The sequence below is a fragment of the Mustela putorius genome, unplaced genomic scaffold, assembly GCF_011764305.1.
Source record: "Mustela putorius furo isolate JIRA1106 unplaced genomic scaffold, ASM1176430v1.1 tig00003858_pilon_pilon_pilon, whole genome shotgun sequence".
Classification (NCBI taxonomy): Eukaryota; Metazoa; Chordata; class Mammalia; order Carnivora; family Mustelidae; genus Mustela; species Mustela putorius.
Genome location: NW_025422010.1, coordinates 26,507,315 through 26,568,262, shown reverse-complemented (window position 1 = coordinate 26,568,262; position 60,948 = coordinate 26,507,315). Strand labels below are relative to the sequence as shown.

The 60,948-nt window shown below is 35.8% G+C and overlaps 1 protein-coding gene across 1 annotated transcript; it reads right to left on the bottom strand.

Annotated features, from left to right (window-relative positions):
* Positions 1-3,506: 3,506 nt before the first annotated feature.
* DSG1 (desmoglein 1) lies at positions 3,507-38,910 on the bottom strand. Its single transcript, XM_004742876.3, has 15 exons — positions 37,949-38,910; positions 28,883-28,918; positions 28,483-28,614; positions 26,857-27,012; positions 25,128-25,272; positions 23,404-23,570; positions 21,552-21,686; positions 21,025-21,210; positions 18,714-18,973; positions 17,583-17,722; positions 15,560-15,934; positions 14,014-14,144; positions 13,613-13,679; positions 10,996-11,204; positions 3,507-8,305 (listed from the first exon to the last, which is right to left on the bottom strand). The coding sequence occupies exons 1-15, from the start codon at positions 37,991-37,993 to the stop codon at positions 7,259-7,261; spliced, it is 3,231 nt and encodes a 1,076-aa protein (XP_004742933.1). The 5' UTR covers positions 37,994-38,910; the 3' UTR covers positions 3,507-7,258.
* Positions 38,911-60,948: the final 22,038 nt, after the last annotated feature.

Genomic DNA, 60,948 nt, shown 5'->3' with positions numbered 1-60,948 from the left:
TTCTTTGGAGAAATGTCTGTTCATGTCTTCTGCCCATTGTTAAATTGTGTTGTTTATGGTTTTTTTGGTATTGAGTTGTATAAATTCTTCATATATTTTGGATATAACTCTTTATCAGATGTCACTTGCAAATATCTTCTTCCATTTAGTAGGTTGTCTTTTAGTTTTGTTGACTATTTCCTTTGCTGTGCAGAAGCTTTTTATTTTGATGTAGTCCCAATAGTTTATTTGTACTTTTGTTTCCCTTGCCTCAGGAGACAGAGCCAGAAAAATGTTGCTATGGCCAAGGTCAGAGAAATTACTTCCTGTCTTCTCTTCTATGATTTTTACATTGTAGGTCTCATATTTAGGTCTTCAATCCATTTTGAATTTATTTTTGTGTATGGTGTAAGAAAGTGGTCTAGTCTCATTCTTATGCATGTAACTGTCCAGTTTTTTCTAACACTTGTTTGGAAAAGACTGTCTTTTTCCTACTTTGTCGCCTCCTTTGTCAAAGTTTAATTGACCATAGAATTATGGGTTTATTTCTAGGCTCTCCATTCCATTGATCTATGTGTTTGTTTTTGTGCTAGTACTATACTATTTGATTACTCCAGTTTTGTAGTATGTCTTGAAATCTGGACTTGTGATACATATGGTTTTGTTTTTCTTTCTCAAGATTGCTTTAGTTATTTGGGCTCTTTTGTGATTCTATACAAATTTTAGGATTATTTGTTCTAGTTCTGTGAAAAATACTGTTTATATTTTAATAGGGATTACATTAAATCTATAGATTTCTTTGGATAGTATGCTCTTCCCCCTAGGTTTTTTATAAGCAAGGATGGCTAGCACATAGGCACAGAACAGATGGGGATATACAAGTTTTCTCATAATTAAGTTTTGTTTGTAAAATTAGGAAAAGTAAGGGTCAGCTAGAGTTTACCTTATTTGAACTCAGTCACTAAGTACATGCCCTCAAATTGGCTCATTTTCAAAATTTTTGAACCAATTTAATATGCTTCATTTGTGCTTACTATGCTTGATTTTTTTCAAGACACTTCTCTAATGAACTTTGGATTTAATCTAATGGAAATCCATCAAAATTCCTAAAACAGAGGATTATAATCTAATTTACATTTATAATTCATTATAATTATATGTAATTATATAATTAATTATAATCTAATTTACATTTTAGAAGGCCACATAGGCTCATCTGTAGAAAATTGTTTGAAGAAAGCCAGTATGGAAGTAGAGAGACTACTTGAGAGACAGTTCTAGTATGGTGGTGGCAGATGGGGATAGAAGCTGTTGGATGGCCTGAGCTATATTTTGGTCATAGAATCAGTCAAAGTCATAAGCACATACTAATGGGTCAAATGATGGAGGGGTATGTGAAGGAAGGGATGAAATCAAGGAGTACTTAGCTTCTGTCTTCAGCAATGGATTGCTGGAGTCATGTTTATTGGGGGTATTGGCGAGTACAAGTGTGTTTAATAATTTTGAACATTTTAAAAGGGGCTTCGATGATGTCTCATAGAGACAGTGTAGAGTGTTAAGAGCAGAGGACATGGAACCAAACTTTAGGGGGAACATCACCATTTAATAGTTGGGTAGATGGGAAAGAAACAAAATAAGAGAGAACATGGCCAATGAAATGTAAGCTGTATCTTGAAAGGATGGTATAAAAGCCAAGAAAGAAAAGTGTTGCAGTGAATGGAGAATAGTTACTTTTTTCAGATTCTTCCCAGAGGTTAAGAAAGATGAGGACAGAACAGTAGACCTTGTGTTTGGCCATCTGTAGGTCTTAGACAAATTTGACAAGGGCCATTCTGGTGGATGGATAGGATGGGGTTGAAGTTTTATAGGACATGAGCAAGTAAAGAAGGCACATATATATGAGTCTCAAGAAGGTTGGTGAGACGGGGTGCCTCTGCCTTCAACTCAGGTCGTGATCACAGGGTCCTGGGATTGAGCCCTGCATTGGGCTCTCTCCTCAGTGGGGAGACTGCTTCCCCACTTCTTTCTATGCCTGCCTCTCTGTCTACTTGTGATCTCTGTCTGTCAAATGAATGGGTAAAATCTTTAAAAAAAAAAAATGTTGCTGAGACAAAAATATGAGGAAGTAGCTCCAGGAAGGGATGCTGTTGAACAGGCTCTGAAAGAGAGTGAGAGATGGTTTCAAAAAAGGACTACTAGGGAAGGAGCAAAGTCATTGAGCAGAAATGGGGGATTGTCTTTTTATATAAATAGGACACTAGCTCCACTGTAATAAGATGGAGGGAGAGAGTGCAAGTACAGGTGAATGTCTCGTGAACAATAAGAGTAGGTCATCAACTAAGAATGAGGAGGGAAGAAGAGGTGTGGGAGTTTTGATGACAGAAAAGGTATAGAATAGTGAGCTAGTATAATGAGATGAGAGGTCTATCAGAGTAGGTTGGATTGTGGGGAACCATGTTATATTAATCTGAGATTTGAGACTGAGTATTCAAAATGAAAAAAAAAAGTCAATTCTGTTGAATCACTTCTTTAACTGTTTGTGTGAGGACAGAGATGGAATGTGAAAGATTTGGGATGTGAAAGGGAGGAGCGGGGCAAGGAGTTCAAAGGCTTTCACCAAAAGGCAGCATATTTGAACTCAAGAAGCTTGATTAGACATGGAGGAAAGTGGGGTGGCAGATAGTGGAAAGTGAGAGGAGTCAAAACAAGGAAGCACCGATGAAGTGGAGGAACGGTGCCATCAGAATGCAGGAGCTAGTGAGTTGGAAGGAGAAGGGGGAGGAGGAAGTGGTCAGAGGCTGGGAAGACTGACACAGGGATCCAGAAACTGCCGTGCTGGGTTGGGACGGGGAGAATGGAGGTCTGAGAATTCAGAATTCCAGGTGTCAGCTGCCTCCTCTGTGGGGTCACTTGAGTTCCTGTGAATGCTCTCTAGAGTTGGAGAGGTCACAGTGGACTCTGGGCCAGACTATGAGTCTTCAGTAAAAATGAGAACCTTGTTGAGAGTTCAGGGAAAGATGCAAGCAGTAGAGAGGGGAAAGGCAGTTCAGACAAGTATGGAAAGGGTAAGGTTTTGGGTAAGGGGAAGGTGATCATGTTCTGAAAGTGGCACTGGAGAGCGAAAAGGAGATGTACGGCCAGGAAAGATGAAAGGGCATAATTTGAAAAGAAAATCTATTTTAAAAGAATTACAATGCTAGTATAAAGTTGCTTAAGTATCCAACAACAGATGTTTAAAATGCCAGCTACTTGTCATTTATGTATTTGTGCGAGGGTGCTCAAGCCTGTGCTCAGACACTGCTGGGAAGCCCTCTGGAGAGAAGGCACCCCAGGAAGCTGAAAAAGGAAAAAAAAAACTAGACAATGGAAAATGAAAAAAAGTTTTAACAATGTGAAAATAACAACGCGAAAATAAAAATATGAAAATAAAATAAATCATCTGGACTGAAAATAGTCATTAGATTTGCTGACCTCTAAGTATTCCTTACAGTCTAAACCTCCCCACCTTTACCATTCAGAAAAGATGATGGAAGCATACCAATCATTTTATTGCTGTCAACATAAGCCTTTGGAAATTACAAACCAACTTAAAATAGCCAATAAAGGACCAAGCAAGGAATTAGCACCCATATAAGCCAAGAACTTTTATATTGAAACCTGAAAGAAAGCACCTTGTTTTAAACATCACCAAAGATGAATATTAGAGTTTAAAAATACTTGTAAAATAGCAAAAGAAAAATAAGTTAGACTAGGTACCGCTTGATGATAAAGTGTTCAGTAATTCAGATATAACTAAATGGAAGGAATACAGACAGTTAAACAATAGGATATTTTTTGTTTTAAAATTCTTTGATGGTTAATAAGTTGATCCATTCATGCTTTTGTCCTAGCATAAATTGAACAATCGAGAACGAGGAGGCAGATTCTGTTTCATGGAGACTAGTAATCTGTGTGGACTGGTGTATTGCAGTGCAAAGGGAAGTAAGTCTTAAAAATACCAGAAATCCTACAAAAGTTTGGGGTTTATTAAATAGGCATGGGAAAATGTGGCAAATGCTTTTAGAAGTTTTGGGATTTGAATGTCTTTCCTAAATTGGCTATTTTAGCCAATGATTAAAAACCTTTTAGTTCCTACTCTAGCTAAAGGGTATCGTATGTGTTATACACTGGTTGACCTTCAGATGTTGGTATAAATTCAGAAATGAGTTGTGTATATAACTAAAAACATCCAGTTAGAGTGAATATGTAATGTTTGAAGGTATATAATTAAAATTCTGTCAGGAAATTACATTGAATGGAGATTACAAGGCTGAAAACTATATGCCAATAGAGAAGAGATGTCCAGATGAAGGCCTACGTATATCCTTAGATAGATAATTTTTCTGTAAATTTTTCATGCACATACAGTTACATCAGGCGATATACATCAAGGCTAATAAAATGTAGCAGATGTATCTGGAATTCAATGTCAAAATTAAGCTCAAGATGGTATTTTGGTTAATATTAAATTATAAAGAATTTATGATACACTAATTTTTGACCCTAAGGGCCATCTCTTCAGAAAGTCAGATGTTTTATAAATACCCTTTTCTTTTCAAACTATATACACATAATATTGAAATTACTATTTTTTCCTTCTCCCTTTTACTAAGAGCATGTTGATCTGAGATACAGCTTGCAATATAGATTTGAATTATAACTATTTTCTTATAAAATAATTTCTGTATCTTAGATCTGTAGAATGACCTAAGGTCTATGGGTTGCAGTAAAGGATCTACAGTGAAGAATTGATTTCTACCCAAAGGTTGTTTATTGAAAAAATGACATGTCTTTAAATGATTGTTAGAATTGTATCTTTAAAAGATAATTTTAAAATTTAAGAATAAAGGTTAGAATATCAGTGTGTAATCCTGACAAAAAATTTATTTGAAAGTATCTTCCTAGAAGGATTGGCAACTAGTACTGTCACTTTTTATATCTTCCATGGTTTTTTACTAATGGATCTTAATAATAATAGTTATTAAAGATGGTAAATCTGGCATTTTTTAGACAACCTAAAAAACTTTTTTGGAAGATATCAGGAGTCGTTAAAGAATACTTCTGATGATAAATCAAAGTGGCACATAAGCTACTTATCGTCAGATACCATCCCATTAATTAATTAACCAATAATTATTTTTATTCCTTCAAACTCCTGAGCCCAGCATACTCAAGTATATTTCAATAAATACCTTTTGACTTTATTTCTGGAAAGATTATCCATCATTAATGGAATCCCCCTCCCCAAATGGGAGAGAAAGAAATAAAAGAAAGAGTTCCTCTGAATGACTTTATTTATACCTCTACATTTTGGCATGCTACAGACTATCAAAATTTCACATGGTCTACAGACATAAAATAAGATGTATATTGTGGCTTTGAAAATATTGACGTCATCTGCTATAATATAGAGCAAAATAGCTCTAATAAATTAGTTCACTCCCTGGCCCCCTTTGATAAGTGTTGGAAGTTGAAAGACTATTCTTTGATCTTGTAACACCCTGGGAAACTTGAGTAATTGGCAGGGAATAATCCTTGAAAGATTTTGTCATATCCAGTTTCACTTTCGTGAGCTCATATTAACGCTGAATTTAGAAAAGAGAATAAAATTCCTCTACTTTGCTAGAGTAAACTTACCCGTGTCTAAGAATGCGTTGATTCTGATATTTTTAAAACCAGGTAATACTATATAGCAAACACATAGAAATGACATACCATAAATAATACATTATTAAATTTTGAAGGTAGAAAAATATATCATACTATATAATTTGGGAACTGTCTTATCAGTTGGAGCACTTTATAAGCCAAGAGCTTATAAGCAAATCAAATCAGGAATGTAACATTTATTCTAGTGAGAAAATTTAGTTAGGGAGTGAGAGTAAGGATATGTGGTGGTCTAGCACAATTTCAATTGGGTCAACACAATATCATCAACACTGTTGAAAGTTTTTAGTTGACCCCTTTAAAATAGTAGCAGAACATTGTCTAGAAAAGTACTAAACTCAATTAAAACTAATAATGTGGTATTACATTACAGAATAATTCTAACTTTTCACATTAAACATTTTACATGTTCTAGAAACTTTTTTTTAGATCCCCTTAAGAAAAAATTCCCCCAAAGCTTAGCCATACTGCAGGCTTTTTTTCACAGCTCAACTTAAGTAAATTATTTTAACTTAAGAGATGTATAATAAAGAGCTGGATATAAATGAGTAACATTTAGTGAATACACATCTGAAATACAATGTGATTTCCATCTGCTTCTTTGGAAGGTAATTTACCATTAGGGATGACAACCATGTCAGGTGTTACTTGCTTCAGTCAGAGAAGTACACCTGGCAAATTCATACTATTAGGTCACAGCCACAGTGATAATGGGAAAAATAAGTGTGATATCCTGCAACCTCATTGGTATGCAATATTCATAAATACTGCATCTATTACTAAACACAAGCTAGAATCAGAAAACTCCTTGACTCCATGGGAATTTTAGCTGAAACCCCTTCTCAAGATCTGGGATCAGACATTGTCAATGTCCCCCAAATGAATCTCACCCTATTACCATTCTCTTTTGGAAGTTTCCTCCCAGGAAACATTTCCTAATTTAAGGTTTATTTACTCTGGTACAATTATTAGGGTAGGAGTGCTTGGTGGCTTGTGAGCTTGTGAGCTGTGTAGTCAGATTTGTTTTCTTTAATTGTTAATCATGGTCTGAGTATATGGTTGGATTTTTATTTCTATTATCTGTGAAATTGACCAGGTGCTTGGCACACATTTCGAATTCTTCCTGAATATGTGAGCTCATATTACATGTTTAGTCCTTTTTGAATATTGTTTGAGCTACATGGCAATCAAAATAGGGCAAGGAGAATTGTGCCAAAAGCCATCTCAAGGCCATTTGTTTTGCATGACTGAGTTTAATTTATTCCATGTGCTGGAGATACAGGACCGGCCACACAGAAGAACCTATCACTGTACTGGCACAGGAAAGACCCTGTCTCAAGTTTTAGTTCATTGTCGTGATTCCATTAGTATTAATGTAAGAAAAAGATTTACAAATGCTAGGGAGAGCTCTTGCCCAACAGCACTGTTTACATATTTTCTCATTGTGGTTTCCCACCTCACTCCACAGTTACGTAGCACCTAGTTGTGCATCATAAATCACAATGTAAGGTTTTTTGTGGTGGGAGTTGAAGCTGAATCACCACAGCTGAGAACAAGTGTGCTGGGATCCTGGCTACTTCGTATATTGTACCGTACTGTACTTCGTGATTCGACTTCTGGCAGTACTAGGGGAGGCAGATCCAAGGGTCTGGCTAAAGTGATGGTCAGAGGAGCTCCTCATGTGGCCAATGGTGGCTGTGCCCCCCATGCTGCTACTCAGGCCCCCACCTCCTCCCAGGCTGCTCAACCCAATGCCACCACCACTTCCTCCAGCTACACTGCCAACCAGGCCACTGCCTCCAGTCATCCCAGCTGGGCCACTAATTCCACTTATGGCAGAGCCAGAAACAACCCTCTCTGTCACAATCACATTTTGGGTATTTGATAACTCAGGGTGTATACTTAGATTGCCCATCATGCCAGAAGCTGGTCGGATTACTCTTTCTGTCACTACCACATTTGATGACTCTCTAGGATCAGGCATGGTCAAAGAGGTGGGTAGACTTGAACTTGGTGCTATTACCCTTTCTGTCACTATAATGTTTGACCCATCTCTCAAGTCAGGCATCTCCAACATTCCATGCAAATCAGTGCCAGAGATTGGGCCGACCACCCTCTCGGTCACCACTACATTTGATGCATGTCGATTATCATGAATATGGACAGAGGGCTTCAGAGTGCCAGAGGTGGTGTAAGACTCGGTCACAGTAACATTACCATAGCCCAGAGGATCAGGAATGGGCATAGGATGCTGTACACCAGGTCCAGAGGGGTAGGTACTCTCAGAAATGACTGTGGTGGCGCCAAAATGTGGGGAGATGGGTGGATGTCCACCAGTGATGGGGTCTGTTCCCTGCTGAGGGCAGATCGGTTCAGTGCCTTCAGGTGGCCAAGAAGGATCAGGGTCTGGATATGGTTCAACTTCTTTTCCTAGGCTGATATCTGCCAACTTCTTAAATTTAGGCCCCAGTGTATCCAAAAAGCTGTCATCCAAGTCTTCTCCAATGAAGCTACAACAACCCACAGAGCCAGCAGGGGAACCTACACCTTCAATGTCATATATGAGCAAACAGTCATTGGATGGGCGTCCTTCATCTTCATCTGCATAAGCATATGCTTTCTGGATGAACAGAGGAAAGAGAAAAATGAGATTATGGATACATATTTAACAATAATAGAAGTCTTGATTATTCTTTTTTCTTCTGGGACATTACCAAAGAGGGACCTAGAAGACAAAATTCTGACCTCTTCTAGAGATGCATTAAAAATCATTATATAATTTCCCGAAAGAATTTGGTTAGAAATTATTTTAACTGTAAGCCTGTTAATACATTTTGATTTTTAAAATTTATTTAAATGGACTTTCCTCTCACAGTGCACTTTGGATACAAAAGCACATGCAAAAAATCACATGAATTATTTTATAACCATGTTAGGAGGTACTTAAAAGTACTGTGCAGGAAGTATACCAAATTGTGGGGGGGGTTCTTTTCTTTTTCTTCTTCTTTTTTGTTTGTTTGTTTGTATAAAAAAGGTAGCTCTTAGTTGATTTGGTTCATTTGGGATTGCACTTTCCTTCCTCCAATGAAGTGAATGTGGTGGCTCTATGAAGATTTATTTCAGTGTAACTTTTTCAGTAAAAAAGAACATTTGAATTTGGGTCTATGCCATTTTGGGGTTCAGAACGGAAAGTTTTTTTCTTTTTTTTAAAGATTTTGTTTATTTATTTGACAGAGATCACAAGGAGGCAGAGAGACAGGCAGAGAGAGAGGAGGAAGCAGGCTCCCTGCTGAGCAGAGAGCCTGATGCGGGGCTCGATCCCAGGACCCTGGGATCATGACCTGAGCCGAAGGCAGAGGCTTTAACCCACGGAGCCACCCAGGCGCCCCCAGAACAGAAAGTTTTTAAAAATAGGATCTCCTTCTCAAAAAAAAAAAAAAAGAAAGAAAAAAAGAAGAAGAAGAAGAAGAGGAAGGGTACCTGGGTGGCTCCAATGGTTAAGCGTCTGCTTTCAGCTCAGGTCATGATACTGGGATCCTGGGATCAATCCCACCTGGGGCTCCCTGCTCAATGGGGAGCCTGCTTCTCCCTCTGCCTCTCTCTCTCTCTCATGAATAAGCAAATAAAATCTTTTTTAAAAAATAAAATAAATAAAAATAGGATCTCTTTCGATTCAAAGTTAAAGCCCATAGACGTGCACTTTTTTCCTTTTTTTAGGATTTTTTAAAAAAATTTATTTCAGAGAGAGAACCACCACCAGGAGGGGTAGAGGGAGAGACAATCTTAAGTATATTGCCCACTGAGCACGGAGCCCAATGTGGGGGTCCACCTCACAACCCTGAGATGAAACCAAGAGTTGGACACTCAACCAACTGTGCCACCCAGGTGCCCCAAACACATGCACTTTTATTTCATTTTTGTTGTTCATAATATTGGATTATAAATTTTCAGGTTAAGTATCAGAAATATCTTTATTAGCAGGCCAATTGTTCCATTTCCTTCAAAAATCGTTTTGAGTCCTTACTGTTTGCCGGACACTCAATTAGGAACTTGGCAGTGCAGTAGTGAACAAAAGCAGACGGAGTCTCTCTCTCTCTCTCATATGGCTTACCTTTTAGTAGGAGGAGACAGGCAATACATAAACATATGTGTCAGGAGGTGGTAAGCTCAGAGTGAAGGGATAGAGTGGCCACTCACAGCCTCTCATAAAGTGATGTTTGATCAGAATCAGAAGTTAGAATAAAGCATCAGGGTGAGGAAAGTACATAGAGTGTACCGGGCAGAAGGAGTCATAGATGCAAAAGTTTTGAGGCAGAATTTTACATTCATTTGTAGGGACATGAATGGGAGGCATCCCTGTGGATTTAGCAACAGATTTCTTATTATTATCTACTACTATTTGAAAGGCTTTTCTCACTGTTTAATTTCAAGATATCAGCCATCCTCTAAAGCAATAGAAGAGTTAAAGAAGGTATTTTAGGCCAGGATGTAGAAGGATGCAGATCTATTAGAGACAGTTTCAGAGATGGGAAATCTCTGAAGGCTTAAGTACCATCTGGTGTGTAGCCACAGGCAATTTTGTCTCTACCTGAGGATGGCAAAATTAATTTTGCTGGTTCTTAGAATATTCTGGAAGTGTGCTATGGTTCTTGAACCCACACTTACGGAGTGTTTACTATGTGCCTGGAACTGAGCTAGGTACTGGCAACATGATATAGAGAACATATGGACAAGGCAATAAAAACCATGGTAGACATATAAACATATTTTAGCAATGATAGGTTCTATAAAGTTTATACACAGAGCACTACAGAAATACAGATAAGGACACATCAATTCTATTTTGGATGTGAGGGTTATCAGTAAAAGGTTCAGAGAAGCAGCGATAGTTGAATTGGGTCTTTAAAGATGAATAGGAGTTTGTGATAGAGATGATGGATAAAAGCATCCTGGGAGGGCACAGCAAAGGCATGGTGTGAATGAGGCAAAGACATATGGTATGTGGGGTTGGTGGTAAGGAGTAATTGGAAATGAGGGAAGGGATCATTTTATGAATAATCTTAATTGTCATATTATGGAGTTAGGACTTCATTGCCTTAGACAAATAGAGCTGGGAGTCATTGGCTATTTTTAAGTAGAGGAGTAAAGTGATCAGTTCAGAATTACAGAAATGTTATCCAGCAGCAGTATGACCGTCAGGCATAGACTAGAGGCTGGGAACCTGCCAAAGCCCTGTTGAAAAATAGTGGCAGCCTGGAGTGGAGCTTGAGGCACAGACTGGAGAGGAAGCCATGGCACTTGAGACCTTACCTGACAGAAGTAGCTTTCCATGAAGTTCATATTCAGACCTCCTTCTCTACATTCTCTCATAGAATTTCTTCTTAATGTTCCAGAATATTCTTGACATATCTCAGGTACTCCTGAAGTTTTAACTCCTTCGGTTAGTTCAAATCCTGTTGTTCTTTCTCCTCCTCCCAGATCTTGCATTTCTCTGCCACCATACTCATTCGTGTAAACCCCTAGAAGTGTTGATAAAATTAAGTTCACTTTCTATATAGCATATTGTAGATCCAAAATAAATAACTTTCTATAGTGTACGATTTCATCATTGAGGTAAAACAAAGGTGATACATAAAGGGCTATACATACAATATGGAGTTCAAAATAATATTAGTAATCAGTTTGTTCATTTGTTAGTTGTTTGATGTTAATTATTTATTGCTAATTATGTGTCATGCTGGAAGAGCGGGGCTGCATAGAGGTTATAAAAACCTATGCTTTAGTGAGTTTGATTTCAAATTGAGGGAGTTTTGGGGGGGATACCCAAATTCTAAATGTTAAATAGTATAAGAATATCCCCAATATATTGGAAACACAGCACTTCCAGAGGAAGACCTGAGAACCACTGGCTTTCAGAGAAGCCATGGCTGTGGTGATAGGAAAGGTTGGCACCAAGACTCTTGTGTTTTCACTTGGATATGATGGGTGACTAGAAGCTTGTTACCATATTCAAGGGAAGTTAGACAAAATGATGGTTCAGTCTGTGGAAGAGCCATGGATAGGGAAAGTATTGGCAGTGGGATAGGTGCCCTATGGCTTTAATATTTCAAAGATCTTGATTTTGGGGGACACTTATGTTTTTCATCCTTTTATGACTCTGGTGTGTCTCATTGTGCTTTCTTCCAAATTTGTGTAAAGTCTAGTAGATGTATTGAGGGCATAAATGCAGAAGTAAATTCTGATGGATCTGATGATTTGACAAGTCTTGAGAACAGATTGGATGTCAAGAATAGGGAGATAGAAGAGTCAACCAGGGCTGCTGCTCTTGTGGTGAGAGGATGTTGATGTCATTAACACAAATGGAAACATCAAGAAGAGAAATAGGTTTAGAGACCAGTGTGTCTAGTAGTTTGAGTAAGGTGCAGTCCTATAAACATTCCTATGCGTCTCCTATTCTAAAGAGTTCAAAATAGGAATGGTAACAAATTTGAAAAAGACTGGGAGAAAAAGAAGAAAATGACTAACTTTGATTACTCTAAGAAAAAGCAAAACAGTATAACTGTTTTCAAAGATACAAAAAGTTTAAAAGAAAAAAAAAATTTTATTAGTATGGTAGTTATCCCCTTGCTGTGAAATTCAAATTGTTCCCTTGTTTCTGCCTGCAAACTGTTCTAGACCCCTGTTTCTTGTTGGTTTGTTTGTTTGTTTTAAGCTTTTATGTATTTATTATTATTATTATTATTATTATTATTATTATTAGACACAGAGCAAAAGAGAGAGACAGCAAGAGCAGGAACACAAGCAGGAGAAGGAGAGGGAGAAGCAGACTTCCCATTGAGCAGGGGGCCTGATGCAGGGCTCGTTCCCAGGACCCTGTGATCATGACCTGAGCCAAAGGCAGACACTTAATGACTGAGCCATCCAGGCGTCTCTAGCCCCTGTTTTTTTGTTTTGTTTTGTTTTTTATTTTATTTTATTTTTCTAGCCCCTGTTTTAAGGCATATTGTCATTAGAGTCTTGGTTAACCATGTGCAAGGAGAAACTCTACCCCCTGCACATGGCCTCAGCTGACAACCTGGAAAGATTCTGATAGTGTTTCATTCACTTACTTCCAGTTTAAGGAACGGGACAAAATTTTTCAGATCAGCTTTCTGCTCATGCTGAGAATGGATGCAGTTTTGTTTTTTGTTTGTTTGTTCGTTTTGTCATGATAGCAGCTCAAGTCGGAGTGGGTTTGTATGCAGAAATTTTTTTTTTTAATGGATACAGTTCAGTAATAGAAATATTTTTATCTTCCTTGTGATTTTCTTAATAACAATTTCTTTTCTCCAACTTACTTTATTGTAAGAGTATGGTATATTTTACATATATATTGTATATATATATGTATATGTATATGTATATGTATATGTATATGTATATGTATGACATACAAATTGTGTGCTAACCAACTGTTTATGTTAACAGTAAGTCATCTAGTAGTTAAGTAGTAGTTAAGTTTTGGGAGAGCCAAAAATTAATACTTGTATTTTTGACTGATGGAAATCAGCATCCCTAACACCTGTGCTATTGAAGGGCCAATGGTATTTTTTTTTTCTGATAAATAATGTTTTCTCTATTAGACAGAAAATGTGGACCAGAATTGACTTGTGGTTCTTCTCTCCTACTTATAGAGTCCTGATACAGTCATCTCCTAAGTACTCTCTGATGATTGAGGAAGATTTTAAAAAGTCAACATATAAGAATAGTAATTCCTGGAGATTTTTCCGTTACCATTTGATCTGCAAATTAGTCATTTAAAAATGAATGAAAGAAACTGTTAAAGACAAGATAATTGAGAAATAGAAAGGTATGCAGGGTTAGAGCAGAATTCCTTTCTAGTCATTTGAGCTGTTAAAATTAAGAAGACAAAACAAACCCTTCTTACCTGAAGTGTCAATGCATTCAATTAGATTTGCCCCAGGAGGTGAGATGGGTGGTACACACACAGTGTCCTAAAAGACAAGAAACACGTCCCCATTTGTAATGGCTCTTTTCTGTCTATCCTTTTACATTGGGTTTCTTCGCAAAATAGACTCAGATTCTAAAAGAATACTATTTACAAAAGTTCTGAAATCCATTTAAAACTTGCACTTCATTTGAGAAAGCCTTTTCTGATGACTTCCATCTAATTTGGGTGTACGTTTGACTTCTCCTCTTCATTTTCCCACCAGCTATCCCAGAACGAAGAACAGCATAGACTGTGAGGGGTGACCACCATCTGGTTCATGTGCATGAGAATGAGTTTCGGGGACTACCAAAGGCCATTTCTTACAACTTAGCACTTACAGGAGGCAACTGTGGGCCTTCTACTGCCCATGTGTGAAGTGCTCCTTCTGAACATTCAGGGACAGGTTCAAAGCCAGCTCCCCCGCCAGGGGCACCTCCACATTCACAGCACATCAACAAAAATGGGACCACTGTTGGTGAAAAGAAAGGAATACTGGAATTAGCAGTGGAACCACATTAAAATAAAACAACTTTCTCTTTTATGATTACTTTTGAAACCCTAATACCATTGCATTTGACTTCAAAATTCTTATGAAAGTTTCAGAAAACAAATTGAACAATGGTCAGATACCAAAATCAATATGAGCTTCAGTATACTAGACTGCAATCCATTTTGATTTGTTATATAGTATTCAAATGACATTAAAACAGATGAGTCTTTTCACTGTCATTTCTCTGAAAAATATTAAAGGAGACAGGAGAGCTGCTGAGGACAGGCCATATGTTTGAGTCTTTGTGTTCCATCCTCCATGGCTTTCCTTTTGTTCCTTTCAGACATGCCTATCTTTTTAATTTGCACAGTAAATAAAATCTTACTCATGCCTCAGGTAATTATTCCCTCTATTATTTTCCTCTACATGGATTTTTTTTTTTTTTGAAATTACTCCTGCACAAATGGAAAACATTATACTGGTTAACCATGTCTTTCTGTTAATCAGTTGGGTTTCCTTATTCACCTAAATACATGTCTAGGCCAGAGCCTTTATATAATACAATCTTGGTAAATTATTTGGAATGAATGGATGGATGAAGGAAAGTATGTGTAAGTAGAAGATATGACGAAGGAAGAAAAGAAACAAGAAAGAGGTGAGGTAGAGAAGAAGGAACATAGTAAGGATAGTAATAAGGGAGGGATGGTAAGAGATGAAAAAAGGAAAGAAAGGAATGAAAGAATCCTGTGCATTTTGCTTTCTTGAAGATTTGCTAGGCTTAGAGAAATCTTTGAATGTAGAGGTGTTTGACCCCAAATATGTAATTTTTCAATTTTTTATTAACTACGCTACTCAAAGGCAATCAACAGTATAAAAGAACAAGCTCAAAGTCAAAGTTCAAAGTCATGTATTATTACTTGCCATAGAGAGAGTCAACTCCTGGGTAATTAAGTTACTTTTATAAAGTACTTAATTCTCAAGTTTTTAAATGTTGGTTAATACTTAATATGGCTAACAAAATGAAATTAGAGTATGATCTCTTCTCATGTATTTTATGTTACATTCTGCAAGTTTGCTTTCTCTGTGTAGCCGCTTCTGATTGTTTGGATCCTCTCTGACTGTCTTCTTCACTCAAATAGCAATCCAAGCCTGCCTGTTAGGGCACTTTCCCATGGCACTGAAATTGACTGCAAAGAAGTTTTTATCCTCCACTGCACTGTAAGTGGTCAAGAAGCTTGATTTTTTCATCTTGCAGACTCAACAGTAAACAAGCATCTCTTGATAAGGGCACAAAATAAGATTTGGTAAAGTATATTTTATCAAAGGATCAAAAAGCTTATCTCCTCCCCATAATTTCAGGGGGAAATATGAATAGGATTATTGAAAGTACTTACGTCCTAGAACCAAGAATCCCATGATGAGCAGTCCAATGCCGGCAGGACCAAAATGGACATTATCTGAGAGATTTGCTCCTACACCTTCACCACCTTCCATTGTCTGGGTCTCAGTGCCATATTCAGTACTGGTTTCACCGCCTCCTTCCATATTTTCAGTGCTACTTCCACCAGTACTCCCACTGCCTCCACTAGTACCCTCACTGCCTCCACTAGTACCCTCACTGCCTCCACTAGTACCCTCACTGCCTCCACTAGTACCCTCACTGCCTCCACTAGTTCCGGAATTAGTACCACTATTAATATCCTTTTCAGCCCAGCCAGAACCTTGAAGGTCAATATTAATGGTTCCAGTACAAGTTCTTTGAAGATTATCTGCAACAAGATTCAAAAAGGGAAGAAATATTTAACGCATGCAGTGTAATACTCATTGAACAATCCAAAACCACTTTTCTTTTCTTTTTCTTTTTCTTTCTTTCTTTTTTTTTTTTTTTTGCATCAGTAACTTATTTCAAGGTCTTTATTCTCATCAATTCAGTAACTTCCCAAATCATCCTTTGTTTGGGGTTCGGTTTTTAAATCAAACCATGATGAGGATTAGTGCTCCTGAAAGACTGTGCCATATGTTGAAAAGCATAAACAGTAAATGCCATGTCATAGATACACTGTCATTCACCTTAGATAAATAAGTCAGTCATATTCCACATACTATTTAAATGAATGGAAGCTACTTGTATTTGTATTATATATGCAGTAGTTAGTTGCTTTATTTTCTTCTAAATTACCTTGACAGGGATTCCTCCATCACATCTGCACTATCCACTTCCCATAAGATTTGAATATATGATAATCTCTGATTAGAAACTGCTCAGTGCAGAAAACCCACATTACTGAAAGTTCAGGTATGATTTTTTTTTTTCTCCTTCAGAGAGAAGATTTCCAAAGTCTAGAATCTACCTGTAGAGCTACTAGGTCAGAAATGTGTCATAACTCTGAGACTCTGGCTGGACATTGGTGATTATAATTCTTACTACAGTGTAGGAATGATACTGATGGAATATTATGCTTTTCTGTAGCCCAATTAAAACTATTTATATGTAGTTATGTCTGAAGCGGTTTTTTAAAATTCCATGATAAACCTTCCAATTTCATTGAGATACTACAAAAATGAAATAACATTGTATAAACTTGAGTACATGGTGTGTTGTTATGATATACTTATATATTGCAGTATGTTTTCCATCTAAGTGTTAACCAACATCTCCATCACCTCACATGACTACTATTTTGTTTTTTGTAATGAGAATATTTAGGATCTACTATCTTAGGAACTTTTAAAAATATAGCAACTATACTGTCATTAATAATCATAAGGCAAGACTCTGCATTAGATCCCCAGAAATTAATCATCTTGTGACTAGAAGTTTGTAATTTTTAGCCAACATCTCCTCATCTCCCCATCCCTTTAGTGGTCAGCCTAATTTTAATTTTGTTGGTTTGGAAAAGTAATATAAGTATGCAGCTTCCAAATTGTTCACACAAAGTTGTACATCAGCTTTTCAAAGATTACATAAAGTTAAGTTAACTTTGCTTCTGGATCAATTATTTGAAAGTAACTTAAGAATATAATTTTAAAATTTTATTTATTGAGATTAATAAGAACTAACGTTGAGTACCAGCACTCTTCTAAGTGCTTTACATCTAATAACTTCTTTAATATCTTTAAATCCATAATGTCAGTGTCCCATTTTATAGAGGAAAAGGGTGAGGAATAAATGGGTTGAATGACTTCTCTAAAATCCCATAGCTACTAAGTGATGGTACAAGATACCAACCGAGTCTCATTCCAGAACTCGTGGACTTGGCACTGAGTTATACTGTCCCTTATATTATTAAAAATGTGATTCTATAATACCCAGTATGATTTTTTGTTGTTGATGAGAAAGGGTTATCTTAAAATACAATTAAAACTTTAATTTCTGAGTGTATATATAATTTCCTCCAAGTTAAATTGATTTCTTACCATCTATAGATAAAATTGTTCCTTGGTATTTTCCCCCAAGCATTTTATATTGTTCCCAGGTAACTCTGTTTCTCAAAATAATTATGCCTGTTTTTGAGTCAACATCAAGTAGGTTAGCTGGATTATTTCCCATTACATATCTGTATTTGAAGAAACAATATGAATTAATGTTAGCTTTTGAAAGAGAGAGAGATTTTGATTATAAAACACGTTTCAAGTCAGTGGTTGTAACCTCTGGATATCATTTTCAATTATTAGGGATTTTATTTTTTTTCAAGGCAAGATGGAATGATCTCTTATGCCCACTTGGATGTTACAACAATCTTTGATTCTTGCAGTCTTCTTTTCGTTTGGTTTTGGCAGCATTAGAACTCTCCTGGAAGACCCAGAACCTGGGACCTCCTGGGCCGTTTCTAATTCTGAACTGTTCTCTTATCAAAGAAGTTACTTCTCCATCAGCTTGGGGCTTCATTCTCTCCCTATTTTCACTCTCCCTCCCCATACACACAATGACTTTATAGGACTTCTTTTGAATTCCGTTCTCATTTATGTATTTGTTAAACATTGTTGGATAACTGTCTCAAGTACTGTGCTAAACTCAAAGGCCTAGAACTTTGAAAGGAGCAGAGTTGGGTGGGGAGGGTGGGATGGTCTGCCCTCAGTGAACTCACATCTGTGGAGTACAAGACAGTTGATCAATATCAAATGCTGATTAAAGTGAAGAGAGTTACTGAAATAAGCTAACTCTAATTGATTTCAATCTGGGTGCACTTGGCAATGGGAAAATCAGCCCATAAAATCTTTTGGGGGAATAACCACGATATGTGGTAATCAGCTAATTGGCCAGTAAAATACATAAATACAGAAATGTCAAACATTCAAGATACAATATTTTCCACATTTTACATCTTCACACTTTTTGCATTTTAATTTTTGCCCATTTTTTTAAAATTTTCCTAAGGTCAAAGCTGTAAATTAAATAGCAATTCAGTAGTTCGTATTTTTTATGATTGAATGATAGTTTCAAAAATAATGAAAAATATTTTAATTCAGAGACTTAAAATTTCTAAAAAGAACATGTATACTTTAGTTTAATGTATGATAAAATTATTTGGAAAATGTTAGTCTTACCTAACAGTTGTTGAAGCACTACCTGTGTCCAGATCAGTGGCTATAAAGTCTCCCACTTTATAATTCTGTCCCATGTTACTAGTTACCACATATGTCTTTGAACCTGGACGGAACACCGAACCTTCAATTACATTTGACACAGCCACAGTGACTGCTGTTGCTGTGAGTTTATACTGAGACATAATTGAAGAGTGAAATTCAGCTTTATTTCTGACACCGAGACTTAGTTGCATCGTCTGCATAGCTTCGTAATCTAGGGGCTAGAAAATACAGAATGGGATGGTTTTACTCTTAAAATAAAAAAAATTCTGGAAGAAAGACAAATCCTTTCATTATAGGCAAGGAAACTCCCACATTTCTTTCTTTAATTAAATATAAATACATACAAATACACACCCTGTCCTTTATCTTTAATGCAACAGAAATGCAGTAGGAAACAGAAATATAGTAGGAAAAAAGTTGGAAATATATGGCATGAGTTTTACTTATCCATCAAAGAAGTTTAAAAACATAATATAGATGGTCAAATCCATGCATTTTATAGTGCAAAGATAGTTTATTTTAACTTCTGTCACTTCATTTTTCTCACAAAGTAGCTCTATTTATTACAAAGTATGGGCCAACTATAAAGTACGTTCAATCATTTGACTGGTTTTATCTGTAAAGAACTATTTAGAAGAAATTTTACTTCTGTAAATATGATTTCCTTCAGTAAGCCCAGTAATAGAACAAAGTATAAAAATAATAAAAATCCTTATTTTCTTCAACATATTCTGGAAAAAAAAATTATTTCCAGTAGCTATTTTTATTATGAAGTTGGTATCAATATCTACTACTTAACGAAATTCACAAACAACTATACAGTATGCCCATAAGTTCCAAATATATTTTTCTAAATTTTCATGTGAGAGTAATTTAGATGACTCTTGATTCACACATCAAACTCTCCACTTAGTAAAATCTTCAATCTTGGCTTCAATGTTGGCTTTGTTATTCCAAAAACGGCTATAAAATCACATATACATATACATCACACACGCATACGCATAACAGAAGAATTAAGATATGATGTCATGCTTGGGAGAAAAATCAACATTACTTCCATTTCACAAATAGAGATATTGAGGATAAATAGACTAATTTTTTAAAGTAATATAGTAGTTTGGGGTAAAATAGATTAGGACGGTTTCCCCAGCGTGGAATCACAGCTAGAATAGTGATGACGGTATGAGCTTAATAGATAGAGAATTTGAATGTCAGCTATACCACTTACTAGCTATCAGAATTTGAATGGGGTACAACTCTCTCTTGTATTTATCTGCAATATGGGCATATAACCTAATTTTCTGGCATGCTGTGAGGGGTAAACTAAAGCATCTGTACCCTGTCTCAGGAAATGGACGCTATAGCCAGAGGGACACTTTATGAAGACATGAAAGAAATGATCCCAGAATTCCTCTGGGAACAGAATTCCTTAGAAGTCTATTTCCTGGGACTATTTTGAAGAAAGGAAATAACTAAAAAAGGACTGAATTCTACCATTGCATGTTTCACACACAATCCTTGCATAATTATTGCAGATAAAAGAAAAAAACAAACAAACAGACTCAAGTCTTACAGTACAGGCTGAAATCTTCACCATAAGCTCCCTATGAGTTACATTTTTTTCCCTCAAATCTGACAGGCAATTCTACCTCTGGTACATGAGGTGGATCACTAATATAGGGGGAACATAGGAAGATTCTGTTGATGTAGACCAAATCTTTGTTTTGGACAAATCTCCAGGCTATTTATGTTCATAATAAGCCCTGGTCAGCAGCTGCAGGGAGATGGGAATGTGATAATCCTATAATTACAGTAATTTAATTTTAATTTTATAAAAACACATCAGAGAACTAAACAACTTTTAATTTACATGATAAATATTCTCAGTGCATACTAATTAATGTATGATGTTGACAAAGACACATATTTTAAGGTCATGTGAAATCTGCTTAAAAAACATTCTTCAAACATCTAAAACAAAACTTTAAGCATAAAATAAGATTCATTTTTAGAAATGCTCTTAATTTATATGATCTGTGAAGGAGTAGTGTATTAATAGAAGAGAGTTTTGAGCTTAATGCCTGTTTTCATAAACTGATATAAGTGGAAAAATTGTTAAAAAGCTCTCTAATCTTATATCTTTTTAAAACACGGTAATTTTTATTCTTTCACCCCCTGAATTTTGTGAAATGTTAACATTTTATCTCAAGATTAACATTTTGAAAAAGACCAAGAAAACAAAATATTTAGGATAATTATACCATACCTTAATAACCTTTAAAATTCCCACATTTGTCCTTTCATTCATTTCTATGTCAAACCAACCTCCCTCATTTCCGGAGATAAAGAAAATCACTGCCACCCAGTTAGCTGAGTACTCTTCATCCAAATCGATTACTCTAATCTGGAGCAAATTTGAGTGGAGGGCATTTTCTTCAATACTAGTGGAATACTGAAATGAGAAGCAAAAAAATCTTGTGGAATACTGAAATGAGAAGCAAATAAATCTTAACACCAACTGTGTGAGTGAGAGAACAACTACCCTGGACTTACAAAGGATGTTTAAAACCACTCATTATTTAGAAACGAGATCTGTGTTTATAAGCTCACATTTCATTGTCGAAATACATATATTTTTCCTACGTATTATTTGAACAAACACAAGGCAAAGTACGTGTCTACATTTGGGTTATACATGACTAAAGATAACATGGACCTCTGTAAAAAGAATTGTATGAACAAATTTTAGAATGTAATGAATTGACGTTGTTCATTTCAAGGACAAGTACTTACGGAGGGCTGTTCCATGTATGGGATGTTATCATTAACATCGAGGATTCTAATGTTGCATTCACACTCTGCTGACATGCCGTCTGCCCCACCATCTCGGTCAGAGCCTCTCACAGCAAGGGAATACTGGCTGTATTGCTAAAAGCACACATTACCAAAAAAATCACAGTTGATCTAGACAATCCTTATTCTGTCTCATGAAAAGTTCTTTTAAAATGTTGGCTCAACATTTACTTAAATCTATGATCAAGATACGGGTAACAGACTAATGAAAATCCACAGATCTCACATGAATCAGTATGACTGTTGCCACTTCTATTTCCAGCAGTGCTTACCTAGCATCATTTAAAAGAAAGAACACGTTTGAAGGCCTCATGCCTTATTATATGTCCAGGGGTTGAAAAAGTTTATAAAGAGTAAAGTGGACCAAAATGCTTAGGAGGAGAGAGATGAAGGTTTACCAAGAATTTATGGCATGAAAATTCCATACTGTCAATAATCATCCCTAAAATGTGCAAGTAAAACAAAGAATGTAACAAATGGTTTACAGTTCTGGGAGGCAGTGGGTGGTGGGCTGGAGCAGTGGAGTTATTGATAATCAACCTTCTTGATTCTACTCAATGATGCTTAAATTTGTAGAACTGGCAAAAGCAATGAAGCCTTTCCCAGAAACATGCATGCACTCATCATTCAAAAATGTGGACAGAAGTTTAGAGGATTCATAGTAAGAGACATTTTGAGGTCTCTCCATGAACTCCAGGTTGAAAATATCTGCTTTGGTGGCTTGCTAGTAACTTTATTCCTTTAGTTTTTAAAGTTCTTCACCACAAAAACTCTTTTGACATTAAAGGACTCCCATTGGGCTCTTTAAGGAAGTTTGAGCAAGAAAAAGTTAATAGTCAATTTCTTCTGATGGTTATTTTCACACAAGTGAAAAAGGAGATATAAATAATTTAGGAACTGATAGGATTTGGATCATTAAAGAATGAAAATCATCTGATTTATTCTAAGCCTAGGAGTCATTAACAGGAGGATTGTCATTTCAAAATAACTATAATAATTAAAATAAATTTTAATTAAGTACAAATTCAAAAGTAACACTTCTTCATTTATATCCCTAAAATACTTACAGATCAGGTAAATCCTATCAATACTCTAAAAATGATGAAAAAGTTGACACTTTTATATTGAATAATGGGACCATATGTTATTAATAGAAACCATGCTGATTCTAACTTGCTAACAATCTCTAATTATTTTCTCGTTTATAAATGAAAAGATTGGTCTAGATGTTACTCAGTTGCTATCCATCATTCTGATTCTGTGTTACATTTCCCAAAGTAATCAGGGGACTATCAGTAGGTAAGAGAGAGGAAGGAAAAAGAAGAGTCCTGTTGTCAAATGAGTGTAGGATATTATGGGTTAAAGAAAGAGAAACAAATTTCTTAGTCTGTAAGAATTCTTGGAGCGTTTACCATGTTCATGCATTGTGACTTGCCAAGATGGCTGACAATAACGATCGTTTCTTAAATCTATTTCAATGTACATCACACATTTTTTTTAAATAGAACTTCTACTTTTGCCTTATGTATATTCTTGTGTATTCTCAGAATATAGTTTTCTTAAATTGAGGCAGATATTAAGTTTGAATTGATTGAATGAAAAATGACAGTTTAAAATGTATTTGAGGAATCCCCTTTTTTTCATTTTGAAGATATTTCTTATGTCATTACCATGATGTGAAAAGGTTATATAATCATAACATATTGTTTTCTTTTTCTTTCTTTCTTAGGTACTCTTGCTATTAGCATAACTTCCTTTGAAACTAACAAACCATTCAAAGAAAAAAAATTACCTCTCTGTCTAGAAAATTATTCATTGTTCGAATTTCTCCAGTGTTTCTGTTAATAATAAACATTGGTGAATCAGAAGGCTCCTGTCTTATGATCTTGAAGGCTATTTTTGAGTTCAAATTATTAGGTTCATCTGCATCAGTAGCATTGAGTATCATCACCAGCGTATCTAGAAATCAAGGAAAATGGTTGCAAGTGGATAGTTTGCATTTTCGTTATAGTATAGTTTATTGCTTTTCTAACAAGGTGTTAGGGTTGGTTGGTCTATATAGTGTATGTGCTACCCTTTTTCCTTTCCTCTTCTTCAACATATCATTAGCTTAGCTCCTTTCTATACTTTGCTTTGACAAAAACATTACATTTTTTTAGGAACTTACACATTACTGGTAGTTAGCAAACAAAGAAATGTTTTAATTCTGCCTTTTCTTTCCTTATTCTATTATAATCCTTTTTTTTTTAAGACTGCTGTGGTGAAATAAAATGATATTAAAGCTAGACCAACTCTTTCCCAACTATAGAACTTTCTAGCTCTATGATTTTGGCTTCAGTTTCCACATCTGTATACAGGAATGGTAATAGCATTGTCCTCACTGAGTTCATGAGAGAGTTGAACAGTTTAATGAGAGAAACTCATAGAAAGTTCTGATTGGCTAATGTACACTCAATAAATGTACATTATTATTCTGTTTTGCATGGTCCCAAGTGAAGTGCTAGGTAAACTATTAGGTTGAAAGAGATGCTTGTTTAACTACATATTTTGTCTTATCCCTTATCTTTTCTGGGAATTTTATAAGCCATTTTGATGAAGGACACTGGAGAAGGAAAAGCTGCCAGTGTTCATAAACTGGAAATCTCTACACTGAAAGTCTGTTTCAAGCACAATTGTCCTGTCTGTAAACACAAATGCAACGGAGTATCTCCCTTCTGCCTTTTATTTTCTCTCTCAATCTTTGTGTGTGTTTGTGTAATTCACTTCAGCATTCTTTTAAAAATATTTTCAGTAGGCAATTAATTATGGCACATTCATACAGTAAAATCTAATGCAGCTATTTAAAAGGAATGAAGACATTTCATTTCCTAATATGGAAAAATGTTAAAAATATATTTAAATAAAGATTTACATTATGATTTGTATGTAAAATATCTTCCTATTTGTTTCCAAAAGTATGTTTATATAATCATAAAACATACATAAGTAACTAAGTATGTATGTACTTACATACGTAAGTAACGTAAGTTCGTTCTTGCCTCTTAAGAATTATACTAGGGAAAACAAAGAATGGATTTCTATTCCATTTTTACTTTCCATATTGTGTAAATTTTTACAACAAACATTTTTAAAATGATATTTTAGATTGGATACTTATTCCAAGTATAGTATAGTGTTTTAATGAATAAAAGTGATATGTAAGGATTTTTGGAATGTATAAGAAATTTTACCACTCAAAGGTTAAGAGTAACTATGGTAAGTTGAAGCTTTAAATTCAAATGAGAAATTGTCTTTGCTATTTTTAATATATTTAGGACAATCTTCACTAGTGTGTTAGGCAGTTAATTTTCTCAAGTGATTGAGAACTGAAGACTTCTCATGCCATTTTGCTCTGGATGCTTTTCTATATTTAATCTCTTACATTCATGATGAAGTGGTACCTTCTTAGTTTGTCCTCCCTTTGCTTGGCTAAGAGTGATCTGGAATTAAGTATACTTAATAAGATGGATTACTTACTTGCATTAGAATTTTCTTCTATTTGTCCTACAAAAGTAGACATAGAAAATACTGGAGGGTTGTCATTTATATCCAAAACTCTGACTCTGAGCTCAAGAGGCCTCTCTAAATCTTGACCCAGTGAATTCAGAGCCCGGCAATAGATCTAAGACAGAAGACAAGAATAATTATTTGGTGCAACAGATATTTAAGTTCTTACTTTGTTTGGACACTATGCTAGGCACTGTGGGTAACCAAAAAAAGTAAGACATATTATTTTCTACTACCACGTAGATATAAGCAGCACTTAAAATCAATAAGGGGAGGCAAACACAAATTCAAGATACTATTTGAGAAAAAGCAACATGATAAGTTATTTAAAAGAAGAATAGAAATACTATGACATCATAGGATATTGGATGATTGAGAAAGATCCTGAAAGAGAATTTCAGTAAGTGGAACTGGTATTTAGAAAGATATTCCAAGTAAAGGGATTTATGTGAGGAAAGAAGCAGAGTAGTGAAAATACATTTTTTGAAATTGGGAGTAAGGACTATTGACTTTGAGGATCGGGTAAAGGAGAGTCACACGGGGGCTTCAAAGAAAGGTAGTTTTCACAAGCTACATAGGAGACTATGCGGGTGTTCTTATTGTTGTTATTATTATTTATATGTGAGGTGTACCTAAGTATCATGTATGCTACTTTACCTGTGTGCTATATTCATATAAAAATTCAAGAAAAGCTAATAGGTTGGCATGCTGACCTCGAGAGTTAGTGGGTAAACATTGTGAGAGATAAGGCAGGAATATAGATTTGGAATAGAAGACTAAGGAATTAAAGTAGCTTAGGCAGTATAGCTGAAAACACACGCACCCATTACTATTTGAACATCTTTGGGGCTATGGATGGATGGGGTTTTAATTGAAGAACATACAAGATCAAGGAAGGTTTTCTGTATGTCCTTTTTATTCTAAGTATTAACAAGTGTCGACTATGATGATAAACAGAAATGGAAGCAGGCAAGGAGCAAGCAGAAAAGAGATGATAAAATTGATCAAATAAGGTTCTTGAAGAAACAGGTAATTATAGAATAATGGATCCTCTTGGGGGTAAGCTGTGGAAAAAAAGCAGAAAGTTAATCCTGTTTTTGGATTTAAGGCAGAGCATTTCTGAAGGAGGGGAGAGAAAATTGTGGGAGTGTGTGATGAAGTCCTCAGAATTTCTAACGAAGCTGGTCATCATGTCAGCGGCTTAAAGTGGAAAGGAGGTTGAGTGTTTGGAGTTTTGTCACAGCTACTGTCAAGAACAGAAGTATGATTCAGCTAAGGATGGTTTAGAGTATTCCCGAAGCACCTTCTGAGCTCAGGTGAGCTGCAGCAATGTGGATTTATAATAAAGTATGTTTACTTGAAGAGGCTCCCTTGGTAGCTCAAAAATCATCACTTGACATGAGAACCAATATTCTCTGCCAAATTAAAGAAAAAGAATGAAGAGTTAGGTCCTTGCCCTTCCAAACAGATATTCTAGCTTGCCACTAGGGACAGACCAGAGTCTCACATTTTTGCTGAGACATTCAGCAGGGCATTTCTCCTAATTTCTTTGTTTGTGTTGGTTCATGAGATGCTCGTGAATTGAGACAACCAAAAATAATATTGGGATTTCTGAGGTCAAATCAAATATGATCTGAGTTTAAGATACTCCCAAAATAATGGAAGCCTGAACACATATAAAGATGTGGAGCCCACTTACAATGAAAAACGGGGTGACCTCTCGATCAACTATGGATGTAATATTAATTTCACCAGTTTTTTGATTAATGACGAAGATTCCATAAGGTGGCTGATCAATTCCTACTCCGGAGATGCGGTATGTAACTTGCTGGTTTGCAGCACAATCTGAGTGAATCTGCAGAGAGGGCGCAGATAAAAGTATTACAGAGAGCAAATAAAAAGTGCTAGGTTTGATTAACAACAACTACCTTTCTCAAGAACTGTCGAATGTGAGTACCTGTTATCTTTTGGGAAATGCTGGAAATAGTTATTTCTCTAGTTACAACTCTAGCATATTCCATAACTAGCAAGTTAACAAAAGAAATTCAATTTCTATTTCTACCAAATAAGAAAAAAAATCACTTTAATAAATCCAAGACAATGCAGTCATCATTCATTCATTCATTTATTCATTCATTCAACATTTACAATTGATCGTATTATTTTCCTGCTCTAGTGCTAGCACTGGCGTTAGGGTAGGGAACTCTTCACCTAAACTCTTAAGGAGTTTACCAGTGTTGTCATTATGTAATTTTGATCCCTGACCCAAAGATTTTTTAAAAATGTAAAGTTTTAGAAGAAAATTTTAAGTAGATTTATGTTGGTGACTGACTACAGAGTCCTCTGACTCTGTGTTGAAGCCCTTAATTCTGAAAATAGGGAGGATGTATTATCAGAAAAGTAAGGAAATTGCCCCAAATAAGTGATTTATAGAAGCTGGGATTCTTTCTTCAAAATGAAATGTATAGGGACTCGAAGCAAATCTAACTCAGTTGTCTCTGTGTATCTGTCTGAATGTGTGTATATATTTGTATACGTAATCTGTGTGTGGGGATGTATTTGTGTGTGTGTGTTTGTACAAAGAAAGACAAAGGGAAATGGATGGAAAAGAGAGTAGGAAACAGGGTACATTGTGAATTTTTGTTTTAAAAAAAATTAATCTTGGATCACTGAAAAAAATTAAATTAGAAAAAATTAAATTTAAAAAAATTAAATAAAAAATAAAAGCCAGAAGTAGGAATTCAATTCTAATGGATCAAGGCATAAAGAATACAGATTAAAATAGTCTCTCTGAGTGAGCTGGCTGTTAAATTCATTATTTAAATCACTATATTTTTCTACCTAGAATTTGGGTTAATTATGATCATGTGTAGTTATTTTACCAATGAGTTGCATCAGTGTTTAACTGTTTACCCCAGGGCCCAAGTTTCTTTCTTTCTTTTTTTTTTTTTTTAAAGATTTTATTTATTTATTTGGCAGACAAAGATCACAAGTAGGCAGAGAGGCAGGCAGAGAGAGAAGGGGAAGCAGGCTCCCTGCTGAGCAGAGAGCCCGATGTGGGGCTCGATCCCAGGACCCTGGGATCATGACCTGAGCCGAAGGCAGAGGCTTAACCCACTGAGCCACCCAGGCACCCCCAGTGCCCAAGTTTCTTAATCTATCCTTTCAATAGCTTCATTTTTCATAATATGAGTGACTATACTTCTGTTTTGTGTCAGAACTTCCCAGTGAGTTGTATTCATAAAATATTTAAGAGACAGTTTTTTTCGATCTTTAATGCCATCCATTCTTATTTTTGATTTTATGCTTTGGTGTTGATACTTACTTTGGCAATTGGGTTCCTCTTCGAATTGTCTTCACCTTCACGACAGGCTGCAGCAAACTTGATCCATTCACGTTTTTGCCTCCTGATTGAATGCCACTTGATGGTGCCATTTTTGGTGTTGTAATCTCTTACCTTAAATGGGCATGATAAAGTAGTGGTATCTATTAACTTTTATTCATAATGCACATGTCACTGAAGGGTTTGGAGGAGAGGATAATTGTAATATCGGAAAGAGAAGATGTTTAATTGGGAAAATTGGTGATTTGATAATCTATTAATTTTAGCATAACATTATTTTTTTTTACTTATAAGGCTAAATTTTCTTTGGAAAATGTGTTGTTACCCCCAAACCATTTTTCCTCATTTTTAATTTGGAAAAGATAGATTTGCTGTGTATTACCTGGATTCGAAATTCACTGTTAACTTCCACCACCACCTATAAAAAACAAAATGATCACAACAGTTAATTTTATTAAGTACTTTATAATTCATGTTATCCAATCATTTAAAAAAAATCAAATAAATCTTGTGAGTCATTAGAATTATTTTATCAGTCCAGATAGCAGATGGACGTGGCTTCTCTCTTAAGTCTAATGATGATGCTGTGGATTCCTTTCCTTTTGTCTTTACTTTTCAGTTATGCCCTTCTTTTTAATTACTTTTATTTTTTAACCTCTTTTTCATTTTTCACCTATGAAGATACTTGTTATGATATGAACTAGGACACTTAACCTAGGGGGAGTGAGGAGGGAAAATTTAGGCTTTCTTAGGAAATCTTATGCCTATGGAGCTAGAGATAATTTGCTACTATTCAGTGATATTCAACAGTAAGTTATGATACTTAAACTTTTGACTCTAGTTTCAGGATCTGACTAGCCATAGATGGAAATAGGAAAAAACGTGTATCTGAAAAGTTTCAGAATATCTGCTCCTTCATATTCTAATTTTAAATGGGAGGTTTTCTAGTACTTTTGAAAATCTCAAGATGATAGATTTACTTTGAAATATGAGAATAGGGGCACTTGGGTGGCTCCATCATTAAACATCTGCCTTTGGCTCAGGTAACAATCCCACAGTCCTGGGATCAAGCCCACGTGGGGCTTCCTCTCTGTCGGGGAGCCTGCTTCTCCCTCTCCCACTCCCCCTGATTGTGTCCTCCCCCGTCAAATAAATAAAATGTTAAAAAAAAAAAAAGAAATATGAGAATGAAAGTTCTAAAATAAAAGCAAGTAATTTCCTCTGTAAAAATGAGTTCTTGCTTCATGTTTTATGCCATATATATCTATATCTATCTATCTATCTACATATATATATCCTTCTATAGTTCCATAGGAAGGAGAAGACATTGTAGGCATGTAGGGACAAATTAGTGGGTAAGCAACTTCTATTAGTCTCTTCTAACAATTTCTCTGCTCAACAAATGAGCTACTCAAGCAGAGCTTTGCCTTGTTTCAACTTGGCCTCAATCTTTACATATGATTTGTAGTGGAAGACCAGGATAATTTAAATAACTTTTCTCTATTTCTAAAAAGACAGACATATATATTAAGGTTAATATGTCGTGTACTTAAGACAGAGTAAAAGACTGATCTAAAAAATTGGGTCTAGATGTGAAGGTTAATTTGCACTTATTAAGTTTTAACTTGCACTTAGAGTCATTAAAGATAGTGTAAATCCTTAGTTTTTATTTCTCCCTAAATTTTCAATTTCTTTTTGAATTTTTTTCAGAATTCCCCTTATGAAAATTATCACAATTAGACTGCATCTGTATCACTGATAAAAGAAATTATATCTTGTATTTTAAGAATACTAGTAACAGTAATTTCAAAATATAGTGAGTTACTTTTTGTAGTTTCAATCTCACCATTAGATTAAAAATAAAATTTTGGTTTTCAAGTACATATTTTTCAAAAATTGTTATAATTGATAATTCAGGAAAATATGAATTTTTTGATTAATAAGAGTAGCATAAAGATATTTTTATAGGGATTATATACTCATGATATCCACTTAATGTTGATTATTATTATCACTGTTAATATTCACTGAATAATGACTAATTACTAGACAATGTGTTTAGAGAAATCCATGCATTCAGTCTTCACAAATACATGTGGTCAATACTATAATTTCATTATTTCCATTTTACAAATGAGGATATTGAGTTTGGAATACTAAATTATGGCTAAATATTACCCAATACAATTTAGCCTAAATTTGGGTTTATGGTATGGGTTTTACAATAAAATGAAAGATAGCCTATTCCAACTAAATTACTAAATAAAATATACTACAGAGAATTGACATTACACCTTTGGGAATTCAAAACATTCTGATTTTAATCTCATCTCATATTAGCCTTACAATTAAGAATGTTCATGTATAACAACAACAACAATATTAGTGATTTCAGGGGGAAAAGAAGTAAATGGTGCAAATGGTTTGGTCAAATGGTCACTGAAAATGTTGTTGTTGAGTCCCTCTTGGGTGCAGAATTAAGATGATGTTTCTTCGTGCTGCCTGTGAACTCATGAGCAGTTTATCCTCTCTCTCATTTGTGGGTGTGGAATGGGAATCTGGGGATACCTTCTTTGTCTATTTGGAAGCCATTTCTTCATAGCTACAGAGTTGTGTAGGCATCTCTTATCTGTCTTGCACTTCCTTTCCACACTGAAGTGTCAGAGCGTACTGTTTGTTTTGGAGAACTATGCCAGATGACTAATAAACCTTCCAACTTTATGAAGCTGGGTCATTCTTTTTCCCATGAGAGGCCATTTAGGCAGAAGACCAAGTCAGTTTCACCATAGTGTCAGGCTCCCGATTGAATTAGTAATTTAAAAACTGCCAAGTCTGCTTAAAATTATGTTGTGTTGGCATAGCCTTATTGTCGTTTGTTCAGAGTCTAGAATAAACAAAGTCACTCTCGGACTTTCAAAGGCAAAATAATGAGATAGAATGGGTATTTGATAGAGTCAGAAAGCTTTCAATGTACTTCCTAAGTTCTCAAGTCTTAGTTTTCTCATTTGTAAAATGATAGGGGTAAACCAAATTATATACAGTAACCTTTCCAATTCTAATACCAAATCCCTGTGTGCAGTAGGAAAGTATCAAAGTTACTTGATCATGAAAAAGGCATGATAAAATTGTGGGTCTAAAAGATCACTCTCACCACAGGTGGTGGAAAGAGGCAGGATCATAGGCCAGGAGTAGTGGAGTGTTCCACATCAAAACAGACCAGAGAACAGAAGCAGTGGCAGGGGTAACAGACCGGGAAAATCAAGGGAGAGATTGTACACAATTGAAACAAATGAGACTTGCGAACATGTAGGACATGGGAGTCAGGAGAAGGAAGGATCTTAAGTGATGGCAGTTTCAAACTAAGAGATGAGGAGCAAGGCAGAAGCAGAATTTAGCAGGTTAGAAAACAATGACTTTGCGGGGGCGCCTGGGTGGCTCAGTGGGTTAAGCCGCTGCCTTCGGCTCAGGTCATGATCTCAGGGTCCTGGGATTGAGTCCCACATCAGGCTCTCTGCTCGGCAGGGAGCCTGCTTCCTCCTCTCTCTCTGCCTGCTTCTCTGCCTACTTCTCTACCTACGTGTAATCTCTGTCTGTCAAATAAATAAATAAAATCTTAAAAAAAAAAAAAACAATGACTTTGAGATGCTACAGAAATGGTGAGGTGAAGGTGCTTAGCAATTTGAAATATGTCTCAACACGATGAACAATAGGTCAGTCCTCATACACATATTTGAGGGACACATCAGGTAAAACAGTTTCAATCATGGGAGAATTTGAAGACCCTAAAGTAGGGACTACAACAAAGAAAGAGCCATGTGGCTGAGCGTGAAACTAGGGCAATAGCTACATGGATAGACTAGGGAACAATGACAGAAACAAGCAATAAAGAAAAAGAGAAAAGAAGTGGCCAAAGAAATGGGAAGACAAGATAATGCAATATCACAGATGTCAAAGGAAGGGAGAACTGAAAGAGACATGAAATGTGAACAAGTGTCAGATGACATAAAATACTTGAGTAGAGTGAATCTCAAGGTTTCCTGTGGCCTTCAGAATTCTTTCAGTTCCATGGAACAAGTCCTTCCTGACCAAAAGGGATTGGGGAACAAAATGGAGGGGAAAAGACATAAAGATGACCACCTTTCCAAGAAAATCGATTATAAAAGGAAACAAAGATGGAATGATACAACGAGATCTGGCATCCAGGAAATATTCTGGGAGAGGTAGACATGGATTTTTGAAGTGAAGAAAGAAGGAAGTAGGAGATTTTGTTGGAAAAAGAGGTTCAAAAAGAAAGTACTTGGTGGAAGTGTAATAGAGAAAGCAGGAGGGGATAGGTAGAAAGAAAAGACCCTGAAGACAGAGGGTAAGGAAGAGAGGAAGGATGGAGATTTAAATCAATAGACTATGAGAGGTAGTTGAAGGACATCATCCAATTGATCTAGACCCTGTCTGTAGAGTAAGGATAAGGTTATTTTCTATCAATCAGGGAAGCAGTTTGGATTCCTAGATGAGTTGGAAATATGTACTATGGAGGCTTGTGATGGAGATTCACTTACAAATGAATACAGGCATTATTAGGCTGAGTATCTCATCTCTCTTGCCTACTGGGTGTGTCTTTCTGTGCCTCTGTTTCCTCAGCAGTTTATAAGACGAAAGCTCTTTCTAATTCAAAAATTCTTAAAAAGTAGTGGATATAATCCTTGAAGTGCATCCTCAGTGAGTCCTTTCTTCATTTCTATTTGAAGAGTCAATCCACATAAAGACTTAAAAAGCCACAGGACAAATTTGTATGCTATTTTCAATGATTCTCTAATTCTACTAATTTTTAGGCTTTTTTCCCCTTTGATACTGAGGTTTACATCTCTTTGAAAATAATAAAATGGTCTTGAAAGTAATAAATAATTTCAACAAGAGGTTTTTCCTCTTGTATATAGAATTGGGAAGTGGTTTTCCATAGCCACTTTCTGGTTGTTAAGCATCAAATGCTGATGTATTTGAATAATGTATTTTACATCACAAGAAAGAACTTGAGACACAGTCAAAATATAACAATTTGCTTCTTTTCAAAAACCTTCTCTTTTGTCTTTGTATTATGATAAAATTGGAGTTGACAATACTTCGTTAGGTTAATTTTTCTTTCTTGCTCATTGGCTTATTTATTTATTTGACAAAAATATGTACTGAATGTATATTATGTGGAATCAAGGCTGGATTAAAAGGCTTAACCCCTAAAAAATACTGTGGTACACCTTAGATGGCATGTAAAGTAAATGTAATAAAACACCATAAAAATAAGTGTTAAGGAAATTCAACCTGATTATTTCTATGTTAAATACTTTGATGGTTTTTTTGGAACGTGTAGGGGAAGAGAAATATAAACTCTCTCCAAATTGCCTTCTGATGTCCCTACTTTGTGTGATTAAACATCTATTGAGCAATCTTGCCCTGGTGCAAGGCACTACGAAGAATACAAAAGTGAATCAGATACAGAATCTGCCCTCAAATAACTTACAGTTCAAGTAGTTTTATGAGCAACCGGCAGCCATTAATTTGTGGAGATGTGGTTTTTCATTAGACAAGTGTAAAAGGCTGCACCCTATTCTCCTAGACCAATAGAGAATATAGATCATCAGCCAATGGCATTTAAACTACTTCGACCTGCCTAAGTCTTTAAAGGAATTTGCGTGGCAAGCATAACCAGCAAGAGTGGCGTGTCCCAGCACTCTGTAGGGCGTTCCCTCGTTGACAGAAGCATAATAAGTAACTGCAATGCCGAGCATGCTTTCTGCTTATTTGTTAGGCAATACCTGTTAGGACCTGGGGATACTCGGCACCAATGTCCTTAAAGAAGGTATAGTGGAGAGTTACCTGAAATTAAGTGCTCTGGGTATAGACAGGAGTGTTTTCTTTTCTACATCCATAATCTTTGTCAAATAGGTGAATCTTGTTCCTCGGGGAACAGCATTTCTCAGTGGTTTAGGTTTTTCTATTACCTAAGTCAGGCATCACAAAATCGTTTCCTCTAATTCAAACCAGTAAAATGATGGTAAATTTCTAGTCCCTGTTTTCACAAAGGTGCAAGAAGATGCTGATCTTAAATCTTCAGTGAAATAATAAAGCTTTTAAGAACACATGGAAATGGAAATGATTTTCCTTAAATACAAATTGTTAATTTTGCTGGAACAGGTGAACAGAAATATTTCCATTTTCTATGAAATAGTTTAGTGATGTACTATTACCTATAATATATATCCCTATAATATATGTGCAAGAAAGCATAGAGAATCCTCTCCTTTGCTTGTCTTCTGTTTGGTCTGTACTAGTTTTTAGTCCTTCTCTTGCTTTAAGCATCAATGAACACAATTATGGGAATTTAAGAAGTCTGGTTCAAGTAAATTGATGAACTATGTAATGAAGTATTTTTTTTTTCCTGTGTATTTTAGCCTGAATCCTGAGAAATACTTTGAAAACTCCTGCTTCTATCCTAAATTATTTCAGCTAAGTCAGATTGTGGAGCTAGTTTATCAGGTGGTAGAGGTTTTCTTTTGAAAGGAAATATTAACCATGAGAGGAGCAGAAGCTAAGCTGGTGTGATAAACTCTACAAACTGAATTATTCTTGGAAATCAGTAAAGACAAGTTTGCTTGTTCTCTGAGGATAAGCAGCAGAAGTCAGCCTTTATAGAAAAAGATACCTTGAGTCTGTATTGACTTGCATTGACTAATTGAATCTGACAAAGTTGCAAGTAATTTTCAGAAATCATTAGAACTATAACAATGCTACCACTTCTGTTTGCTTTCCTACAGTGGCCTGGCCAGATATTATTTCATTGTCATAACCATTCACAGAGATTTCCTGTGTATGGTACCTGGGTGACATTGTTCTCTGGTCTAGAATACATTCCCAATCCCTCCTCCCCAATACATGGAATTTCATGGAGAGAAAAAGAAAGAAAAATAAATGAGGAGTCAGTAACATTTCTTTGGCTTACAGTGTTATAACGGGTATAAGCTCTTGTCTCTCTAGGAGGCTGATCTAAATCATGGAATAGTTTTGTGGCCATCTTGTTTGTTTTAAGAGTGGATTCTCCATCTTTATTCTCCCTGATCTAACTCACTGCTCTGAACATGACCTGAAACTCTCAGGTACATTAAGGAGACTCCACAACATACATGTGAATAGTTGTCTGCTCAGCTCTTAAATGGATTTGCATTAAAGATATTACCAGTTTAAATGTCTTAAAGGTCTTTTAGTTGTCCAAGTATGCTCCCTAAGGTGCATACTTCTTCTCTGAGCAGAGAAGAAGAAAGACTTTACATAGATTTTTTTTTTTTTTTTTTTTTGTCAGAGCAAACATTCCTAGTGAGGCTAGCAGAAAGCTAAGTGGAAGGAGCTTGCTATAGTTGTAGCTAATTTTCAGGGAAAAATATATTTTTTTTAAGATTTTATTTATTTATTTGACAGCGATAGAGAGAGGATGACCATGAATGAGAGAGAAATAGACTCCTCATTGACCTGGGAGCCCATTGCAGGACTCAATCCTAGGACCCTGAGATGGACCCAAGCCAAGGGCAGATGCTTAACCAACTGAGCCACCCAGGCACTCCAGAAAAAAATATATTCTAAAACAAAAATAGATTGTATAACCCCAAAGGACATTTATCCAAATCATCTGGTAAAATCTGTACTAAAAATAAATGATGATTTTTCAGACCTTAGAAAGTAAAATGTTTTATAAAGAAAGTTACCATAATATGAAAAAGAAACATTTTAATTCACTACAGAGTAAGTTCTTTGAGAAATAATTTTCACCAGACAAGTGAAAAACTTGTAATTGATTCCAAAGTAAAATACGGCAACAAATAAAGGATCCACAAACAAAAAACCGAAACTATCCAAACTTAGACAATAAAGTACAAAAACCGAAACCTCTCTACAAAGAAGAAAGGTCATTGAGAATACATGATTTTGATAAAACAATATATTTTATGAAGAATGACTAGACAGTGATTATTTAAAGAAATTTCATCATATGTAATTAATTATAAATAATCATAAAATAAAGAAATAAGTTATTTTATACTTTTAATTAAAGCACATAAGTACCTCAATAAACTCTAATCAACCAAAGCTATAATAGGCTTTAATCAGATTTATATGAAATTAAAAATGAAAGTATTTGATTACCTTGCAATATACAGATGTTCCTATATTTAAATAACATAGTGTATAGTGCTTGTTAATCCCTGCCACACCCCAAATTATAATATTAACTGGTCCTAAAGATCCATTAAAAAGTCCATGATCTAGGGCTGGTCTTTGAAGGCAGCTTGGAACTAAAGCTACCAGCTTATTGATGTTTATTTGTAACAAATCCACTGGTATAACTTCTTTGAGTTAATAAACTGAATTAAAACTAACCAGCATACATTGACTCAAAGGTCTAACTTGTTAATTATAGAAACCCAACAATCCGGTTCAAAAATTAAGTAGGTAAAAACAAATACGAACCGCAGCACTAAATCCTGCCAAATTGGAGAGTGATTTACTCGGCACTTGCCTCTTGAGATTACATTAACCTGACTGTGAGAAAGACTATGATTTTAAAATCTCCAACCTCTGTGAAATTTGATGCAGCACCTTAGTGTTATCTTACTTATCTCTAAAAAGAGAAAATTAATAACGTGTAAGGGAGACAGTGATAAAGCATCGCATTACATTTGTCTAAACATCAAATATACAATTTTTCTATCACAGTCATTACTGACTTTCCAGTAGTAAGAACCTGCATCATAATAATTATACTTACTCCTTAATTATAGCTATTCCTTCACTTATTATATCATTTATAAATCTTCCATACTGCCATGTTTTTTGAGATTAAAAAAATGTTGTTTTAAATACAATCATAGTGTAGCTGTGTGGGCTTTTGATATTAGTGGTATGGATTCCAACCGATGAGATTGTTTGGCTCTTGGGGTCAGTTGCACGTTGCTCTGGTTTAAATGTATATGTATCCTATTTTGGGGTTTTAAAATTATAGTGAATCTGCCAGCAGAGATCCCCAAAGAATGGAAAAATGTTTAGGGTAAAGATCAGGACCACCCGTGATACTAGTTTAAGAGCCCATCTGCAAAAAAGAATTTGAACGACCAAACGCTAGTGAATGGTGATAAGACTTTCCCAAATTCGGTGTTTTCCCAGCATGACTTAGCACTGACTTCAATGTCAGAGATGTGATATGATGAGTTAACTCTGATGCATTAATATGCTCGAGTCTTCAATTAAAGAGAGAAACCCTATTTAAAAATCTAGTTCATAAAATCACCTTGTCATTAACATAAACTTTTAATGGGTTTAGGTTAGAAATAACACTAACACTTTCTAAAAAGTTCTCCCTTATTCACAGTGAGCGTGATTAGGAGGGTTTTGAACAGAATACACTTACCAGAAAAATTAACAGCACCGCGGCTCTGATAGAGTGCCAGTCCATTGCAGCTGGGTTCCTTACATCCAAGACCGAGGGAGTTTTGTTTGTTCTTCTCTGTTCTTTTTCTTTCCCCTGCTCAGGTGGTGTCTGATTAAAATAATTTCTCAGTAGATGTTCCTACATGCAGGCTTTGAGGTGTTTCTGCCTTCTCTGGGAGAAGAACTGAAGCTACGTATAACCAGTCTAGATCCCCACCCTAAAAACTTGGGCTGGTCTCCCTGAAATGCTTGACAAGATCATCATTGCTCCCAGGTAAAAGCTCAGGGACACACCCTTCTTCCAGCTGAAAGGCAGCTCTCTGTGGGGTTGGAAGATTCAGTCCTTTAATGAAGGTGTTCAATGTCAGGCGTTTAAAATGATCTGACGTGTGGAGAGTCAGTCGTACAGTTGAGAGGGGCTTTGCCACCTGTGCTCTATTTACAAGTTGTTAAGCTTCTTCTCTCTTAAAAAAGCAAATATCGTCTGGACGCTGATAATATTCAGAGGATTATCTGGTTCATACTCATAGCCAGACACTCAGGTCAAAATCAAAAATCATAAACTTTGCACTTAAGTGGATGTTATAAAATATTCAGTCGTTTTCTAAGCTGTCATCAAAGAAACAGAAAATCTTGCTCAGGTGAAGAGTGAGGATTTTTTTTTTTTAAGTATTCATTCAAGCAAGCAAAACTATGCTACTTACAATGATAAGGTCCCCTGCATAAGTCACAGTTCCTTTAAGTGGACAGCTTGAGTCCAGGGAAGCCTCTGCTTTTTCTCTGAGTATCTTCTCTCCCCAGTTATTTTTCTCTTTTTTAAGATTCTGCCCTTTTCAAATGTAGCAAAACAAAATTTAAAGTATCTCCAAGCCAGATTAAAAGTAAAAAATCAGAGCCACCAATTAAAATCTTGTTGATCATTGTACGAATGAAGATCAGCGTCTGAAATGCTAATGGGAACACAGAAAGCTGCTCTGCAGGTGAGGTGGGTGAAAAGTCAATGACGAGTCCCAAGCACAGAGCCAAGAATCTGGATAATCAGCCAATTAGAACATGGGCAATGCACTGGAGAAATGGCTGCCCACACACAAGCAAATGGGAGACTGAGCGCAGCCCTGAGATTTATGAAAAGAGTGACTCTCACAAGGCAGCATTGAAAGTGTTTGTGGGTAATCCTCTCTTCACCTGGCTACATCGAGTATAAATATTGTGAGTGGCGGGAAGTCTTGAAACAGAACAAGAGAGCCATCTGGTAAGATGTGGATTGTGGTCAGAAAGATGCTAATCACATCCCAGAAAGGGAAGATGTCTCGGAGAGTCAGAGGCTCTATGAAATGCTGTCATCTCACGACAGGTGTGTGGCAAAGAAGGTTACTCAACAGTAGTTGGAAATTTCATTCCCTTCCTCCTGGAGCTTAGAGAGAAGGAGCTATGATGCCCATATGTAGTTTCAGTGAATAAGAATGCTTATGATAAGAATTGGTTGATATGAATTAATGGCCTAAAAGGAGGTGCTTAGGTCAAATTCCTCTTAGTGGAGTAAGATAGAATATGAATATCGACCTATGACATAGTCTGAGTAATTTATTAGTGTAGGATTGTATGACTGGGAATGACTGAGGCCTCACTGAGCACTGGAGAGGAAAGACTCTACTCCTGCAGCTTTCCAGTGGCAAGTGAATGTTTTATCCACCTTGAGTTCTCACCACGGTGCTAGCTTGCGCACCGGCCCTCTTCATCCATTGAATGGTCCTTCCCCAATCCCAACCCTGGATCCACCCCTAACTCAATGCCCTGCTCCAAAAGTCCCAACCACCTCAAGCATTAGTCAGGCAGCCACCTCTCCAGCAGATCTCTGGAGAGGAGGTGTGGCAGAACCTTAATATAGGAAAGCCGTGGCTCTCTTAACTGTCACATGAGGACTAGTGATTGTGAGCACAAGTGGGAAAGGGAGTGTACAAATCATCATTCCTTCTCCTTCCCTGCTTTCCCTGCCTTTTTTTCTTTCCTACTGTCAATCTCCTTAGAGCATTGTTGTCCAATAGAAGTTTTTGAAACGTGGAAATGTTCTCTGTCTGTGCTATCCAGTATGGTGGCCACTAACCACCTATGGCTATGGAGCATTTGACATGTGGCTTAATATGACTGAGGAGCAGAATTTTTAGTTTCATTTAATTTTAGTTTAAGTTCAAACAACCAAGCGTGGCCAGTGGCTAGCATATCGCACAGTGCAAAGAAGTGAGAGCAGGATTGCTCATTGTCTTCTATCTTGTTTTAAGCCTTCACTCCTTTTGTTCTTATATACTCGGCTCCCTTTAATTACACCTACTTGATTCCTTTTCTCAACTGTATTCCTCTGTCTTTCAGAGTTTCCCTTTTCTTTATGTGCTCTTGTTACATGAGTTGGCCATCTCCTTCTCCCTGACTCCTTCCTGATCCTATTTCCCAATACCGGTGAGTTAAGATACTTTAAAACACAGGCAATGCAAACCCCTCTCATTTGCCTATTGATGGAATATTTTCTCAATTATTTTCTCATTTATTTTCTCAATTTTCTCAGTTGTTTCTTCCAGCCATCTTACCTGTAATTTCGTATCACGTTGTCAGAGAACTGTGAGGCATGGTCGGCTTCTGGTCTCCCTAGACACTGTTTCTATCTGAACATTGGTTGATGTTTGGATCTCTGCGTACATACCAACAGTTCTCATTTCATAGACATTTTATGAAATTTGGCATGATTTTTCTGCTTGGAATTTCCCTAATAAGCAAAAGATTTTCTCACGGGATCAAAAGTTTCCTGGGAAGGGATTTTCCTCTCTTATAAGGTGTTTGCAAACTCCAGAATTCCATTTCCAGTGCCTCCATTTCTGTAATTGTTCTCAGCGTGGGGTACTGTAACACCTTACAAAACAAAATAATCAGCATCTTTCAGTAAAGGTGATGGATTCTAGTGATTGAAATTTTTAAAAAAGACTTTATTCATTTATTTGAGAGAGAGAGTGAGAGAGAGGGAGCGGGGTGGGGGGTGGCAGGCAGAGGGAGAAGCAGACTCCCCATGAGTAGGGAGTCCAAGTAGGGAGCTCAATCCCAGGACCCTGATATCATTACCTGAGCTGAAGGCTGATGCTTAACCAACTGAGCCACCAAGGTACCCCCCGATTTAGAATTTCTTCAGCCCAATTAAAGTACCTGATCATTCTACCACTTCATATACATAGCATGAATTCATATATTTCAGAGAAACCCAGTGTAATAAGCTTTGATGTCACATGTGAAATTCTACTTTCATATCTGTATCAAATTACCCTAATCAGCTCTACAAGTTATTTTTTTTAAAGATTTTATTTATTTATTTGACAGACAGAGATCACAAGTAGGCAGAGAAGCAGGCAGAGAGAGAAGGGGGGGGGGGAAGCAGGCTCCCTGATGAGCAGAGAGCCCGATGTGGGGCTCCATCCCAGGACCCTGGGCTCATGACCAGAGCCAAAGACAGAGGCTTTAACCCACTAAGCCACCCAGGTGCCCCTCTATAAGTTATTTTTAAAAATAGGTGAAAGATGAAAATAAATCTTAAAAATAGAAAAATTGAGGTAAATATGTTGAGGATAATATAAACAAAAATTTTTGTATTTGTCTCTATATTAATGTTCCTATGAGATGTATTGATTCTAGAACTTGTTCACTCTCAGGGAGTCACAAGAAATTCTGTGGGTTGGAGGCTATTTTTTTAGATTAAAGGATCCTTTTCTTGGGGCGCCTGGGCTGCTGCCTTCGGCTCGGGTCATGATCTCAGGGTCCTGGGATCGAGCCCCGCATCGGGCTCTCTGCTCCGCAGGGAGCCTGCTTCTCTCTCTCTCTCTCTCTCTCTCTCTCTCTCTCTGCCTGCCTCTCTGCCTACTTGTGATCTCTGTCTGTCAAATAAATAAATAAAATCTTTAAAAAAAAAAAAGGATCCTTTTCTTTTAATATGTAGCAACCAAATATAATGTCTGATCCTCAATTGGATTATTCCTGATTTGAACAAAAGAGCTATGGAGATGATTTTGGAGATATTTGGTGAAATTTAAATATAGACTTTTGGGGAATTATTGTAAATTTTATTAGGTTATGTAGCAGTTTGTCTTTGTTTTTGAAGATACATGCTAAATCATGCAAGGCAAAACTGCTGACAGAAATGTTCATTATGGTAATTTAGCAGTAACATACATAAAGGAAATACGGTAAAATGTTAATGGCCAAATCTAAATGAGAGTATATGGTCTTCTCTTTATTTTCCTGTGTATTCAAGAATTTTCATAATAAAATTTAAAATAATGGTCTAAAGTAGGGGATGGCAGATTATAGTCATGGGCCAAATTTGGCCCACTGCCTTTTTTGTTATTTTATTGAAAAATGACCATGCCCATTTGCGTATGTATTGTCTATGGCTACTTTTCCTCTATGACAGCAGAACTGAAGAGTTATGACAAAGTGGCTTGCAAAACCTCAAATAACTACTTATCTGGCTCTTTACAGAAGTTTGCTGACCCCTGCACTAGTGAGCAGATTGTAATTTATAATACAAAATATGATTCATTAGGAAATTAGTTGACCTTAGGAGAATCCAAAAAATTGATTGGAAGTATATGAACAGAAATTATTATGACTTAAAGTAACCACTAAAATTAAAGCAATTAATCACTGAGGAAAAGGTGCATCTTTATAATCAAAATATATTTTTAGTTTTATATTTCCAGAAAGACTGCTTAATTGACTAGAATAATCTATGGTCCAACTCTTCTGCCTTTCTTTTAAACCAATTTTAAGGTAAACCTTAATTTTATTTTTCTCTAGTCAATTCTAGAATAAGAATTTAATAGCATCACATCTTAATGTATTTTTCTCTATATAAAAAGAATATTTGTGACGAGAGAAAAGTCTCCAATTATTTTATGAGCCTGAGGCTCTATCTTGACACTTAAATATTTTATGATAAAATAGGAGCTGTCAAAGAAACTAAGCTATTATTGTTGATTCCTTTAAAAAATTTTAAAATAATTCTGATGGAGAATCCATTGCATTTGCGTTGTGGTAGTAGGCATTGTGGAACGTTCAAAATAGTTTTGAACTTTATGTTTACAGAGGTTACTCTGTAGCTGCAAATATAGTGTAATAGAAAAATTACTTCTCCCTTCTGAAATACTTTCTTACTCATATACCTATGTCTATTAGCTACTCCCCCGGTGTTTTTTGGATTTTATGTGCAAATTCAGTCCTTCCTTTTACTTATAGTAAATTACCAAAAGGGTAGTTCTATGACTTTTTTTTTCCCCTACTATTTCTTGACTATATACTATACTAGGGACTGGGATTATAAAGATGAATATACCTTGGTCTTTGCATTCAAATGGCTCCAAGCTAGCTGGAATGGGAAAGAACAGATATTCCCCTAATACGCTAAATAAAAACAAGCATGGGGTGTGTTGGGAGCCCTTAGCCCTATTTTGTTGGAGGTGACATTGGAGAAATTTTATACTGTTAAAGACTACAGCTGTATGACATAATAAAATTGAATTCTAAAATGCTGGATTTTTTTTTACTTCTTTTCTTTGTAGTTTACCTAAACCAATTCACGTATGCTTTCAAACTTACATCTTCTTTTGTCTCAACGTTGCCTTTATGTCTTCATTTCTGCTGCTGTAGGTCCTCTCCACCCAGCATTGTCGTGGCATGCTTCTAACTGTACTTCAGCACTTGCCCTTTCAATCCATCTTGGATTCATTTTCCGGAATAATGTTTTTGGAACATTGATCTCCTTATGTCACACTTCTTTTCAAAAACCACAGTAACTTCATATTTCCTCCCAGATCAAAGTGTCTTCATATTGGAACCCTTCAGCAACAAATTTACATCTCCAGGTTATTTAGTGTCTCTAGTGAAAACAAAATGCAGTCACCCTCCACATTCTTAAGATTTTCCATTTTACACCATCGCTTTCATTTTTGAAGACCCTGCTTTTGATGATGATGATACTAATAGGTTTCAGAATAATATACTGATTGATATTTGTTTGGAATATTTTCCATTTAGGGGTGTATGTGTAGTCTATGAGCAGCTAAAAAGTTGTCATTTTCAGAAACTATTAGTGACTGTAGTTTTAAAAATTCAATTCCACCAATATTTCTTGAGATTACTAGGGACTGTACTAGTTGTCAGGAGAGATAAAAGTAGGTAATAGAAGTTTTTGTCTTCAAGAAGGCTATGACCTTGACTGGATCTCAAAGGGAATGATGAGGCTTGTCTCTATGATAAGACACATTAAGTATGTGCTGTAGGAAAGACCTATAGTGTTTTTTTTTTTATAATTTTTTCAATTTATTTATTTTCAGAAAAACAGTATTCATTATTTTTGCACCACACCCAGTGCTCCATGCAATCCGTGCCCTCTATAATACCCACCACCTGGGACCCCAACCTCCCACACCCCCACCACTTCAAACCCCTCAGATTGTTTTTCAGAGTCCATAGTCTCTCGTAATTCACCTCCCCTTCCAATTTACCCCAACTCCCTTCTCCTCTCTAACACCCCTTGTCCTTCATGATATTTGTTATGCTCCACAAATAAGTGAAACCATATGATAATTGACTCTCTCTGCTTGACTTATTTCACTCAGCATAATCTCTTCCAGTCCCGTCCATGTTGCTACAAAAGTTAGATATTCATCCTTTCTGATGGAGGCATAATACTCCATAGTGTATATGGACCACATCTTCCTTATCCATTTGTCCATTGAAGGGCATCTTGGTTCTTTCCATAGTTTGGCAACCGTGGCCATTGCTGCTATAAACATTGGGATACAGATGGCCCTTCTTTTCACGACATCTGTATCCTTAGGGTAAATACCCAGGAGTGCAATTGCAGGGTCATAGGGAAGCTCTATTTTTAATTTCTTGAGGAATCTCCACACTGTTCTCCAAAGAGGCTGCACCAACTTGCATTCCCACCAACAGTGTAAGAGGGTTCCCCTTTCTCCACATCCTCTCCAACACATGTTGTTTCCTGTCTTGTTAATTTTGGCCATTCTAACTGGTGTAAGGTGATATCTCAATGTGGTTTTAATTTGAATCTCCCTGAGGGCTAATGATGATGAACATTTTTTCATGTGTCTGATAGCCATTTGTATGTCTTGATTGGAGAAGTGTCTGTTCATATCTTCTGCCCATTTTTTGATATGTTTGCCTGTTTGAGGAGTTCATTATAGATCCTGGATATCAACCTTTTGTCTGTACTGTCATTTGCAAATATCTTCTCCCATTCCGTGGGTTGCCTCTTTGTTTTTTTGACTGTTTCCTTTGCTGTGCAGAAGCTTTTGATTTTGATGAAGGAATCAGAAGAGACCCCGAATCACTAAGGAAATGTTGAAAAACAAAAATAAAGCTGGGGGGCATCATGTTACCTGATTTCAAGCTTTATTACAAAGCTGTGATCACCAAGACAGCATGGTACTGGCATAAAAACAGACACATAGATCAGTGGATCAGAGCAGAGAGCCCAGATATGGACCCTCAACTCTATGGTCAATTAATCTTCAACAAAACAGGAAAAAATATACAGTGGAAAAAAGACAGTCTCTTCAATAAATGGTGCTGGGAAAACTGGACAGCTATATGTAGAAGAATGAAACTCGACCATTCTCTTACACTGTACACAAAGATAAACTCAAAATGGATAAAAGACCTCAACGTGAGACAGGAATCCATCAGAATCCTAGAGGAGAGCATAGGCAGTAATCTCTTCGATATCAGCCACAGCAACTTCTTTCAAGATATGTCCCCAAAGGAAAAGGAAACAAAAGCGAAAATAAACTTTTGGGACTTCATCAAAGACCTATAGTGTTTTATGAGCCCTGCAAAAGGGAAAGAATTCCCACAATAAGGTAGTTGGGGAACTCTTCATGGAAGAGGTAGAATTTGAAATTTTTAGGTTGGCTACATTCTCAACAAATGGAGATGTAGATGAGAAAGAAGGCAGAAAGGAATACAATTTTTTCAGGGCAAAAAGGAGTCAAATTGGACTGTCTGTACCATTTGTGAGAGGGAGCAGAGCTGATGTGTTAACAGAATGTGGAGGACTTTAAATGCCTCTCTGAGGAATGTGGATGATATTCTATGGCAAACAAAAAACCACTGTGGGTTTTGAGCACGATGTGGACCTAGTCAACATTGTGCTGTGGGAATTTGTCCTGGAACATTTGCTGCACTTGATCTTAGCCAAAAGGCTGAGAAACGATGTTCTGGAACATTTGGAATGGAAGAGAAAAGACAACAGAGGGAGAAAGATGAATTTGGAGGTCACCATAATAGTTTAAGTGATGAACCTGAAATAGTGTGGTTTCAGTGGGAAAGGGAAAAAGAGATAGAAGTGTGACAAAAGTAAAATAAACAGTACAAGCTGGCATATTGGATGGAGGGCAGAGGAATAAGGTGCTTGGAACTGGAGAAAGACTTCCTTCTTTATCATATTAGATGCAACAGAAGAGAAAGGAATCTGGGGTTTTTGTGTAAGAACTAAGCAGTTTTTAACATTTTATCTGTTTGTACTTTGTTTGATTCCTTCTCTGCTTGAAAAAAATTCAAATCTTCTTTCAGATTTACAATTTGCCAACGCTTTTCCACATTAGCTCTCTCTTCATTCATGCATACCTTTTGGGGAGCATTTTGTATAATTTGTGTATTCAAATACTTTGAATAATTTGGAAGTAAGTTGAATATATCATAACACTTATGATATCATGACGGTATATATCTACTAATAAGATGGACTTCTGCTTCATAATTTGAATTTTTGATGCAAAAATTATCAAAAAGAATAATGGTGCAAATGAGCTATGATACATTGAATAAAAAAGAATACATGATCCCCTAGCATTTCTCAAAAGGGCAGTGAGGTGAAAAGTAAGCTCTTCTTTAGGAGAGACTGCCAGCTAATAAATATAGGTGAAAAAGTAGAATTAGATAATTTGTAATAGTGCGCCCAGCAAAATAGTAACTGATTCAGATAAAGATGATCAATGGGTGTTAATACTAGTGAATGAAAATTTGCTGGGAAATCAGGCTTTTACATGATCTCAAAATATCACATCATCTCACCAGCTGATGAGACTAAGCGTTGGGACAAACTGACAGGGTATTCCTTCTTGCATGATGCTACAAAAACTATACAATGTCACCCTATGATATTCTTGCCCAGAATGCTTAACTTGAATCATAAAATGAGAAAACAGTAAGAATAATATCAATTTGGGATTTTTCTGTAATAAAATGGCCTGGATCCTGTAAAAATATCAGTTATGATATAGAAAATAAAATGGGAAGTTGTTCTAGATTAAAGGAGACATTAAAACTAGACATATAATGCTTGATTCTTTGTTCTGAACCCTAGGCCACTCAATGGCAATGATGATTAGCCATTAGGAGCTTTTGATGGGACAATTGAAAATTTTTGATTTGGGGCATTTTAACCCTAGAAAATATCATGTTTTTAATGTCAATTTTTCTAAAGATTTTTACCACTAGTCTATACAAAATAAAAAGTAGGAATAGCATTATAAACTGTCAGTAAAATATAGTTTAATTGAAGCAAGATTTTAAAAAAATAATAATTAAATATCACAGAAAATACTTTTCATGATTATTCAATAATTGTCATGAATATGACAATTATAAATAAAAAAAGCATAGCATGCTCCAAGGGAACAAATGCAGGGGGAATAGAGCTAAGAGATTTTCATTTATAATCTTAGTCATTGACAGATTATAAAAATATGATTCGGAAAATAAATTAGACAAAGACAACAAAAACAAAAATCAACAACAATAACAAAACCAAAGAAAACAATCTAATTCATTAATATAATTGCTGTAATTTGAAATGGTGTATTGACGTATGGATTTGGGGAGCACATTAAAATCATTATGACTAGTTGAAAGGCTCTCTAGGAATGTAAGGTAGTTCAAAATTAGAAAAACCTATTGCAGTGTCTAACCACTGTAATAACTCAAATTAATAAAATAACTTCCAGGATCATCTGGGTGGCTCATTTAATTAAGCATCTGCCTTCAGCTCAGGTCATGATCCTGGAATCCTGGGATCAAGCCCAAATTGGGCTCCCTCCTCATTGGGAGCCTGCTTCTCCCTCTCCCTGCTCCCTGCTCTCTCTCTCTCTCTCTTGTTATCGCTCTGTCTCTCAAATAAATAAAATCGAGAAAAAAGAGAAAAAAGAAAAATAACTTCCATAGATGCTCTAAAAAGCTTAATTTAATTCATCATATACTTTTAAATGAAGGAATTTTGAAGATTAAGAAATAGAACAGTCCCTAACTTGATAAAAATTGTATATCATACAAAAATCTACCATTCTACTCAGTGTCAAAATGATAAACACATTTTTATTAAATTCTGGAAAGAAATCTCACTGTTAAATTACTTAATATTTTCTGTAATGAATAGTCAAATAAAAATATCAAAAAATTATGATTATTCACAGATCACACAATTTTCTCTATGAGAGTTCCCAGAAAATGAGTTAAAAAATTATTGCAAACAACTTGAAAATTTTAGTTGACTGAGCACCTAATTAATAAACAAAATTCAGTAATCTAAATAAATATCAGTTAGGGATTATAATGGAAGAAATATAATAGTTTATAGTAGTAAGTATACACATAAATTATCTCATTATGAAGCAGAGCAGAAATGTATAGAACGTGCATGATAAAACTTTTTTTTATTTAAATTCAATTCACCAACATATCACATCATTAGTTTTTAACATAGTGTTCAGTGATTCATTAGTTGTGTGTAACACCCAGTGCTCATAATAACACGTGCCCTCCTTAATGTCCATCACCCACTTATCACATCCCCCCTCCACCTCCCTTTCCACGACGCTGTTTGTTTCCTGAAGTTGAGTCTCTCATGATTTCTCTGATGTCTCTGATTTCTTCCCATTCAGTTTTCCCTACCTTCCCCTATGATAAAAATTTTAAGGATTTCCTACAGAACATAGGGAAGACATGAATCAATCAAACGACATCCTTTTTTTTCCTACAGAAAGATACCATATTATAATGAGACCGTCAAAATAATTTTTTTGTAGAATATGACAAAATGATTCCATATTCATGTGGGATGAAGAAAATCAAGAATAGAAATTAAAATTGTGCTTTGAAAAGCACAATAATGAGTGAAGTCAAACCTGGCAAAGGTATTAACCATAATTCTGCAATGATTAACATAATCTAGAATCAGAAAATGAATAAAAAGATCAATGAAATAGATTTATGATTCCAGAAATAGATTTTATGTATGGATAAAGAAAAGATCTCTAGTCTGAAATACTGGTGTCTTTTCAAATCACTGAGAAAAATGTACATAATTCAAAAGATAGTGTTGAGGGAGTTAACTACTTAGAACAAAACTAACCTACTCCTTATACCAGAAAAAATTTTAGATGGAGAAAAGATTTAAATTGAGAGGAAGCCATTCATAGAAGAAAAGAACTAAGTAAAAATTTAAATACCTTGAAATGGGGAATGTCTGTCTAAATCCAGAACCATAAAAGTGAAGAACTGATAAATTTTAGTAACATAAAATTTAGTAACATAAAAATTAAAACATGTATATAGCGAATAATAGCTTGAGGAAAAAAAAAGTAGTAAGCTAGTAAAAAAAATTTTTTACATATGTAAAAAGTCCAGTTCCCATAATATATAATGAGCTTTTGCACCTCTATAAGAAAAAGTTGTCAGCCCAAAAGAAAAATAGGCAGAGGATTAAATAAGGCCTTTCACTTAAAAGAACATAAAATATTAATAGGCAGAAAAAAAAAGATATTCAACCTTAGTCAGAATTGGACATATACAGAACAAAAACAACAACAAAATAAGGATGTTTCACCGATCAGATAAACATTTGATAACAAAACATTTTCTAAAATATTATCTAATACCCATTGCTGGGGAGGAAGTAGAAAAATAGGAAATCATCTTCTTGACTGAAAGTGGAAGTGCAAGTTGGTAGAATGTTTTAGGAAGGTAATTTGACAATAACTGACAAAAAATTTATGTATACGCTTTGATGGAACAATTTCTCTTCTTAGAATTTAGCCCCAGATACACTGATTAAAAAATATATATACAAGGATGCTTATTGCATTATTATAATAGTGAAAAATGGGTAATGATTCAAATGTCTCAGAGCATAATTTGCTTTGTGGATTAGGGTACATTATAATTTGAATTTTTTTAAAAAATGAGACAAATCTAAATATACTGATATGAAAAGAGGTCTGTTACAGTAATTTTTAAAACCAAGATGTAAAAAATAAAAAAATAAAAATAAATAAAAACCAAGATGTAGAACACTGCAAAAATACACGTTGTGTATATGCACTTTTATATCTGCATGGAAATTTTCTGAGATTGTTCACAAAAACCTGTTTATTGGAAAAGAAAATGTATGCTCTTTTGCTTTGAATACAAAGCACTTATGCTTTATATTCTTCTGATCCATATCCGTATTTTATTGTCAGCAGGACTTTATTTAATAATAAAAGGTGAAAATATTTGAAGCTTTGCAATTGACCTTTTAAAAATAGAAAAGATAATCTTAAGTGTCCATTTGAAGACAGATGGAGAGACAAGGATTAGAGATATATACATGAAAGTTGTCAGTTTCAAGATGACAATGAAACTGTAAAAGTGGTAGAATCACTTAGAGCATTAAGAGAAAGAGCGTAAAGAGAAAACTTAACGCGTTTATGTTTGCTCAGAAAAGGGGAAGAAGAGTTAGCAAAAGAGGTGGAAAAGGTGTTTTAAAGATGTGATCTCACTCCTACGTGGAATTTAAGAAACACAAAAGAAGATCGTAGGGGAAGAGAGGAAAAAATAAAGCAAGACAAAATCAGAGAAGGAGACAAACCATGAGACTCTTAATCATAGGAAACAAATTGAGGGTTGCTGGAGGGGTGGGGGTGTGGGAGAATGGGATAGCTGGTGATGGACATTAAGGAGGGCACATGAGGTAATGAGCACAGGGTGTTATATAAGACTGATGAATCACTGACCTCTATCTCTGAAATCTCTGAAATACAGTATATTAATTGAATTTAAAATAAAATTAAATATTAATTAATTAATTGTTGGGGTGATGGAAGATGTGGTCAAATCAGTTCAATCCAATGTAATTTAAATCATAGCAAAAATTTGAAGGTGACTAGTGTCCAGAAAAGTCCTGAAATGAAAAAAGAAATAGAGCACAAATAGTTTCCTGATTGATCTTCTAACTCCCTGACTCTAGCTCTTGTGTTTGTTTGCAGTCGTATTTTTTTCCCGACCATCCATTTGATGCATAGTTTCATGAAGTTTGGTCTTGTATCCTATTCCCCTAGATTGGTTTCATGCAGTAACAATCTAGAGGTGGATTTATTCAGTCCAAGCCTTTATTACTCAGCTCTAGACCTATATATCCAAATGCCTATTTGACACATCCAAAATGTCATTTCCTTTTGGAAAAGTCAAATACAGATCAAAGTGTGGAGAACACATGTTTTCCCTCTCAGAAAGAGTTCCTTCCTTTGGTTTGTTTTAATTCCAGTTGTTAACATACAGTTATATTAATTTCAGGTGTACAATATAGTGATTCAATAATTCCATATATTACTCAGTGCTCATTAAGTGTACTCTTAATCCCCTCCATCTGTTGTACCCCTCCCCCTACTACTTCTCCTCTGGTAACTCTCTGTTTTCTGTAGTTAAGAGTCTAATTTTGTATTTGTCTCTTTTTTCCCCTTTGTTCATTTGTTTTGTTTCTTAAATTCCACATATGAATGAAATCATATAGCATTTGTCTTTCTCTGACTGTCTTATTTCACTTAGCATTACACTCTCTAGATCCATCCATGTTGTTGCAAATGGAAAACCTTCATTCTTTTTTGGCTGAATAACATTTCCTTATATGCATAGATATATATGTACATACATATACCACCTCTTTATCCATTCATCTATCAATGGACACTTGGGTTGCCTCCATAACGTGGCTATTGTAAATAATGCTGCAATAAATATAAGGGTGCATATGTCCTTTTGAATTAATGTTTTTGTATTTTGGGGGTAAATACCCAGTAGTACAATTCCTGCATCATAGGGTAGCTCTATGGAACCTCCATAGTGTTTTCCACAGTGGCTACAGCAGTTTGCAGGATTCCTTCATTCGGACAGGCAATAAAATCACCTTCTATCTAGCTGTGCAAGAGAGAAGCTTGAGAGATATTAAGACATTTTTCTTCTTAGCCTTCCATTTCCAATCTATCAGCAAGTTCTTTTGATTTTATATCTAAAATATCTCTCAAATTCATTTCTTCTCTCCATCTTGCCTCTACCACCATCTTGGCCAAAACAATTATGGTGCCCCACCTGGATGGCTGTTGTAAATTCCTAACAGATCTACATTACATTCTGGCTAACTTCTAGCCTGTTTACTACACTATTGCTGGAAAAATGTATTTCCAAGAGCAAACCTAAACATATCAATCTCTTTTAATGGCTTTTAGAGTAAAGGGTAACAAAAGTCACGGCTTTGTACATTTCCTTTACAGTTATAGTTAAAAGCTTATGCATTTTCGTGTGATTGTGTCTCTCTGTCCTCACCACTATACTGTTATGTTCATGAGAATAGGAGCTGTGCTGGTTTTTTTTTTTTTCATCAAAATTGTATTTCTGGAACCTAGGCACATGATAATTGTCAATAAGTATTTTAAATTAATAAGTGGTTGAAAACAAAAAGAAGTTTCAAAGAAAGTATGTGTCTTAACCTTTGTTAAGAGATCTAAAAGGAGGATGGTAAAAACTAAGAAGAAGTAGACAAATTTGATGACTTGATGAAATATATGATTACTGGTAAGTTTGTGAATAACGTGAAGGTGAATATTATCAAGACTACCCAAAGAGACTGACTATGGAGTATGTCCTGGGAAATGAGGAGTAGATCTGCTAGGTGATTAAATCTGAAGAAAGGTACGGTATAGCTCTCCAGAGATCTTACTAACATCAAAGACACATGTATTAGAAGCAAAAGAGCGAGGCCATAGGAACTTCGGTGTGGAACATAGGAACTGGTGTTTATGATGGTGTGAATTGTACTCTTGATATCATGCATATGCTTCTTCAGAAAAAGCTCTTTAAAACTGGGGATCATGTCTGCCTTCTGCCTTCCTAGAATTGCCTGGGAACCCATATTTGCCCAATTGATATTTTAAAGTAAGTTGAATTAAAGCCCCATTTTTCAGAAATTCTGCCACCTTAATTCTTATAGCATTTTTTAGACTTGATTTCTTACAGTTACATCCATGTAAATTCTACTTCATTGCAACTTCTTGAAAAATAATCAGTATTTGTTGTATCGACTTCCTCATCACTTGATCTCAAGCAGTGATTTTTTAAAAAATGTTCTACTATTGGGGGTTTCAAGAATGAGTTTCAGTCGCAGTCAATGAGAAGTGCATATTTTTTGGCAATTATGACAGATTTACAACAAGAAACCTGGGAACAGGTTTTTAAAACATGTTTCTGGTTTTTGGGAGGGTTTTTCAGCTCCAGCATCTGCAAACATCATCAGAATCCCATGATATAATCTACTAGCTACTATGAAATGTTGATGACTAACCTCTGGAACTGCACATCGAAGCAGTCAGACTTGTATATTGTGAGTCACAGAAATGTAGATTTAGAGTCAGTGAGAAGAACACCCAGGAAAATCTGCATACATTCAGAGATATTGATTGAGAATGAAGTGTAAGAGAAACACCCAATTCTATCAGGAATCTTGTGTCAATTTTATATCATCAACTCATCTCAGGCTCATATCGAGTAACTATAGAATCTTAATGTAAGTTTTTACCATCAAACATATTTACTTCCACTTAGAGGTATTAAATTTCATGGTAAGAAATGCTTTGCACAATAAGAAATATATGGAAAATTATTTTTAAAAAACATCTTGCTGTTAATTCTTGGGTTTTATCTTACATTTACTAAATCCATATGTTTTAGGATACGAGGTCCAGAAAACTACATAGTTAGTGCCCAAAGTGGATTGGATGTATCTTTAAGTTTGAAACCTTGATTTTATTCCTAAGTTGTCTTGGTGTATGTATCACAAATTAGAGAGACACAGGGATTCCTAGATCTGTTATTCCCTAGATCTGTACTCTGTTATTTCAATTATCAGTGCCAGTTTCTGGCATTGCCCACAAGGAAGAACAACGCAAATGCTTCTGTTAGGAGAAATTGTTTGGCTTAAAGGAAAAACTGAGATCAAATCCTGACCTTCCACTGTGTGACCTTGTCCCATTCAATCAATGTCCGTGAGTTTTAGTTTTCTCATTTGAGAAATGGAGATAATGAAATATGTTTAATAGACAGCGGTTTGTGGGAATTAAGTGAGGGGCATGAGAGATCGGGATAAATGCATGGGTCTTCAAGTAGTTCAATAGCAGTATGAGAGACAGAACCAGAGGGGTCAGCAGGAGTCAGGTTATAAATCATTTTATAACTGCAGGGAGTCATTTGGGCCTGCTGTAATAGCTTTTAAAATCCTAGCATGTGGTCTCATGGGCTTTATTTGATCAGAGATACCTAAGTAACTCTTCTTCCCTCTTCTTGAACAATCTCTACGCCATTCAGCCCAAGCCTCACTGTCTTAAGAATCCTGATGAAGATGAAAAAGATGTTGTTTCAAGATTCCTTGAGAATAGGGAGGGGAAAGCAGTAGTGCCAATCTCATGGCCAGCAAGAAGGGTTAGCAGTGACAACCTGGGCGCTCTCAGTGGGATCTGCCAGGGAGTCAGGGAGAGTTACACTCACTGGTACTGAAACATAAACAAGAATTATTGAGCACACATTTGAGAATATGAATATAATTGAGACATGTGTGCTGTTAACTAACACATAGTGGTTTTGTTTTGTTTTGTTTTTTTATATGCAAGTAAAAAACAAATAAAATGTTACACCACAGCTTCTGTGATAGGAGTTTGTATAATGAGCCCTGGATATTATATGAGACTGATGAATCACTGAACTCTACCTCTGAAACTAGTAATATGGTATATATGAACTAATTTATTTTAATTTTTTTTAAAAAAGAAAAAACTTATATAGAGAAAAAAATTCACTATAGAGAAAACACTAAGCTGCTTTAAAGGGAGGAGTCTTGAGGCACCTGGTTGTGCAGTTGAGTGTCTAGCTTTTAGCTTCAGCTCAGGTAAGGATCTTAGGGTCTTGGGATTGAACCCTGCGTTGGCCTCCACGCTTGGAGTCTGCTTGACACTCTCTCCCTCTCCCTTTGCCCCTGCCCCTGCATGCTCTTTCTCTCTTTCTCTCAAATAAATAAATAAATCTTTTAAAAAAAAAAAAAGAGTGATAGGGGTCTCCATAGAGATGGGCCTTTTGGGATATGGAGGATGTCTGGAAATGGAGAAGGTTGTGGGTAAGGGGAGTGCATTGTTCTAGAGGGGAAGCTACCAATGTCACAGTGAGCCTAAACCTGTAGAGCTGAAAGAGGTAGGATCTGGCAGGATTGTTCTTGGGGTTAGCTCCACTAGAACCAGCCATGTTTTATTTTAATCCAAGAGGAGATACAGGTGTACTTTCTTTTCCTGCTGTTGTGTAAAGGCTGCAAACCATCACTAGCTTGCTTTTATCAGCTCACATCAGAAGTACTTTTCTGAAGGCCAAGTACTACTTTCCCGGTGTTTGCTCAACAGTTGATTTATGTTACTCATCTGCAAAACATCTTAGGATGCCTCATAATAAGCTGCTTCTCCTCAGCACAAGCTGAAAATGAGGTTCCTGATGGGAAAGTTTTGTGTTCATTTTATGTAGGTAATGGAATCCAAAACAACTCTCTTAAATGCTAGGTTTTCCTTTCCAAACATTTGTCTAGCAGTTTATTACTGCTGCTTATCTTCTCTCCAGAGGATGACCTCAGTCCCTCTGTGTGTGTGTTTATGTGTGTGTGTTGGTTCCTGTGTATGCTGCGGGTGTATGTCTTTTCTGTAACCCCCCCACAGTGTACTAAAGATTGTCCTCTCTTGCCTTTTGTCTGTCATCAAGACTTTAGGAATTGGGGCTAGAACTCCCATTGTAAAACCTCCATGAACCTTTCTCCCTATTTCTAAAAATGAGGGCTTTTTGGCATTGAATAAGACATTATGTGTAAAGCCCAGCTTGGGCCAGGGTTCCTCCCAGCCAGGACTCTTTGTGAAAAGCAGTTTCACCTTCAGCAGCTAATGACTCTTTAAAGAAAACACTTCCCAGAGACCTTCTTTGTTTTGAGACAGGAGGTGGAAATAGGGCTGCACTACCACATAGTGTGGGCCATAGCTGGTCTGGTCCATGGTGTGGTCACGTTTCAGCAGGGATTCCCCTTACTCTTCACAATGCCTCCTCCTCCTTCCACACTCAGATCCCAGCAAACACTCATTTGATTTAAGAATACACACCGGTTATTAAAACAAAAAGATCCTGTCAGTGGAATACTGAGAAAGTGATAGAGAGAGTGGTGGAGAATGAAGTTATAGAAACCTGACAATTAGTGAAATTCAATAACTTCTTTGTTCATGCAATAAATGTGGATTGAGTTCTTAGTATGTGTTAAATGCTATGGCAGGAGTTGGAGATCCAGTGTATCCATAAGGAAGAAACAGTTTGGTGAACGTGATGCTTCTGTGGAGAAAATGACAGTATTATTTTGTATTTATATTTGTATTATTTATTTTCCTCTGGTTAGTGCAGCCCAACCTATAAGCCAGAAACTTGGTAGGTTGAAACTATTGCAAGGAGCCTCTGATACCATATATCTACCCATCATCATCAGTAGATTGAATAATTGATAGATCCAAATTTATATATTCTCTATTTACTAAATAATTAGTAATATTTCTAAACATTTATTCAAATTATCAAATAGTTATAAAAATGAGTCTATTTGTAAAATAAAATGAAAGTAGTAAAATATAAATTAAATTGTTACTTTAGTCATCAAGTATTTTCTTGACAGATAGTACTAGTAGTATAAGCTAGTGGTATAATCTAGTAAAAAGTTTTTATATAAATACAAGCTACCTAAATATTTAAAAAGGAAATCTAATACTTTAAAAATGGAAATCATCTGTGAACCACTGCCCATTTACATTATTAACATGTATGAGCCTAACACATATTTCTCTTGAAACAAATAATGAGTAATTTGCTAATATTGGGGTTTTTTTCACTCATAAGGAATTTTCCAAGAGTTTTTGAGATTTAAATTTATTCTTCCATTTATTCCAGTAGTATTTATTGAGTACCTACAACTAGACACTATATAACACAGAATAGTGTTTAAAAGCCTGATAAATATTTGTGAGATTAACCATTTCATAAAATATATGGATAAATTTATTTCTGTGCAATGAATCTACTTTTCTTATTAGTTTTTACATAAAGTTATTAATGTTTCAAATAGAGTATTATCAACCCCAGTAAATAATATGGTCTTCAAGTATGAATGCAGAAAAAAAAGTGGATGCAACAAAAATGTTTTTTACTACAAAAATTGGATGAGATTTTTCCTCTCATTGGCTCTCTGACTTGATTCTTGAGTTATCCTCATCACGTTTGATGTGAAACTGTTAAATAATTTTAAACTTTCCAAAGTTCAAAAATTTATAGATGTACTGAAATAATCCCTGATAGTATTGTTCTGTATTCAGGATTAGTAACAGAATGAGTCCTGAAAAATAAAAGCAAATATAAAATCAGAAATTCTGGTAGTGTGGTTATCTGCCCTTTGCATTTTACTGAAACAGAGCTAGAAGACCAAAGAGTGTCCAAGTTATTGAAAATCCGTGAAGAACTCCTTCACTCTTAAATTTGAAGTGTATGTTAAGTGAAACATTTCTTTTGCAGACATTATGAAACGCACCAGTTGCCATCTTCTGAGACATCTTTATATTTAAGAATCTTATACATAGTTTGTTGTCCTTGAATTTTAAAAAGTTGTGGCTCTTAAAACTAAAAATTGTCAGAACTAGCTAAAAAGATAAGTGGCTGCTTCTGGGGCCTGGGTTAGGTCTAGAGCCAGCCAACATTCACCAACAAGGGACAGATGAGCAGATAGCCACAGTTTATCCTTCTTCTCAAACTAACTGCGCATATACATAAGGGACGGTTGCTTACTAGGGGCTAATAACACATCAAGATGGAATTTGCAGAGTCTAGCCAGGCAATGACCTTCCTGAACTTTGACAGTGAATAAATTGTGAGGTTGTGACATTCTGCAGCTTCCCGGATCCCCACCTTCCCAGATCCCTTAGATCCCCAGATATACCCCTCGAAAGCAAGAGGGGGGCAAAGGTGACGTACGGTTGCCAGTTTCTCTAAGCAGAGGTGAATATTTGATTTAATGGGTAAACCCTGGATTTCAAAATGACTTTGAAATTAGAGCCACTCCTAGAGGCTGAATGGACTTTTACTGCGTAATGGCATATCTGTTCCTTTAGAGATATCTCCCCGATAGAGACAAAATCGTAAATGTTACCTCACACTCATGCACAGATTGTATTGGAATCTAACTTGTGAACTGTGTGAGAGATTTGACCATTGTCCCATGTCCACTGCTATCTCATTATCTTACCACCTACTACAGTTGCTTTATAACGATATTACTATTATTTTGCTAAATTAATAGGTCTAGTAAATGTATGTTCTCAGCAGAACTTGTTAAGCTTGTTTTGTGTGTGTGTGTGTGTGTGTGTGTGTGTGTGTCTGAGTAGGCGTGACCCATTAGTGTAACTTCACAGTGGCTCTGTTATTTCTCTGTACCGACTCACAGAGACCTTAGTTTGAAGACAAAGCACTTTAAATACTTCAAAGACATAGAAACATTAAGAAGATCAACTGATCTTTTTAAGCACCCTTTTAAAATCTGTGACATGATAAATGGGTTTTTCCTGACAATATTCAAGGAAAGTTGTGGTTAATGTTTTTAAAGCCTTCCTACCATACCTTTTGAAGTAAATTCTACCATGAACTAAGTTGCCATCTCTCTGGGTCTCAAAGCTTCTTTCCACAAAGTGGAAATGTTCTGGTAGGAGAAATAAGGCTCCTACTTCTGAGTTTCTGATTCTGGGAAATAAGTGTTTCGTAATAAATACATTTTGCTATAAACTTAAGAGAAAGAAAACTTTGGAATTGCATTAAATTAAGCTACAGAATTAGTTCTTTTCATGATGTATAATTAATTCCCTGATGATTTTTGCACACTTTTCTGTCCAATATGTTTGCAGATTACTACTTTTTATGCCTCAGAATTTACCAGATAGTATGTACTCAATATGTTTTAGAATAATTAGATCTGGCAAAAAGGACTTGCTAAGGTCAACTCAGGTCTTCTGCCTCCTCTAGAGTTTTCTTCCACATTGGCTTAGCTTCTCAATGCAAGATTTCATAAATGTAGCTGTTTTTATTGACAGAAAAATAGCATTCAGATATAAGATTGAAATTATTATACCCTAACATGACAGTTGGGACAATAGATAAATACACTACCCGGGCATTCCTAGAATTAAAGGAACCCAAGAGTTATATTGTCTTCACACTTATAAAAAGAATGAAAACTTAAGCCAATAATTGAAAAATAGGAGCAATAATTGAAATATAGGTCCTAAATTTTGGTATTGCTTTTTTTCTTTTAGGTGAAAGAAAATGTTTTTTGTTTAGTTTTCCAATGTCTGTGATTTTAAGATTGTTTGGTCACTTGAGTGTGATCTTTCTAGTTTTTATTAAATTTATAGTGATGATGTACAAATTTTTCCCTTTTCTGATTAAAAGAAAAATGGAAAGGTGCACTAGTAAATTACTACTAAAAGTCTTTTGTACCCTGCTCATGATATCAAGCTGTCCTGAGATCTAGAACTGAAACTTATTAAAAGTGCTTTATATTTAACTAGAAATATTATATTAATTCTTAACATTAATTTATTACAATAAGATAGCCATCTTCAAAACCTGAAAAAATGTATCTGTCAAATCTATTTAATATTAATTTCCTCTTTCGGGGGTAAGAGTATAAAGTCAGTGAATGGAAGCAGAATCACACTGTTGATGATAACCCATAAAGTCCCTTAAATCACCCATAAATCTCATATGCTTTGTTTTGTGGACCCTATGTAGCGACTTAAGTTTCATGTCTAATCCTAGTAGGGGAGAGTAGTTGGGCCAGAGTGTGGCAGCCTGGATGCAAATTCTGGTCCAGTCACTTCCTAGCCATGTGACCTTGAGAAAGTTAGTTGACCTCTCTGTGCCTCAGTTTCCCTCTTGGTACAATAAGGCTGATACAGGGCCAACCTATAGTGTTAAGAGAATTAAGTGATTTTAAAAATGCCAAGCACAGAGCAAGTGCTGTATCAGTGTTACCTTTTCTCATTATAACATAAAAATGTACATAAGAGAATAAAAAGTTCATGTATGCCATATAAGTTTACAGTTTTTGGAAATGTGTGCTTGTTCACACGAGTTAATTCTATGCATGATGTAGTTGGCACATCCTGTTCTTTCCTCTAGTGTGTTGTATTAATTTATTTTTTCTTTAGTTGATATATATATGCACTGGGTCAGAGTGTAAAATGCATTTCTTATGATGGGTTAGGGTCCCCAAAAAGGTTTCCCTTTCAAAGTCACTCTTCTGGAACATCTGAATTCCTCTACTGTTGCCTCCTGAAAGCTGTCAGAATGCTGCCTCAATTTTGTTTTCTTTATTCCCCCCCTCTGGTGAACAATGAGCAGTAAAACTGGCTCTCTCCCCGGATGGGGAGTGAAGATAAAGGTCTAAGTAGCTTGGGAGAGCTTGCAATCAGCCGATTGCCTCCAGGTGTAGACTGGGCGGGGGACGAGGGAGGT

What these genes read in the sequence shown, in the direction of transcription:
- DSG1 (XM_004742876.3), bottom strand. Translation starts at nt 37,993, where the DNA reads ATGGACTGGCACTCTATCAGAGCCGCGGTGCTGTTAATTTTTCTG. An exon ending in CGGTGCTGTTAATTTTTCTG is followed by an intron (nt 28,919 to 37,948) that starts GTAAGTGTATTC and finishes TGTTTTTTATAG; the next exon opens with GTGGTGGTGGAAGTTAACAG. An exon ending in AGTGCTTCAACAACTGTTAG is followed by an intron (nt 17,723 to 18,713) that starts GTAAGACTAACA and finishes CTTCAAATACAG; the next exon opens with ATATGTAATGGGAAATAATC.